The sequence below is a fragment of the Centruroides vittatus genome, unplaced genomic scaffold (genome assembly GCF_030686945.1).
Source record: "Centruroides vittatus isolate TY-2023 unplaced genomic scaffold, ASM3068694v2 contig_950, whole genome shotgun sequence".
NCBI lineage: Eukaryota > Metazoa > Arthropoda > Arachnida > Scorpiones > Buthidae > Centruroides > Centruroides vittatus.
The window spans coordinates 1,547,652-1,619,740 of record NW_027122629.1 but is presented as its reverse complement, the minus strand read 5'-3'; the positions used below and the strand labels follow the sequence as shown (position 1 = coordinate 1,619,740).

Below are 72,089 nucleotides of genomic sequence, written 5' to 3'. Positions count from 1 at the left end.
GTAATGGCGTTTTTCACGGAAAACACCATTACATAGCATAGAAATCCATGATTACATAGCATTACATAGCATGGAAATCATAAAATGAAAAGTAAGCTGCAGTATCCGTAACATTTAACTAACGAATGCCTAATTTCAGGATGTTATACGGCCCCCAAATTGAGAAAATTATACAAACGCATAGGAATTGTAATCGTAGAACAAAAACTAAATTCTCACATCGCTCTTAAAAATAGGTAAATCGTAAAAAGTGGCTAATTTTTACGTGTTATCTACTTTTAGAAATAAATTCTGCCAGTTTTCTGAAGAATGTGTTCGGAGTAAAATCTCTCATGGCCTCAGCATAAGAAATGTCATTAAGGTTGAAATCAAGGGTAAGCTAAACGGTCAGAACAATCGAATTTTGCCCGAAGGTGCACATTAGTACTTTGTCATTCGATCCTACTGATCTTTAGAACTAAGCAGACAAACACGAACAGTAACAAAAAAACTTTATTAAAAAGGTGAGAACTGTCACCGACATCCTCGGCCAACACCCAGGCAAAAACCCGCGAACTTTCTGCGCCTCCTTTTCACGTTGCCAGCCAACTCTCGTTGGCAAGTGTTGCCAGGCAGTATTCGTGATCTCTGGCGCTGGCGGCCACAGCTACTCCCCCACCAGTGTCTGCGACACGAAACGAGCGGGAAAGGTTACATGTCGGCCAGAGCGTGTGGTAGTTTGTCGCGTTGGGGCTGGATTGTCTGTGGTACGTTTAGTTGGCGCTGGTCTTGGCATTGAAGATGTTGGGGGTAACTGGTCCGACTCACTCGCTGCGAGAATAAAAGCCGGTTTCAGTCGATCAATAGAAACTACAGTTTCTTTTCCCTTTATGCATAGAGTGAATGTCTTGCTACCACGTGACACGACTTCGTAGGGTCCATCGTATGGAGGCTGCAAGGGCTTCCGTACAGCATTATTGCGAAGAAATACGTGGGAACATGACTGCAGTTCTTTGTGGATAAATGGGTTGCGGTAGGAGTGGTGCACCACAGGCACTGGTTTTAAGTTTGCCATCATCGTCCTGAGTTTTTCGACGAAAGAACATGGATTGACGTCCTGAGAACCTGGGACGAAAAACTCTCCAGGCAGTCGGAGGCTGGTGCCATAAAGCATCTCAGCCGCGGTAGTATTGGTGTCTTCACGGAGCGCAGTTCGTAATCCTAACAAGACTGTAGGTAGCACTTCCGTCCATCTTTCAGTAGAGTGACACTTGATGGCAGTTTTAAGTGAACGATGAAAGCGTTCAACAATGCCATTTGCAATTGGATGGTATGCTGTTGTCCTAACTCTTTGGGTACCAAGAAGTTGAGTGAGGGATTTAAATAAGCTAGATTCGAATTGCCGTCCTTGGTCAGATGTTATTTGGGCAGGCACTCCAAAGCGAAATATCCAGCCTGAGTACAGGGCTGAAGCTACTGTTTCAGCTGCTATATCTGGCAACGGGATTGCTTCAGGCCAACGAGAAAATCTATCGATGATTGTGAGGCAATATGTTGAGCCGTTGGAAGGTGGCAATGGACCAACAATGTCAATATGAATATTTAAAAATCTAGCGTCTGGAATAGGAAAGGTTCCCAAAGGGCTAGCGACATGTCTCTGGATCTTTGATCGTTGACAAGAAATGCAGGTGCGAGACCATGTCTGGCAGTCTTTACTGATGGATGGCCAAACAAATTTTGCTTTTACCAATCTTGTTGAGCTCCTTACACCTGGATGGGACAGGTTATGGACAGTGTTGAAAGCAGTGCGACGATAACTAGGCGGAATGTATGGACGAATGCGACCTGTCGATACATCACAGTAAATTTCGACATCACTATCAAGAAGTTTAAACTTCTTAAGTACAAGTGATGAGTCACTTGAAGTCAGGAGAGACTGGAGCTCAGGATCTTGCTGTTGGTCTTTTGCAATTTTGCTATAATCTATAGATGGGCTACTAATTGATTCAATACGGGAAAGAGCATCAGCTGGAACGTTATCGATCCCCTTTATGTGTCTGATGTCTGTTGAGAATTGTCCTATAAAGTCAAGATGTCTCAACTGACGGGGTGTACACTTATCGTGTCGTTGCTGGAAGGCAAACGTTAATGGTTTATGGTCTGTGTAAATGGTGAACTGTCGTGCTTCCAGCATAAACCGGAAATGTTTCACAGCCAAATACACAGCCAAAAGTTCTCGGTCGTATGCAGAATACTGACGCTGAGAGTTACTCAGTTTGCGGGAAAAGAACGCTAGTGGCTGGAGGCCTTGTGCTGTAACTTGATGAAGGGCAGCGCCCACAGCAGAATCGGATGCATTGACGTGAAGTGCAAGGGTAGCACTTGGTGAAGGATGATGCAGTAAGGTGGCATCTGCTAATTGTGACTTACATGACTCAAATGCCTGAATCGAATTGTCAGTCCATTTAATCTCGCGCTGGTCGTTTTTCTTTGCTCCTTTAAGTAGGTCGTGTAAAGGAGCTTGGTGATGGGCCGCATGGGGTAGGAACCTACGATAGAAGTTCAAGATGCCTAAGAACCTTCTCAGTTGTTTGAGTGTCTGTGGTCGCTTCTGTTGAGTTATGGAAGATACACGTTCTGGAAGTGGCATAACGCCGTGGGAAGACACCATATATCCTAAGAATGATACATGTGGGGCAGCAAAAGTACACTTGGATGCATTGATTTGCAGACCGTACTTGTCAAGGCGTTGAAACACTTGCCGCATGTGCATCTTGTGTTCCTCCCACGAAGTGCTAGCAATGAGGATGTCATCTAGGTATGAAAAACAAAAGTTTAAGCCTTTCAGAACTTCGTGCATGAATCGTTGGAATGATTGGGCTGCGTTGCAGAGACCAAAAGGGAGGAAAACGAATTCAAATAGCCCAAATGGCGTTGTAATGGCTGTCTTTGGCACATCATCTGGGTTCACTGGTATATGATGGAAGGCTCTAACCAAATCGATCTTGGAAAATATTTGGGCTCCGTGTAGACTTTGACCAAAATCGTGGATGTGTGGCACTGGATAGTGATCGGGAACAGTTATCCTATTCAGGGCACGATAGTCTCCAGTAGGTCTCCAATCGTTACAGCCCTTCGGCACCATATGGAGGGGAGAAGCCCAGTTGGGCTTTCATGGTCTGCATATACCTAACTCCATCATGTGCTGGAATTCTTGCTTTGCTACTTGCAGCTGAGCCGGATGCAATCTACGGGGTTTGGCAAATACGAGTGGACCGTGTGTCTCGATATAATGCATTGTGTTGTGCCTGACTTTATCTGAAAACGGTCGAGGACGAGTGAGATGTGGAAAGTCCTTGAGGATATCCTGCATTGGGGAATTGCTGATTATAGTTTTGACTGAAGTAGGTGGTCCAGTATAATATCTTCCTCGTGTAGTAAGGGAAGTCAGGGGGTCAACCAGTAATCTGTTTCTGATGTCGAGAATGAGTCCAAAGTTGGCCAAAAAGTCTGCACCGATTATAGGCTTCTGCACATCAGCTATGGTAAATTCCCATCTAAAAGAACGTCTTAAGTTGAGGTCAAGTTCTAGCACCTTTGTTCCATACGTCGAGATTTTAGAGTCGTTGGCAGCATACAATTCAACCTTTGTAGGCTGATTCTTAGTGCGATTGGGAATGATCGATAAATCTGCTCCAGAATCAATTAAGAAATTTAGGTCAGTTTTGTTGTCATACACAAACAGACGGCTATATTTAGGAGCCAGGCTGGACCCACAGGCCGTTACTGCGGCTGGCTGCGCTCGTTTCCCTGATCAGCAGTTCGGTCGAAGGAACACGGCGAACGATATTTCCTAGCGGCTGATCCAAACTTATCATGGTAGTAACAATATCCCTGACGATTGAGGCTTCTTCCTCGAGGGCGTGAACTAATGCGATACCTCGAATTCGGATCATGTCGGTTTCTCTCTCTACTACGATAAAGGGGACGAGCAGTACGCGATACATTAAGTTCTGCAACCTTCGTTGTGAGTTCTAAAATCTGCATTTCGAGATTTTTGATTACGGGATTTCCGGCTTCTAAGTTGATGCTGGCCAGTTGGGTTGGTTCTGTAAGTTCAGCAACCTTGTCAGCAAGGATGGCTAGCTTGTCTAGTTCATCACCGCTAACAGCCAGAACTGTCTGAATATTTTTGGGGAGACGTTGGAGCCACAAGTTTCTAAGAAATTCTTCGGTAATCTTGCCCGCTGAAAGCTCCCTCATTTTACGGAGTAAAACGCTGGGTTTCTGATCCCCTAACGCCAGATCTTCAAGCAGAATTTTAGCCTCTTTAGCAGCGGAGTTCTGAAAAATTTCGAGGAGTCGATCTTTGAGTTTAGTAAACGGAGCCTCGGCTGGACGGTCAAATACTAAGTCACTGACGTTAGATAGAATTTCCGCGTCCAGGGAATTGATTAAATAGTTGTACTTAGTGTTCTCACTTGTAATCCGATTAATGGCAAAAGCTGCGTCTAGCTGCACAAAAAATAATTTGATGTTGGTTTTAGTGAAGATAGGCATTTTTGCCTGTACACGTCCGATTTCCAACTCGTTCTGTTCCGCCATTTCGGGCGCCTAACTATGCGGGTAGAAGGAAAGCGGGATAGTCTTTGATTAGGCTTAGCCCGAGTCACGCACTCTTAGTCGTCTTATTGAATTTACGATTCAGAAACTGATCATACCTGCATGTCCTGTTAAAAATGTTCCTTCATAGACACAGAGTTGTTCACTATCCAATTCAGTCGAAAGTCCAGGTAGTTCGTTAATCGCATCACGTTCGGGTCACCACTTTGTCATTCGATCCTACTGATCTTTAGAACTAAGCAGACAAACACGAACAGTAACAGAAAAACTTTATTAAAAAGGTGAGAACTGTCACCGACATCCTCGGCCAACATCCAGGCAAAAACCCGCGAACTTTCCGCGCCTCCTTTTCACGTTGCCAGCCAACTCTCGTTGGCAAGTGTTGCCAGGCAGTATTCGGGATCTCTGGCGCTGGCGGCCACAGTACTATTCTATTCAAACGAATTGGTTAGTGACTAATGGCTTCATTGTCCCAGACATTTCTAATTGCTACCGTTAAGTCGAGTTTTCAGATTAAAGTATTGCATCGAAACGTTCTTGAAAACAAAATTTTCTTTCAGTCATGACTAGAATATTGTAATTTTTCAAGATAAATAAATCTTCGAAGGAGTGAAAAAATGAAAAATTTTACTCTAGGTTGCATAAAATAAGTTTGTTTTTAACACCTTAAACTGTTGAGATTTCTCTTTTATCATTATCACTACAAAATCTGTGAAGTAACGGAATGAAATTCCTCAAATGCTGGACGGAATTACCTACCTCCAGCCATTAGGAAACATAACGTCGCACGTGTCTACTTAGTTGCTAGAAGTTGATCGATCCTGTAAAAAAAAATAAACATATTTTATGATATGACCAGAATTATTAATATTTGGATGCGTATTACCCATTTAAACCAAGTAAAATAACACTAGAAGGGGGAAAACGTTTCAAATTTTGCATACAACAATTTAATACTGAAGTAAGAGTGGAAATGTAAATAAAAATTATGATGGAAATCAGTGTAGAAAAATGATTAATGTTTATGTGTATTTTCAAATAGAGAAAACTTTCCATTTTCGATCAAAAGCCTGTAGAGCGGAGGTGCCAATGGTGCCTAAGCACTATTGGTACGTCCGCTCTGCAGGCTTTTGATCGAAGCTAATAGCGAGGTTGAAGCCGAAGTTTTAAACGCGAAAACGTGTACGTCGGACGTTCAGCACCGCTTTCCCGTAAGCCTAGAAGTTTTCGTGTTTAAAACTTTGGTCTCAACCTTGCTAATAACATGGACCATAAAATGCCGATACTTGGGAAGAAAAACACAATCAGATACGAGTAGCAAACTAATATTTATCAAACGATAATTATTCTTTTTAAAAACAACCCGGAAAAACCCGAAACTCTAAGAGGCCGGGCGCGTATCCACGACCAATTACTGTACCAGAGTTCATGGTTTTATCTATTCGGCCACTATTGGGCCGTATGTCTGTTGACGTCTTTCGTTTAATATCTCAGGATGATTACGAATCGAAATCTGACGCATTAGTTTGTGTATGAGAGTTTTACGCTATTAACACTTGACGCCCGGACCCGAGTTATCTCGGGCAACGTTTTCACTAGTCACTGTCCGGACCTGAGATAACTCGGACTAATTTAAATAATCGTACGTAAGAATTCGTTGCTCGAAATAATTCAAACAAAACTTATTTACATTCTATTGGATGTATTTACGACCTCAGCAAATTTCGTAATTTTACACCCAATAGAAGTTTATGTTTTGGACCATTTTCTTGGTCCTATCTGCAGAGATAGAATATCGGATCGAAAAAGTCGTAAACTGTTTGATTATTTGCAGTAACTGATGCACACCTGTCTAGAAACCTGTCTTTCCCTGAGAATTTTATGAGAATTATCGGCGAACATTGACAAACAGCTGTTCTCAAGGACATTTAGCGTTATACACCGAAATGCGGTTTGTGTCACGTGATCCGTTGCGATTTTTTGTCAAAATAAAGATTTATTATTTCTGAATAATACGTAATAAAGGAAATAATGTTTTATGCTAAAATATTTTAAAAATGTAATTAATAAATTGGTGTATTAAAATGTTTTTTAATTTTTTGTGGGTTTTTTTCCTGTAAAGCACAGAAAACAATGTGAAATTAAGATTAGCATATAATATAAATAATAAGATAAAACTAATATAAAAATTATTAGAAAATAACGAAATACATTCGATTATTTACAGTAACTAGTTAAAACGTGTATAAAAAACCTACTCCCCCTCAGGCGTTGTTTAGAATGTCCCGCGAAAGTCCAGCAGCAGCTGTTCTCAAGGTCAAGTAACTATTTATAGTGTACTGCAGTGTGTGGTATCTGGTTGCAAGTTTGTGTTATATGAATAATAAAATTTATCTAAATAATACATAATAAAATAAAGTTTTATACTAAAATTTTTAGAAATGTATTTTATTATTGTTTTCTATATTCAATACATATAAAATCAAACATGTACGTACTGTGTATAACATTGTATTTTATAATTATTTTTCATTCTTCTTATTACTTGTAATCATTTAACATATGTCTTTATGTCAACAAATTTATTTTCATTTTATGTTTTCTCATTTTTTCGTTTTTAAATTATTTTTAAAGCTAACCTACAATAAAACACTTATGCAGAGGAGCCACCTGTTGCCCCTGTAAAGTTGTCTATCCAAAGGGAAAGGTGCCATTTAGGAACCAATTTTTCCAAATTGAAAAAAATCGAATGCACTTTTTTCAAATAAAATTCATTTTTATTTAAAAGTAAACATCTAAGATTTTTCATCTGAAGTCATTTTTTTAAATAATTCGTACTTTGAGAGGTTAAATTTAGGTGGTTAAAAGTCGAGGGGGGTCATATCTGGAGAAGGGTCGAATTTAATTACTTTTACTCGTTATTAGCATTTACAATTTTTTTTTCTTTATAAAACTCGTTCCTACCCTCAAACTTAAGCTTTTGCCATTTTATATTATTATATGAAAAGTTTTTTTATAGTAAAATCTAACAGCCGGGAAACTAACGCAACTTTCCCGGCTGTTTTTGCTGGATTTTTCAGAAGCACGAAGTTAACCCTGCGTTAGGCGCGGAATTTAATTTAAGAAAAAGACACAATCCAGTGATGTCTTGCACTGGTTCCGTTCTATTGACAATGACCAAAAGAAAATTTCGGTTTGCTCACTTCAATAGCTCACAGCCAAATATGAATAACCATTCTTTTCTTGTAAGTACAGTACAATAATAAGGCAATAAACCAATAAAACTGAATAATGTCAGGTATGCTAATCAAGAAATACTAACAAATTAACTTTAACAAAGTGTTATGCATTTAATTACTACTATCATCCCCAGGAATTTTTCTGGGATGATACGACCGGAAATGTCGGCCCCCGTCCCATTGTGGGCCTGGCCGAACCCATAATGGGCTTGCCAAAGAGGTCCCCTTAGAGCCCACGGGGCAGAAAAAGTTAAAAAGCAAGCACATTAAAGAAAGATGAGGTTTATTGTAAACTGAAAAATTGAACATTCTATTGTGTTGTCATTCTTACCATATGTTGAAATTTTTTTTCACTGTTGCATTGTTGTTCAAATAATAATAGTGAAAAAGTTAGTGTTACACTGCGCATTATGTTAAATAAAAAGCTATATTGAAACAAAATATATTATTCGACGAATTTATTAAACAGACTTTCAATTAAGTATCACTTATCTATTATTTTGAGGCATTTATGTATCTTTATTCGTATCAGTAACTCAGGATCTCATCCACGATCAAGAGTAATTTTTAATATTTTCAGAGAATATAATTCAAAAACAATGAAAGTCTAAAGTTTATGTATTCTCTGAAAATATTTTCTTCCATTTTAATACAAAAATGATTAGGAAAACTGTCTAACAGTAATCTTAAAGACAGTTACAATGAGTGGAGTGGAATGAGGTCTTACCAAACCTTAATTCGGATTACATGTGATCAAACTGGATAGCCAAGACTTGCAGGTGGCACATAGGGTATCATACAATTTCAATTTATCATCTGCCTTTTGGTTTATCGCCTGATAATCATTTGTTCGATCGGCTTTCTTACATTTTATTCTAATTAAAGCATACTTGTTTAATTTGTTTAAATATCATTATTCAAAGTCTAAAAGTTTGACAAGCATAAACATCTTCAAAGCAAAATAGGCTTACGTGGCAAACGGACTCAAAAATGTTCACCATCCCCGGCTATCGACACTAAAGTTGTCCGTAACAATCAATGAATTAAAATATTAATTTAAAACAATTATAAACCTTTCTCACTTTCCTTTTGAGACTGTCTGCAGTATCTTATGCAAATTCAGTTTTCATTATACTTCATGATAATAGTTTCATCTATGTGTAATGTGAAATTCTTATTTACATACTAATGTAAAAGTTTAATGTGACAAAAATATAAATGAAAGAATGAAATGATTTCGCTTTCCTTCTATTAAGTGAGAGTTCATTGATATACGAAAAAACTTATTAAAACAATATTTATTTCCATCATTTGCAATTACATCATCCAGAAATATACCAATGACGAATTTTTCCTGAATGGTTTGACATATTCACACTTTATACATTTTATCAACTAAAAATGAACTAATGAGATAAAACAGCTAACCTATACACATTACATATTAATCTATTCTAAAATTTGATTTGTTTTCATACAATTTTGGCTGGAAATATTTACTCGGTGGAAAAAACTCCTCTTATAAAATACAAGACAAGCACACTTGTGCAAAAAAAAAAAAAAAAAAAAAGATTCAAATTTTTAAAATTCATCATTAACTATATTTGTCTTTATTGATGTCATCATTTAAACATATTCAAGTTTTACGTATTCTTACATAGAATATAAAAAGACACTAATATTTCAAAATAATTTATAGGCGAAAAACCACATCGGCTTCTTTTCTCTAATGGTGGGTTTCGAATTAGTCAGCCGTCCAAAGCCATTAAGCTGTTAGATGTTGAATCGAGCCATAAAAGGTGGACTTAATTTGATAATTATAAAATACTTTAAATTATTGATATAAAAGCAATCTTTAAAAATTACTTTTAATAATTTGATTTTCGAATAGAAAATTCAGAAAAAAAAGTATTTTTCGGTGTGTGATAAAAACAGATTATTAATTCGAGAACTCATTATTAGAATCCCAACACAACTGGTGTAAAATCCAAAGTCAATTAATATTTTAAAGTTTAAAAATGAATAAATGATGTAGTGTAATAATATAAAGAAAAAAAAACCTTACGAATCTTACCGAAGTTCTGTAAGAAACTTCTTTTGCTGCTTGTCTGACCATTAAGTCTATTTGAATTACTCTATTATCTATAGAACTGGTTTAAAATAATTTCGAATTTATTAGATATCTATAAATAAATAAAAAGGAACAAATATTACTTATCAGTAAAAAAAAGTAATGATCTAAAAAAGTAAACCATTTTCAATTTTCTGAAAGATTAGACAATCCGAACCTGGTCCCTTTAGTAATAATGGAGTTATATCGAATGATTAGTATACGGCCACGGCCACGTAACAACAAATTCTACCGATCAGAGAAATCCAGGTTCAAATCTCATCTGGCCACTTGATCTTAGTTTATTCATATTTCTATCTACGCTAACTCAATTACTAATGTAAATAGTAATAAGATATTTGTTATTTCATATGAAAATCATTAGTTTGAATAATGAAATTCTTTAAAATATTGATAAAGTATACTTTTTTGATGATTATTTCTATTACTAAGTATTGTGAAATACTGGCAATTTTTACTTTGTATTTGGGAATATGTGTGAATGTATTATTTGAATTTTGCTTTGCATAGATTTTTTTAATTTTAATAAATTTCTCTATATAAATATAAGAAAGTTCACTTTAAAATTATTTATTTGTTGTTTGTATATTTTATTTATTTTTAAAGAACAAATTTCTCCCCCAAAAGCATCACGCATAATAGCTGAAATTAATATCGCCGCATTAAATATGTACGCACACATCTGAAGACAATGAATCCTGCAGAAATTTTAAAATTTTAATAAAAGTTTTTATTGCAAATCTATTTTATTTTTGTTAAGATATGTTTTAAACAAAATCGAAACTAAGCGAACTAATCTAATTATTTGTTAATGAGCTAACAAGCTTACTGTAAAAACTGTAAACTTCCTCTGTAAAAATATTTATATAAAATTCCGGATACTATGTCGCTTAATTAAAGTATCTAATCCACAAAACAAAGACGTATTTTCACCAAGAGTATGTACTTTGCTGTAAAAACTTTAAAAAATGATTATATCGATAGCAAGTAGCACCATTATATTCAAAATGAAAAAACAAAGGAATGAGATAAAAATAAATCTAAAGTGCTTTTAAATTTTGCAATTTATTATTATTTATTGAATCTTCAAATTTCTAATAATTCAATCTGATAATTTCTATTTTTTTTTTTTTAACTGTAATATTTGATCATCACATAACTTGTTAAACTACATTAACTTTTGTTTCAATTTAGCTTCTCTTTTGGAAATAAATTATAGAGGAGGATATTTTTATTTTTTGCTTTAAATTTTAAAAATATGTAAATTTTAATAAATTCTCTATTAATTTTGGGTTAAAGTAACTGCATAATATAAGCCAAATTTGAACAGGATATTTTTAATAAACTTATGTGCAAGCAATATTTTAAAATGTTTCGATTATTTACATTTGCAACAAATATTCCTTGAAATATTTTTCGTCGCGTCAATAAATTAAAAATATAAATTTAAATAAAGTAAGTTTATAAAATTTTATATTCACAAATATCTTAATTCTCCATAATAATTTCTTTGGATAATATTTTAATGATTTTATATTTAGATAATTAACATTCTTCGATGGCTAGAAAGTATCGGTATTTGAAATATTTATGCATCAGTCACGTAACTAAGAATTCTATTAATTCGCTTGATATAAATTGAGATTAGATTTTGGTGATGCAAAATGAAAACTGTTAAAAATTTATTTTGAAATCTTAATATCTTTTTATTGTGTGTTCCCTCCCACCAATTAACCATAAATAAAAATCAACAAATTACATAAGTACTATCTTTCAACATTTTAAATTTTACTAAGATTCTGATTTTAAATAATGCACATTATGAAAAGAGACAATGTAGCACATGGATTGTGTTTTTTTTTCTCTCTCTTTACTATTTACATTTCTATTCTATTTATGTAATCCCACAATTTCTTAAAATAATACAAAAATTCATTAACACCTTTAAAATACTTAAATGTACAATTTTAGGAATGTATGATTCAAACTTTCATAACTTTATAGAGTGTGCCGTCACAGATAGAAAAAAGTATTACACTTTTAAGTTTTTGTGGCACCAGTAGAAAGCTTTGGTACGTATGAATTTGTCTCTGCCATTTTTGCAACATGCTCCAAGTTGCAAACATCAAATGGAAAGTGTGTGTATGAAATTTACAATTAACATATATTTTTAGTGTATACAAATATAATTAATGCATAACATATTAACACATTTTTTATTGTGGCACAGCCAAATGAAAATAGTGCAACTAATACATTTCACTTTGGGGAGGCACAGAACATGAAATGCAGTAAAAAACCAAATCACAATGAAATGACTTAGAAAAGTTCCGAATAAATGAAAGATACATTTTCTGGAAAATTGTAAATGGGATTATGGTTGATAACTTTCTATGGAATTATTAAAATCGTATGTAGTTTTATATATTTCCCTTATTACACTTTATAATTGAAATTAGATGAACTTATTATTTTATTTATTTATTTACAGTAACTGTGCACTTAATAATAGTGTAATCAGCTACACAGATCCAACATAATCTTTGGATCAATTATATATATCACATCCACAGTATAATCCATATTGTGCCACCTGAATCCAAGGAGCCAGTGGCCCAGTCTGTATGAGGCAGACAGTTATTAATATTGAATTTTAAAAATAAAACCAATTCCCAGTCAGCAAGCAAAATTCAAGAAGAGAACCTAAAAGATGAAGAAGAAAAAAAAGCTATTTGAATCAGTTCATACTTGTCTTGCCTCAACAAATATTGGCAAAAAAGATGGCTCTTTGATACTGTCCAGTAAATAACATTTAATTCAATAATTTCTTTAAACTATTTCTGCTCAGTCTATTTTTACAGTCGAATAGATTTTTCTAACAAATGTGTTTGTTCCGACAAATCCAAAACTTCCTGAAAGAAATAAAAACCAAGAGTTTTGTATATTATACATACAAAAATATCACAGAAAAATAATCATATCTTACCACACAAGATTCCTAATGCTATACTGAAGAGAGCCATATAGCCAAAATAAAATGTTGTCTGAAACAATCCATACATTCTATAAAAAGATATAAAACAAGATATGTTAATTTAAAAGTGTTTTTTTTTTATAAAATTTGTTTTTATAGTCTAAAATTATTGATACTTACTTTGTTTTGAAAAAGAAATAATAAAAGGAATAAACATAAACATAGGCAGCAGTTGATCCTCCTGATAAGAAGCTTGTCCATTGCCTAAAATTTTTTATAACCATTAAAATTTATTAGTTTACTAAAAACACTTCATGTTTCAGTTAAAAAAAAACCAATAAAAATTAGCAAAAGTTTTAATTTGCTTTCACTAAATATCTAAACATTAAGCACAATTTTAAAGAAATCATTTATGCAAGTAACTTAGTATATATGCTTAGGCTTTACTTTTCCTTTTATTTTTAAACATGCATTGTTTTTAATATTTGATGGCTAAAAATAAGTATAAACAAGCATATCACAGTAAAAAATGAACTGTGCACATATGTTACTTTTTTGTTATATGCTTACATACAGAAAAACAGACATGAGAGAGCCAAATAGTTGACTTAGATGCCAAATTTCTAAACTCTAATTACATGGACTATTAATATTGTTTCTATTCTTAACTATATACTTCTACTTAAAATTTATAATCTGAATTAGTAATAAAAATTTAATTCCAATAACTACAATCAGTAAAAATATTAACAAATATAATTTATCTAGATCAAAATATCTAAAAGCAACATATAAAAACACTTGTGTACCATTCTGACTCCTCAATAGAAAACTTTTTAACTATAGAACAAATGTATTCTGTATTACAATGTTTTATTGTCAAACACATCTTGCAATGTTTAATCTTTCTACCTTTTTATCTTATATCCTTGCATAATTATAGATGTATATATAATGTATTAAATCCTAACTCAAACTACACAATAATGGTAATTTAAAACACTGACTCCAAATATTTTCTGATTTGATTTACTTACATAATAAAAAAATATTAATATTTATTTCCTAGATCAGAAGTGGCAAACTGTGGCACGTAAGAGAAATCATTTGGCACGTAATGTATCATATGATTTCAGTCTTTTTCAATCATCCTTTCTGTTTATCACTTGATCATCCTTTTTTCAATCAGATTTTTTACGTTTGTTTGAATTAAAGCGTATTTGTTTAATTTCTTTAAATATCATTATTCGAAGTCTAAGACCTTGGCACGCATTAACATCTTTAAAGCTAAGTTTGCTTACAATATGGCACACGGACTCAAAAAGGTTTGCCATCCCTGTCCTAGATGAATGCAGGAAAATTCTAAAAAGCATTGATTTTCAAAATGGCAAAATATTTCCATTCTTATTACTCATTAAGTGTGAGAGAGAAAAGCAAAATCTAAGATCAAATATGAAGAAAACAATTGGCTACTTTATGGCAATTTCAAAGTTTTATTTATATTTCTAATTAGTAACCCAGTTACATGAAATTTCAGTATTTTGTGTGATTGAAATAGTAGAACAATCTCAAACTGCTTAAAGATTGACTCTTGCAGAGATAACTTATCATGATGATAAAAACAGTGTAAGCCAAAACTTGGTTAACCCATTACAGTCAGTTTTACTTCAACCTAACAAATTGTTTCATCAGTTTTGAGTGAACATGAATATTTCAAATACAGTAGTGTCTCTGTAATCCAACATATATTGGACCAGTGAATGTCAGATTGCAACATATCGTTGGATTACTGTTTTTTTTTAATGTTTGTACATATGTATGTATGTATGTACTGTAAAAAACTACACTTGGTTTACAGGTTAGTTTATCATATTGATCACAATTGTGACTGTTTTGCTGACTATACATGTAATAAACAACTAGCAACTGACAGTATACAAGTACATCAGTCTCTATCTGTCACATGCCCTGTCAAATGTCAGATTACAGGATATGTCAAACTCACTGGTGTTGAAGTATAATGACTACTGTATTTGTGCAATAAATGCTTCGATTTTTATAAAACAAATTCTAAATTTTAAGATTGTCAAGGTCAAAGGCAATTATTTTATTGGTTTTCATATTAAAATTTCTATTACAAACAATTTTTAAACAGCAGCACTTAAACATATATCAGCAAATGTCTGAAGCTCTAAGAATTATAGAATCTAAAATATGAAATATTGGAAGTTGCATCTGTGCAACATTCAAAACATCAGCAAACAACATAAAATATAAAAATGCATTTCATATATTTACATCTACGTTATTTTCTAAAAAATCTTGAAGAAAATAAAGCATAAAGATAAAAAATACAAATATTCTAATCAACTATTAATGAATATCTGGAAAAGACACTAAAATTTGCATGTGGACAGTACATTCTTTCAACCAAACAATCCCATTGTAATAATGAACTAAATGAAAACACAACTCATTTATATTACACACTAGGACATAATATTGGGCACCACTTAGAAATGAGAGCTGAATCAAGGAAATATGGTATCAAACATTAGATATTAAATTTTATAGTTTACACAGTAAACCTTGTTTATTAAAAACTTACATTCCTTTGTTATTAGTCATAAAATAACTATTTTAGTTTCATAGGAAAATAGATAAGTTTTAATTGAGTATAATCCAAGGAAAGACTAAAACCCATTCAATAACTTATTTCATTTTTGTAAAATGTCTTATTTAAATTACATAGATTTAATAATTTTGATAAAACTATTATTCAGTTAAAGTTCAATACCTCTTTCAAAGCTTTTTGCTAAATTTCCAACATAAAATATTTATATATTAAAATAAATTTTATTATAATATTGAAATGCTAACGTGATGAAAACCAATTTTAGAAATTTATTATTATACAAGTAAATATTTGTGAATTTTTTCTCTAAGAATGGTTTGAGAACCTAGGCTAATGCAAATTATTTGATCAAAAAATATATATTTCAAATATGTATTAAATTTATTTTGCCAACTATAACAGCAAAGATGTCATAGATATCATTCAGGAAATTTTTTCCATGGATTGTACTTCCTACATGAGTGACATAGCTTCTGAATGACTACTCATCAGGAACCTAATGACAAAATTGCAGATTGGAACAACAGACAACTTTAGCTAAAATGGGCATTGGAACCCAAGAGGAGAACCCCCACATAAAAAGGTCAAAGGCCAATGATGATAGAAAGAGTTTGCAGATCCATCTCCTTGTGCAGTGTATTCCAGCCAAGCTCCACTGCCAATCCCTGCAACTGCTACTATTCGCAGGACCATAGCAGCAGCTGTATCTACTGGACATTCAACTAAGAACTGACCCCACCTAAGAATCTTACTTTCAACCCAGCGGAAACTTCTCCACCTTTCCTCAATATGATCCATGGCATAATGACATCAACCAACCTACCAATCAAGGTATTTACCAACACGTGTCCGACTTTGTAAACTCTTTCTCATGCGGTTCTAAATAGACTCTCCTCTTTAACAATTTGCTCTCATAGAAACAGTTTTTTTTTAAAAAAATAAATTGTCATTAAGTTTGCTAAAAACCATAGTGGAGTGCATCATTTCCAGATCTCCCTGTGTCTCTAACTTTTCTTCCTCCACCCTCTCACATTCATTCCCATACATAGCTGCTTGTGTGCGTTCTACATGTGCACAAGAAATTAGAATAAATTTTTCTGTGTTCACCAGAAAATAGTTCACCAGCGGTGTCAGAAGCATAATAGTGGGTGGTTATCACAAATATCACAGTAAGTTTTCAAAGAAAAAAAATTCAAGGTATTTATTTCTTACATAATATACTCTGAAAGAAAAAATGAATGCAACATATGTACATTCATATAAACCAGTTGTTCTCAACCTTTGAATCATAGAACACTTTTACACCCATGTGAGGATGCAGCATTATTATTAAATATGCAGGACTGGACAACAGGTTAATTGCAATTAGTCAGTCCATAAGATTTAATTTGAAAGTGAAAAATATCAAAACCTTGTTCATGTATAATTAATGATACTAACTTATGGGTAGATGATGTGCTGGTAGGTTCTCCAGACTTAAACTTCAATTGCCTGTTCATCTTTTTATTTCAAAAGTATGGTTATAGCCCAAATAATGCAATTCATTGTTTTTTCCCACTAACTGCAATTACTTTGCATATTTGAAGATGATTGTACCATATAATCAGTAACATACAAAAAGAATTGCAGGTGCAGTATAAGAGTTACTTATAGAACAATCACAAATAATATAGCATATAGCTTTATCTGCTATGCAGGGGCTGCTTCTCTATGATATCTGGATATAATTCAGTGCATTATTAACTATATAATATAGTTGATAATGCACAGAATTATATTTTTTTTTCCAAAAAACTGGTTGAGAACCACTGACAAAAAAACTAAGTTAATGAATTCTTGAATTAATTTTTTAATCTTAAAAAAAATTTTAATTTTGTCTTAATTATGTAAGAATAAGCATACTGAGTTTGATTAATTTTTATACTTACCATCTATAATCTTCAGCATTGAGGAGAAAGTAAGTGCAGACAATTGTTACACAAACAGTAACTACAGCCAAAATTATAAACACTAACAACATAAATCCATATACATAATATATTTTGTAAGCCCAAAATGAGGTAAAGATGAAATACCTAGAAAATTATTTTTAAAAAGTTAATTTAAATATGAAATAAAAAATATTATTAAATTCAAATTATAATACTACCGATTTCTAATTAATAACAATTTTTTAAAAATTTAATTACTCCTTTTATTTACTTATTTAAAACTTTTGTAGTTATTTTTTTTACTTAACAGACTTTACATTTACAAAGATAAAGTTCACCAATATACTATCAGACCTTAGATAAAATAAATACAAATATTTTTGTTTCTAGTTTCACTAAGAAATACACACAGAAAATTGTAAAGTTTTTAAAAATGTATAATATTACAGCAAGTTCAGTGGTGCATATCTGATAAAACTGATGAAGAATTATAAACAACACCCATTTGTAATGTTTAAAGTTATTTCTACACTATACACTTTAAAAAAAAAAGGAAAAAAAAATCAAATATTAAATTATCTATGGAATAACTAATCATTTTTGTCTTATCACCTTTCAACTTAATATTTATTGACTTGCTAACTATTTGAATATTAAAAAGTATATTAGCTCAAAAATAATTTGTCTAATAGTAATCTATGATTATGAAAATATACGTAATGTTAATTTTTGCAGGTGCATTATTTATACAACTAAAAAAATAAGTCAAATATATTTACTTCAGTTGTTTTTGACAATTATGGCAAATTTTAATTAAAATTAATTTCAGAATTATTTTAAATATCTAAAACCTACATTTCAATAAAAATTGATCCAAATGGTAAAATTCCACCAAGAACTATAATTACTGCTGGTTCCATAAACCATTTCTTTTCGGGAATGGGGCGAGGCACAGCATTAATTCTACAAGGATAGTTAGGCTGCCCAGCAAGATTTCTCCCCAATACTGTTCCAACCAAAGTCAGGGGAAGAATGACAAACAGGCAAATGCAAGTTACAGCCACCTAGAAATAAACTTCAGAATTATTTACTATTTCTATATATCAAACTGCTTTAACTATATTCATTACAAAATCATTTTAAACTTAAAATCAGTAAATAATAATTCAATATAATATTTAAATTACAGTAGAACATTGATTATTTGTGATAATATGAATGGCCAGTGACATTTCAAATTAAAAATATAAAAGATCAATTTTACAAATTTATTATACAACTAACATACATATAATACTTTTCAGAATAAAAATGTATCTTACTGTAGTTAATTGATAAAAGGTAAAAGAAATTTTGTAGTACATATTGTTTTAGGCTTGGACTTCACATTACATGAAAACAAACTGATAACAGAAACTGAAAAGTAAAGAAATTCAGTTTTAAGTTTGTTTCCATTTAAGCTCCACACTACCTGAAAACTGCAACATACTGCAGCATATATTTGAAGCTAACTTTTCTGAAATAGAGATAGCCTTGCTGGCTTTGATGTTTGTATCATTTAAAAATAGTCTGTTAATTGTTAAAAAACTAAACAAAAGGAAACATTGATTTTATATGAAAGTGACTTAATATAAGGCTGCTGAGAGAATTGCAACTTCAAGACCAGCTGATGAGTTTTATTTTCAGTAAGCAAGCTTTACAGAAGATATTTTAAACAAAATAATAATTATGATTTATTCTTATGCTGTCCTAGTACTGGACATATTCATATAATCATTAAATTAAATATTAGGGTAAAAAAATTAATGACAGCAATGGAAGAGGAATTGAAAGGCCATAGTATAAATATTTAAATATAAAAAACTAAGTACAGCACAGTATGTCACAATCCATGTCAAAACCAAGGTCAAGCAGAGAATTATCAGCTGGTAAAATGCAAAAGTGATAATTTATTAAATGAAAGTGAAGTTTGATGAACATTGAGAAAAGTGGTTGAAAAAGTGAAGAAAAGTATAATTGCTTTATAAAGAAATTTTATAAGTCTTTTATTATATTTATCAATGTTAATTGTCAGTAAAAACAGTTTAAGAACAGCAGAATTAATGTCAGTATATCCATTGTCAAGTTCTTTGAGAAAAACCAGACCAGCTGATGAGGGCCATTGTAGTCTGAAATGAATACCAGGATTTGAAGAAGTTACTAAAGATTTTTGTGGTGTGTAATTAGTAAGGTCTGGATTTTTGGGTGCCATACCCACTTGGTTTTTGAAAGGGGCAGAGTGTAAACTACATTGGTTTTAGTGCAGTAGGCCCACTCATTGCCAAAATGTTTAGCACCCAAATGCACCCAAAATGGTGGCTAGCACCCAAACTATATATTTTGCACACAGCTTCCCTTTTTTACATTTTTAAAGACTTTTTTTGACAATTATCTCTTTTTTTGGTAGTTTTTATTCATTCATTTGAGGGGAAAAAAACAAATTCATTAAACTGGACCATGTATGCTGAGAAAAAATACGATAATTAGTTTACTCTTTTCATTTGTTGAGAGAAAAGGGGGTAAAGCGGAATTTTCTGGACTAAACAACTAAGCCTTAGGGTTTCTTTAAGAATGTAAACAGACTCACTGAAAATCTGCAATACGTGTTTTCTTTTCTAAGAATAAGAACAATCTAGAAAATTCTGTATTGAGGTCATCTTATCTTTGTGAACACAACAGCTCCAATTTCCTTTGTTCAGTGTCGGCGACATTAGAAAATGGCAAAATTGTCTGCATCTAAACTGAACATTTTAGCAAATAAGTTTAAAGATAGATGTATGCACAGATGAAAAAGTTCTTCGCTATTCTATTTGAGATTATGTGATTTTGGTTGATGTGAAACACCAAGAAATGAAAATCAGGAGACACGCGAGTTCAGAAAAGCATAGAGAAGGCAAACAAAAAAGGAGGAATTTCAAGCAGACATTTATAGGGGCCTCATTTCAAAGAGGAAAAGAATCTCAGAAGGCTTATAATACATTTTATGCTGATTTAAGAACCACTCTTCTGCAGGCAAATATACCCTTATATAAAGTAAACAATCCAGCCTTTAAGTAATTTCTCCAGAAATACACATATATGGGAAAGCTTGTCCCAAATGAGAGCAATCTTAGAAAAAAACTATGTGAACAAATGATCAAACAATATCTAAAATCCTGGACGTTGTCGGAGACAATTCTATAGTGTTTATACTTGACAAAACAACAGATTCCACAAAACGGTATGTGCTGAACATTCTTGTTGCACCATGGACCCAATGCTATATACACCAATGTTGTTCAAAATGATCTAACTTGAAAAACTAACAACTACAGTGTCCCAAGCTTTCAATGATGTTTGTGTCAAGTTGTGGCCAAATGGTGTCCAGTAGGAAAAGGTTTGGCTTGTCGTTACAGATCAAGAATCTTACATGTCAGCATTCTCAAATTCAAAGTGTATCTACCTAAAGCATGTGACTTGTCTTGTCCATGTCCTACACAGAGTATGTGAATGTATTCATGTAGAATATAGCGAGGCCAATGACTTTATTTCGAAAATGAAAATGGTTTTTCTCAAGTGCCCTAGTCGGGAGTGTTTGTACCAAGATGTAACTGGACTGCCATTACCATCCAGTCTAGTGGTCACCTGTTGGGGTTCTGGATAAACTGTGTGGTATTCTACTGAGAGAACTTCAAGAAAATTAATGCGTTTATCAACGATCTTCCTCCTGAAGATTCTGCAGCCATAGATAGTGTCAAGAAACTGGTCACTAATCCAGTAGTGACTACAGAGCTCTAATCTGTGCATTCATACAAGTTATTGGTGGATAAAATCAACGAGCTGGAAAGACGTGGAAATGAACTGTGGGATCAGTAGAATGTTGTAAGTCATAAGCTTGATGTACTGGACAATTTTGCCCTGGACAAACTCTGTTTATCAAAACTAGTTTATCAAAAAATCCCAATTTGAAAAATATTTTGGATTGTACTGATCTAGAATTCTGAGTAAAAATGAAACATGCCCCCTCAGTCTCGGTTGACATAGAAAAATCTTTTTCCTTATATAAAGACATTTTATCCTCCAAACAAGAAAACTTTACTTTTAAGAACATTGAAATGGTTACTGTTGTAAATTACAATGCTCATCTTTATGTCTAAATTGCAATAAACAATTATGTAGTTTGTAAATATAATACTTCTTGTTGGTTTTTGTCTTAATAATACAGCATTTAAAGGCACCCAAACTAGCACCTAAAATGGGGGGAAAGCACCCAAACCAGCACCCAATCCATTCTAAAAGTGCACCCAAAAATCCGAACCTTAGTGATTAGTCCACAGTTATAATAGCTGATTTAATAATTATATGATAATTCAATTAATGTGACATATCATCTCAAACTATTTCTTAAATAAAAGTACTAGTAATGTTTTACTGATGACCTAATGTCAGTTAAAAAATGCTTTCTTATTGGTGACGGCCCAACTGAATAGAAAACCAGAAATGAAGTTTTCAACTTTGCTTTCAGGTGAGATTTTGTCAAGTCAAATGCAAAAGAACCAGATGTTGCATCATTTTCACTTTTCTGTTTCAGTTATATTTTCAGATAATGTGGAGTCCAGGCCTTAAACTTTCTTTTATGAATTATAGTATAAGAAAATTAATGTATTCACTTGTAGGTTCAACTCAGATAATGTGGATTCTACTATAATTCTTTTGTTTCTTTTCAGACTTAATTTAATATAAAAATGATTGCCTTTTATTTTATCCAAACTTTTCAGGATTAAGTTCAATACAGTTTAAAATAATTCGGAATTTATAGCTATGTCAATTTAATTATTCTTATCTGCACAATGAAGAGACTTAAACAGACACAGTATCATTCATAAATTAAAAAATAGTTATGAATTTTTAAAAATACTGCTTTGACTTCAATACAGAGGAGTGTCAGAATTCTTTAGAAAATTTTGGAATAGTAATATGAATTTCATTCAATAAAAACAACAGATTAGATACTGATTCTAGCCAATTTACGATCTTTAGTATTACGAAACAAATCCAAAAATAAGATGTTTATTTAAAATGTATTTTAGTGTTCATCTTTTTTTATAATGTGAAGTAATAATAAGTAAAAATTTGTTCCATACCATTGTTCCAAATGGAATAGCTCTTGAAGCATGATAATAGATGGCAATAAAGTTGATAAGAAAGGCAGTACCACACACCATGGCAGGAAGCAAAAATGCACTCATAAGCATCTGTTTAATCCATCTTTTCCCTTTAATTAAAAATTATTGAATCACCATCCATAAGTTATTTCTAAGAAGTTTAATTTAAAAAAATATATAATAATCAAGTTAAATAAATTTATAAATATAATATTTAGAAATCTATGATTTAACAACCTCAATCCAGTCACGTGTGTTAAATCAAGATTTATTACAAATTTATAATTGAAGTACCATTTCAAGTTCAATTAGTAAAAAAATAAAAACAAAATTAGATTAAATTTTACTTCTATACTTTCTTTAAATACATCAAGTTTGACAATGTTCCTCATGATAAAGTATACATGTGTGAATTTTATGATTATCAATTTAGTATAAAAGCAACTGAATCTTATTGCTGCATGGCACAACTGTTTGGCAAATTGTCTTCAAGCCTACATTCTACAATTGATTCAGTAAATTTAAAGCTGGAAAATATGAATTAATCCTTCAAGATAATCCAGGCACATGAAGGCCTTCTGCCTTATTAGATGATGAGTTATAACAGCTGGCAGAAGTCAAGTCACATGAGAAATGAGCAAGACACTTGGTTGTGATCAATCTGCTGTGGTTTGTCCACTGCACTTTCATGACAATGCAAGACCATATGTATCAAGGTCAATCTGACAGATGATGATGATGATATGAAAAATGCATTTGCATAGTTTTTTTTGAGTTAAAATAGTGAATTTTTATTAGCAGGAATCCATGATCTACCCAATTAATAGAAGAAAGTGCTTGAATGTGATGAAATTGTTTTGAATGGTTTACAACGCAAGTGGTAAGAAATGAAACAAGCATCTTATATTTTTACTTTTTCTCCATGCTCTATTAGGTAAGTTTATTTCTAAATACATTTTATACTTGCAATGTCATGATTTATGTGGTGCATTCAACACCTCCAATTTTTTTTCTCGGGACTGGAAACAGATAGAAACATGCAGTTTGTTTTAAAATACGCATGCATTCATTGGGAATGCGTGACAGAGATGACAGCACTGTACGGCACACAGAACTCTAGTGGCAGCGGCAAGAGCAAGGACTGTTTTTGATACTTAAAATAGTGATGTTTTCATCAGAAGAACAGCGTGTAATCATTCATTTACTCCATTTGAGTGGTGTGACACCAATTGAAATTCATCGCCAGTTGAGTGAGATATGTGGTGATGGTGTCATGGATGTGTCTAATGTGCATTTGACAATTCAAAGAAGGCAGAACATTGTGCAACAACAAACCAAGACAATCTCGGCCTCGCACCAACCAGTCTGACATGATTGAGTAAGTGGAGAAAGTTGTTTTGGAGGATCGCCAAATGAGTGTAGAACACATCGCCTCCAAAGTATGCATTTCTGTGGGATCACACAATCCTGCATAAAGATCTGAAAATGCAAAAAGTGTCCTCCAAGTGTCACACAATGCTCTGCCTTCTTTAAACTGTCACACCCATGAATGCACATTAGACACATCTATGACACCGTCACCACATATCTCACTCAACTGGCGATAAATTTCAAATCGGTGTCACACCACTCAAATGGAGAAAACAAATGAATACATGGTGTTCTTGTGATAAAAATGTCGCCATTTTAAGTATCAAAAACAGTCCTCACTCTTGCCGCTGCCACTAGAGTTGTGTGCCCCATACAGTGCTGCCATCTCTGTCACACATTCACAAGTGCATACATATTTTAAAACAAACCGCTTGTTTCTATCTGTTTCCAGTCCTGGGAAAAAATTAAGAGGTGTTATAACTTGAATGCACCACCATTATTTATTGGTTATACATACACAAAACTTATATAAAACACTCAAAATATTGATTCCCTCAAATTCACTATTTAAAGAATTTCCTGAATGTTCAAAATAATTATATTTCTAATAAATTCACATATTCTATATGTAACTGTATAATATGGTTATTGTGATTTTGCAAAAATTCCTTATGTGTAATAAATGAATTTGATTTTCAGATTCAGCACACCTACTTTACATTAATTAAATCATTTCACCTGGTTCAGTCAATGATCTCAAGGTTTCAATTCACAGACAAGTAAATTGTTGTGGTAAGTATTATTCAAAATTAGTGAATTAATAAATAATTAATTATTGTGACATCATCACAATCCTGGGCTGCAATTTTTAATTTATTTCATTTAAAATATATTCTCTCCACCTCAAATTAGTAGTGGCTTGCCCCTGTACATCATACTCTTCCCTTAATAATAGAGATGTGCCAGTCACCTAACACTTTTTCAAAAGAAAATTTTTGAACTAATTTTGAAATTGAAATAACATGACTTCTGGTTTGCATCGGAAGTTCACATATTGGGGCCTCTTGCCTCTAAGATTTCCATATCTGGTATCGTCTTTCATCTATCTAACTCTGTTTTTGAGATTAAAGAAAGATGAACAAACAGTGGGAATTTATAGATCTATAATTTTTTTCAAATTGCAGCCCAATCATGAAAAATACCCTTATAAATTATTATTCTATTATTTTCTACAATCTCACATTACATGTCAAACACAGATTTTATAAGACTTCAAGCTTCATCTCTGAGTAATGCGTTAAATAAATTTCTACCCAAATAGAATTTCAAACTTCCCTACTATGTGGGAATTTATGCTTTTACTTTATTCTGGCTTAGTAGTAGGCACCAGTGTGTGTGTGTGTATGTATGTATGTGTATGTGTGTATATATATATATATATACATGCTGATACACTCCAACACCATTGTAATAAGTAATATGAAATGAAATTTGTTTGTGAACTGTCAGAAAATTAATTGTGTGCCCAGAACATCTGCTGCATGCCATACTTTGGCATGTAGTCTGCCAACACCTGATGTGGAAACTATTTTTTTAAATTAAATATTATAGTATTTAATATATAAAAATTAAACAAAATTTCTTAATGTTATCATCATTCAAAAATAAGTTTCTGAAAATCAAATGTTTTAAAGATAAATTTTATATAAAAAAGAATTACCTCCCATTCGTGCATATAAACTCCCACCAAAATATCCATTAATTGGTGATGTAGCAGCATACACAAATATGGATGTGCTAAGTAATGAACCACGCCTAAAAATTTAAAACAAAATTAATTGAATTGTAGATATACATTAATAAATACACAGCACAAGATAATTTATTTATTAAATCTAAACTTATAAAAAATTTAAAATTAAAAATTGATTATATAGCAAATAAAGTTAGTTGTAATTGTGATTTTATTTTATATATATGTACTATTTATACTTTGGTATGATTAAAAAAAAATCCTTTAAAAAACCATACCCATTTAATGTTTATTCAGATTGCTCTTGTACAGTATATAATTGTATATTCTATGAAAATTCTGAATATTTGGAGATTAATTTTTATGAAAAATATTATAACAGAATATTTTTATTTCTTTGATAAAATTTTAACAAAAAGGATGTACATTTTTCGTTTCCAAGAAAGAAAGAAAGCAAACTTCCTTTTGTTACTGACTAAAAATTACTCACTGTCCTATGATGCTGAGTCAGTTACCCAGCCATCCTTATAAAAAGGAGTAGATTTCCCACCTAATTCGTGCAGTTCACTGGAGGTTCAACGAGACCTGAACTGGCCACATAAGCGCAGTTCTTGGAACCCAAACTGTCCACATAAGTGCAGTTCTGAGACGACAGAAATTGCAATAATAACTAAGCACAGTCTTCGATGGGTCCAAAGTCACCATAATAGATAGATCTCCAGAAGGGACAGCCACATAAGAAGTCGGCAATACTTTATAATGCGCAAATAGAAGTTACTCTTCAAGATTAACGCTCTCCTCCCGATCTTCTCCCAATATAAAGAACGTAGCGACAACCGAAGACAAGAATAAATCTCAAGTGAAGATAGTATAATATGATAGAGAGTTTATATAAATCTCTCTCTCACACACACAGATTAGATTAGTATACTGTATTTTGATCTCTCAGTATATTGTATTTTTATTCAATTTGCTTTATTAAACTTTGTTATTGTTATTTAATGACTGGTCAGATTTGGTCTCTATTCCTAGTAACAGTCCTCCTAAAAATCATCTTTAATATACGCGAGTTAAACCGCGGTAAAATAGTTTAACTGGTGTTGGGAATTTTGACGAAGGAGACAGTGGTTATACGATCGTCTAGTCTCCACACTTTTACACTCATAGAAAGCCATCCTTTGACTCAGAAGGCCAGTTTACCCGACCGGACAGCCGATTAAGTGGTACACGAGTCGAGCCAAACATCGTACCCCCGACTAGCCCTTATTCTATATATAAACTTAACACTGAAATATTTCATATAATACTTGTTTTAAAAAATACATAAAACTTAACAGACTAATCACCTTGCTTTCATAGTTTTATTCAATATATAATGTTTTTAAATATGTATATTAAAAACAATTATACCTTAATCATTTTTGAGACTAATTTAGAAACATGAATTTTATGCCTTCAGATTTCTTCCTGTTTATAATGTAAATTAAGGATGTACTGATAATCAGTTGAGCTGATATATTAACCACTTCTACAATTACCAGTATCTGCCATGTAAAATATCAATAAAATATTGCCAATAATAGCAGCCTGTTTGCAAAACAATTAACTTTTGAAAGTACAACTTAGATTATGAAACTAAAGCAAAACAACTTCTAATTCAGGTTATCGTTACATCAAAAAAACTAACTGCAGAAAAAAATATAACAACAAACACCAAAATTAGAAAAGTTAAAATTCACATTACTCCAATTTTGTTAAAAAAAACAGCATTACAAAACCAAAATCTAATAAAAAAAAAAAAAGCTTTCAAGGGCTCTTGCTCAACTTTTCTAGCACTCAAACAGGAGGTTAAGGGGATCATTAGGAAATCCAATAATTTTCAATTATACTATGATAAAATTTAAACAACAAAAGCAAGTGAAATAACTTTGATGAATTATGATAAATATCTCCATAAAAAATGTTTAAGTTTAAAAAACACTGACACTAGCTGAAAGTTGATAAAATTGTGTGTGGTTCCATCTGTCCTGAGATTTAAAAAAAAAAAAACTAACTTTTAAATAAATTTTACTTAAACATATTATATTGTGATATTGGCAAAATTACTGGAAAATACTGTTTCCAATTTTCATTTTACTGCAGAGGCAGATCGTCAATAAAAGGTGCTCTCTGTATGTGAAAATTGTTTTGGACTGTCACTGGTGTGTTGAAATGATAGAAAAAGGGAAACGAAAACAGTTTTTTTTATATTTGTGACATTTTATAATAATTTTATATTTTTATAATAATTAATAATATAAAATAACTTTTATATTATTAATTATTATAAAATGATTTTTTTTTAAATATCATAATGTCAATGATGAGTAAAATTCATTAAGTCTGACCCCACTCAAGGTATGACATGACTCCTCTTTCTTCACATGCCTTTGTCTCCTATACTTCATATCCCTTTCTGTACTCCAAAATTTAATAGCATAATTACTTATATATATACATATATAAGTTACCATGCCAAATTTCATTTCTTAATCTTTACACCATCCTGAGATGTTAAATGAAATGGATACAAACATAAGCACCAGTTTTTTCCCTTTTTTTAAACAAAACAAATGCCATCAACACACACACAGAAGTTCTTTTTTGTTCTTTTGGTTTGTTTGGGTTTTTGAGTTTCATTGAGATTTGCAAAAACCCAGAGAATCAATTTGACATGATTACAATACTTTCTTGTGCATAACAGCTGGGAAAGTCAAACTTAAATAATATACATTACATTAACTGCAAAGCAAATTGTTTAACTGTTAAGCAAGAGAAAAATTTTGAATACAAATAATGTGTTTTGTAATAGTACTTCATAACAGTATTAAAACTTTTTAACATGATATATGTAAAAACATTGCAAACTTATAAATTACAAACAGCAGTATGAAGACCTAAAAAGTATTTCATTCTCTGATTTTTTCCTTTTTTTTACAGCACTGACAAAACAGTAAAGATAAATAAAAGTTCAACCTTTTGTGACTTCAGTCTGTTATGTAATATACTAGTAATTTTTCCAGCTGCATTGAAAAGGCAGCTGGAAAAATTACTACACTTAAAGGAGTAAACAAATACTTTATTGTTGTTTGACTTAAAACTGGGAATTGAAGTTGTCTTTTTAACTAACCTTTCTCAGATCTTCAGTGTGTTAACAGTAGTTTTTTTTTTTTTGACATACCTAAATTTACTCATCAATAGTTTGGGTATTAGTTTCAGTAGATTCTGAGTCCATCAAGTCTACGCATTTCCATAAACTGGAAGAAGTTCTAGGAACTAACTGGATTGGACAGGCAATTATTATTAATGCCAATTTTTAACACCATTTTTTTCAGAACTTTACTGCAAAAGTTTGAAGTTTTAGATGTAATAAAATATTGATTTTTGAAATGTGGTTCTAATGAAGTTGCACAAACAGCTAGTTCATTTTTCTCTAAATGTTAGAAATGATCAGCAAGTGCTTTCTGCAGCACTGTGTATGTTGTAGTAATATCATACACATCCATATTTTATTACTTCAAGTACTTGTCCAGCAAAAAAACACATGAATCACCTATGAAATTCCAGCAGTTTCCATACTTAGTTTTTGAGTGACTTCTTCAAATGGCTGCCTAAGTTTTTCAAGCTTTTCAACATATGTCCACTGATTACATGTGAGATTGTCTTGCAAATTATGTTCAATAGCATAAATGCAAATAGCTTTCTGTTCTAGAATGCAATCCAGCATATAGTATATACTATTCCGTATTGTGGAAACATCTTTATTTAGGTTATGTTCTAGCACTTAGTTCTTTTTGACTCTTTCTGAGATGACACACAGCCAATGCCGAATGATGGAAATGGCCAACAATATGACAACATACTGCCAGAATGTCCAGAACACTTTGCTGAGGAAACAATTCAATCTTTTAAAACCAGTTGTAAAGTATGTGACAAATATAGTAAATGTTCCACAGGACAGAGTTTAAGGATGCTTAACATGTTCTTCATATTGTCTGTTATAATGAAGTTTGTCATGATGCATCAATTTTCCACTCATATAATGTTTTATTCCATTTTTTTGCTTATTCTAGCAGCAGTATGCTTTCCTTCAAAATGACTGATTCCCAAGACACATTAATAACAATTCCAATAATCATCATTCAGTAAAACTACCATAATATAGCTTTGGTTAGCAGCTGATGTCTATAGAGCTGTTGCTTGTGAAGCTGAGATAATCAATAATTTCTCAACAATGATTCTTTTTTGTTTCTTGAAGTAATTCAGGTTTTCCAATACTCCCAACCTGGAATGTTATAACTTGGTTTTAGTGTTCTAATTAAGCACTTAAAGCTATCATTTTCAACTATTGAATAAGGTTGAACATCTGTTGCAATCATTTCAGTAATGCATTTGGATATTTCTTTAGAATACAGATGATCAGTGAGATTGGCTATTTTCATATTGAGAAATTCTTTCATCAAAGACTGTGTTTGATGTTCTAATGAGCACATTGCTGTTGGTTCTTGTTACTCAGTATGATGATCATACTGTATTGCTTCTTTATATGCTTCTGCATGATTTCTTAGATGTCTTTTCATACTCATAGTATTAAAAGTTTTAAGAGTAAAAAAATCTCATGAAACTTTTGTTGAGCATAGCTGACATCAGCAAATCTTGAATCAGGCTTTTTATTAAATAATTTTAAAAATTTCAACTATTATCCATTTCAACAATTCATCTATTAAATTTCACATTTAAACACAACCAACTATTAATCTCCACTAGCAGCTAAGCTAATTATTAACAAACATAACTGCTAGGAAAAAAAAACTATTTTCATTTGAAAGAGGGAAAGAAGTAAAAACCCTGGAATAACAATAACTTACAAAACTCAGTGAAGGCTACAAATATTCAATGTAGAACATGAAAAGTTTAAATTAGGCATTAAAACACACACAAAAATGTAAAAAACAACTTTAATTACTGCTGTTTTTTAATATCTTTGTCTGTTTTAACATCCAATTTAAAGCTTACATTCTACATAAACAACAAGAATTTTTTATGGGCCATTTGTTAATTGGAAAAGCTGATATCGGTACATCCCTAATATAAATACAATACATATTTTATATTTTAATCATTTTTATCAATTATAATTAATTATTTGTTATTTTCAATATGATAATACACTTACTCTGTATACAGTTCACCTAATATTGCAAATATAACAACACACAATGTAACCACTGCAATTTGATGACCTGATCCAATTAATGCAGAAAACAAAACAGGATGAGCAGGTGGTCGAAAAACATCTCCATGAACTTGCTTCCATCCGTATTCATCCCCCAAATCTCGTTCCTGTTAAAAAAAAAAATTATAAATAATAATAAACCCTTTTATATTCCATTTGTACAAATCTCTGTAAGAATAATACTTCAAAAGCTTGCATTAATAAATTACGATTCAGTTTTTCACTAGAATAATATAGATAAAATTTATATTACATAAAATGCAAGTTCTGTTATTATATTTAACTTTTATTTAATTTGACAGCAAAATGAAAATTTAAAGTCATTTTGTTGCAGTGAAATTCTAGAATTAGAAAAACAATCATTTTAATATTTATATTTTTAAATGTTATAATCAAGCATTAAAAAGAAATTTTGAAAAATATTGAAAAATTTCTAATATTTATTCTAAATTTGAATAAAAAATTAACAAATGCATACTATTACAAAATAAACTAAGATGTGCTAGCACAGTAATTACACTCATACTCCCACTTAAACAGCCCCACTTTGCTGTTTTCATTATTGTATTCTAGGATAACTTGTGTCATATTTAGTCAATCACAGCAACTCCTCTGAAGTCGTTGCATCCTGCTAAGTTTTGTGAATATTTTATAATATTTTTAGTGTAATTCTATCCATTAGGTCAGGAAGAAAGTGTGTAAGTGACAACTGTTTAAAAATGCAAAGAAAAAGCATTTCTCTGATATTGAGAGTAATATGTTAATTAGAAGTTGGTGAGCATCAAGTTGACGTAGGCATTCCTTTCAATTTAGCAACACTACAATAAAAACAATTCTAAAAACTGCAGATAAAAGCTCCAGCAACTGTGGTTTAAAATTTTTTTAGCAACAAAAATAATTTGTTCGATAAGCCATTTGTTTCAAGTAATGGAAAAAAGGTTTAGTATTTGGGTGAATGATTAAATGCAGTAGTACATTTCTCCATTTTCAACATACTTCTTTAATTCTCAATTTTATTTTATTCTATTCTTATTTACATTTTAAACTATACACTATGTACTTTACATATATATATATACACAGTAGAGCATCAATAACCCGACTTAATTGGGGACTGGGGTTGGTCGGATAACCGAAAAGTATGAAAACATACATTATTAGTATAGTGTATTAGGCCTGGTTTAAATACTAGCCTCTCTTTCATGGTCGAGCCAGTGCTGCCAGCTAAAACATGCAAAAATTTAATAAAAATAATATTAAAGTAGCAAGACATAACCAAATATTGTAGTGCCACATCACTAGCGGACATTTGAATTTGTCGACTAGAATGCGGTCGGTTAACCGATAAGTCGGTTAATCGGGGGTCAGATAACCGATGCTCTACTGTATATATATAACAACACTGCTGACTGGAGTGGTAAAGTGGTTAAGGATGAGATGTCTATTTTATTTAACATTTATTATTTTGTATTTTACACCAAACTGTATGAGAGAGATGTCTATTTCTATATTTTAGATTAAAATTATTAGAACCTCTGACTTTGACTACAACACAACTAACTCACTCTATTTTCACATGAAAAAGAAATACCACAAACATATTTGAATTGAAGAGCTTTTCATTTAAATGTGAATGTCACAGAAAAGTTTCTACAGTGATGATAAACAAAAACTTATTTTTAACAAAATATATATATATATATATATATATATATATATAAACAAATCAGCCATTCAAAAGATAATGAAACACAAGAATGTTAAGCACAACCACCATTAAAGTGACTAGTGACATCGCCTACTGAGTATTATGCAAATAAACAATATCTAGACATCTCACTCAGTTCTATCCCATAATGATGTGAAACTGAGTCATTAGCATGTACCAGAGGACAAAATGATAAAAAACTAATATAATTAACTACATCCTGGCAAAGTGAGAAACAAAGCAATAAAATATAATCTCTAGAAGTTTCTTACACTTCAAGTAGTAATAAATGAAATCTGAAAAATAACATGCATGCAATTTACCAAAAACTTCCAGTGTCTGAGTAATGCAAAAGTCAAATAAATCAACAAGTGGTAATATACTGGTCTCAATTTTTTTTTTGGACAGAAGATTAAAATTAAGTCTGACAATTTGAAATAAACTATAGATAATAATGCAATAAATCTCACAAAAACCTGTAACCGGCGTAAAGTACAAAAATTTGTCTGAGCAAACATTTTCGAATCCCTCCTGGGTCCTTCTTCAAGCTACAAATTGTTTGTAACGATTAATCAGAACAAAGACCAGCCGTTTAGAATGAAATTTCAAATTGCGAAATTCAAAAACAGAAAGAAATCGCATACATATTAGGTTTCGTAAACTAAAGTCATTACGTAATGTCCGGCTTCTTATAAAAAAAACGGTTTCTGTAGTTTTTACAAACAAAAGTTGGTCTCAGAAGAAGTGCGATGATTCTTTATTATAGAAAATAAATATATTTACCATATCATCCATTTCTTCATCTTTACTGTAACGTGCATAATCCTTTCTCAATGTTCTCATGAGAATCATGCTTACCAAACCAACCAAGAAGATGACCATCATGAAAGAGTTGAAAATAGAGAACCAATGTATCTGTAAAAACATTTATATATATCAATTTTAACTTTAGAAAATTATAATCAATGTAATTATAAATTTATTAAAAAATTCACTTGAAAAGAATAGAAAATATTCCATTATTTTAAAGTGAATGGAATGCCTGAGATATGCTTCATATCTTGTTAAATTTATATAATCTACACCATGTAGACATTCACATAGACTTGACCAGGCTGCTGTAGTGTGCAGTAGCAAAGACATGATTCATAAAAGTACTGTACAGTGTGCATAAACTTACCTATTGTGAATGTTATGCCCATCAGTAATAAAACTGAAATGCAATTAAAAATGAAACTAAATACTAACATTGTTAAAGAAATTGCAGAAATATATCTAAAGACATGACAGCAATCAAATACATCTGAAATATATAAGACAGTGACTAATACACACACAATGAGCTACAAAATATTTTGTAGCACACAGTATACAATGTTTACTGTAAGGCTGAACATTTTTTCCTCCATTAACAATATGTATATTGTCTCTAATTAAAACTGAATTAAATCAAAATTACATTCAGCATCAAAATATAAAGATTGCACATTTAAAAAAAACTGATATCTTAACCATAGCTTTCTTAGTATGATAAGGTTATAGAGTTTTCAATTTCTCCTGTTAGTGTCTTCCTAAATTGATGTTTACAGTACTACTTTAAAACTCAAGCTGTCACTCTTTCCCTTGACTTCATCCCCATAAACTGCAAAACCCATTCACTGATCTGCATCAAATTTTGAATAGTTACTCCCTGTCACCCTGCAGGAAACATGCAGGAAAGGGCTGCATATTCAAAACTTTTGAACTGACACAGGTCGCATACAAGAAAAAAGAAAAAATGCCAGTAATTCACAATTATTTATTCATGTATAACTATAAATTAGCATAGGTATACTTAATTTAGCTTCTGAAACTGATTTAAACATAATATATTGAAAATATTTGGTTAAATATTAGTCACTACTAGTTTTAAATTAGTTTCAATTTGAGTTTGTTAGCCAGTTTCTTGTTTTAATTTTTACTAAATTCATTGCAGGAAAAACTATTCACATACATAATTTGTAGAAAATAAAGTTTGAATTTTTGCTGCATGCTTCCTTAAGCTGGGAAATTGATATATTTATTCATATTTTATGCAACGCGGGCTGCAAAAATTATTAATGCAGGCCATGGGTTGCCCATCCTTGCTGTAATGAGGACAATTCAACCCCTTTCCTGAGTTCCCAGTCAACACTGGCAATTCTTTGTTAGTTTTTAAATTCCTACTATTAGTTCACACTCTCCTATATATATGAAGCGTGCAATGCCATAAGGTTGTAAATGCCAAAAAACAAATTTTTCAGGAGAGAGAAAAAACACTTTTTCTAATGAACAAACTTTAATCAAATGCTAGAAAAATTATTTTAACAATTTATAGTTTGGAATAAAACATTGGGTTTAATTTCAAACACCTACGAATAATAGTAAGGAAACAAAAAAAGTTTAAAAACAGGGTTAGAGCCATAACGTTGTAAATGCCAAAATTGTGCAAGTGCATAAAGTTGTAAATGCCAAAAACGATTGCAGTCATAAAATTAATGTTTCTACAGCTGAAAAACAGTTTTGAATACCAAAAACTTACATTTAAATTATTAAACACAATTTACAAATTCAATATCAATTTTAACATTAAAAACTGACAATAATCTATTAATGACTTGAACTGGGCTGTAATCTTTATCAATAAGGTATTAATTTAGTGTAATAAAAGTTAAAACGTATTTAAAAACTTCAAATTTGAAAGATTAATGGAAGTCCAAATATCATTTTGAAATATCAAATAATAAAGTGACAGGTTAACTATTAATAAACTGGCATTTAGTTATCCGGTTCTGCTAGCATCTCCTTGAAATAGGTTTGTGCTATTGGATTTAAAAATGGTATCATTTTACCAATGTCAGGTTTCTTCTTTTGAGGAATCCCAAAATGGGAGCGAGCAAGAGGAAGTGGAAGATTTTTGAAATCATCAATGCTAACTCCATCTTTCAGCACATTAAGCCCAGTGCACCATCTTGCTGCTTTACCTCCATCTTTAGCAATCATAACTTTACCAAAGTTATTTGATGAGAGTCTAATTTGGGATGCTGTTGAGATTCCCAGGTCTTTTGTATTCAAAAATGCGTGGGCAATCGATTTAAAGTCATGAAATTTCTCAAATACGATGCAGGTAAAAGGGTTTTTGGTCCCTGCACTTTTAATGATGTCCACAAGATCCTTTAGTGTGTAGGCTTTGCATTTTTTCCTCCGTTTTTCAATTAGAGCAAAGTCTCGATCACAGCTGAGAAATGTGTGACCCTTTACAGGGTATTTATGTGTTATTTCTGAAAATACATTATTGGCCAATAACACCAGATACATGGCTATCACGTATTGATTTTTGTTTTGACCAACACCATTGTCTGTCCACAAAGTCAGCTTCTTTCGGTCACCAATAGCAGCCTCAGTAGTAATATAATGGTATATACAGGATGATATTTCCAAAGACCCTCTTCCTCCAAAATTCTCACTCCACAAACACATGCATCCTTTCTCTTTAATTGAATCGTGAATTCCAAGGTTGTAGCATGCCAATTGTTGAGCATAATACATTTCAGTGTGTGTTAATTGTGGTATATACATTTGCTGCTGCAAGTCAAAAGATATAACATACGAATCTGAGGTTTTAGCATTTTTTGTGTCATCAGACATGTCTTTTGTGGTTACTTCAGCTCTGTAATGATGTAATTCCAGTTCTGTTTTTGCTGATGCATCACCAGCTTTTATTCGTACATCAAGGCGGTCACAAGTTGAGCAAGTGTCCATGCGAGGTCTTTGAAAAGACAGATTGAATTTGGTCAGGAAAATTTCATTGTACCATTGTCGAGTAACTGGGGCTTTGCTCCCAGCATACTGTTGACAATATTTCTCAAGGAAGGCTCTATACATTCTGCTAACATTGAGATCAGGTGATAAGTACATTTTATCTGTACTTTTGGCTCGAGCATAATGACTTTCTTCACTTGGAAAACTCTTAATGTGCTCAATTATTTTTTCCGTCCACAACTGCTTTTCAGTACATTTTCGCTGGCCTCCTCTTTGATCAGTAGCATCCATTTTTCCTTCCAAAATCTTTTCTCTAATCAACTGAATTCTTCTTGCAGTAACCCCGAATGTATTACACAAAGTCTTAAGACAAACTCTTATTTCACTTCCACCGGGAAGAAGCAAATGATAACTGAAAGAGTGTTGCCTTCTACTTCCAGAAGGATGGTGGTACTTCCCATATCGTCTCCTTTTTATCATCTGGGGATGAACAAGTCTTTGAAGATAACTCTGTTGCTTATTGTAGTCAGCCAGTTCATAAAATTGTTGGAAGAGTTCCTGACGGTAAGCCAACGTTACGTTTTTGCAAGCGAAGGAACACTTGCATGTCACCTGTAACGTAAACAAAAAGTTTGACAAACTTGTTGGAAACAGTCATATACAAGTTGTTCACCCATGCATAGACACAATAACTATCCATATCTTGCAAATCTCAAATCTACGTCTATATTTTTGAAGTATTAAGTCTTTTACTTACCCCTGTTGGTGGATCCTTTCTCGGATTAACTTTCTGTGATATGGGAGAAATGTACTCTAAGCCACTATTTTTTTGTTTCTTTCGAATGTTCTTCTTCCATTTTTCTGCACATTTCTTTCTTCTTTTAGGTATTTCATACTTTAAGGAATTCATTTCACTCGTAAAAAACTCACTGCGTTACAAATTGGAATAACAAAATGATGTAAAAGTAAACCGTAACATTTTACGCGCCAAAAGTCACGTGGCTTGCGCTTTGGCGCTTAAAACGTTATGGCTTGCACATAACGTCATCTTCAAAATATAGCCACTTAGAGCGCCACAATCGCCACAATATTTTTTTGTAGGAAAAAACATTGCATTTAAAATTCATTTCTTCAATAAAACGAATTTTGAGAAAAATGGCATTTACAACCTTATGGCATTGCACGCTTCATATATATATCTTGTTCAAATTTTCAATCATTAATAAAATACTTTTTATTCATCCAGTCAAGTTCAAATACATTTTTTTAAACTTGTAGTGGATGACACTTAATGTTAATACAGTTTTTTCAAATATTAATTCATTAATTAATTAAATTTGAAACTGTGGCGCCCGTCAGCAATATACCGATTCGAACCGATAGAGGGTGCGAGGAAAAAAAAAAGCAAACTTTGTAATTATTTAATAAAAAGCAACTAAAATAAAATTTTTCTTTGTTGACCTAAGTAGGAATTGACTTTAAAAAAAATTTTTTTCTATATTACTTGTTTAATAAAATTGATTTTCACTTCTGATTTCTTTTAATACAGTCAAACCTGTTTTTATGCAGTCAATAGGGACCGCATAAAAAAAGTCTCACATAGAAAATAACTCAAAACCGTACGAAATAGAATTTATAGACAACAGATGTCAGCACTTGACTGCATCGTCTCGTCTATCGTCTGTTTTACATATTTTTGTCCAGGTGGTGTTTTGTTGACTTAAAAAATAAATTATTTCATTTTTCGCATTTTCATGCAATAATATTACTATAATAAGTTCATTTATGCTATAATAAGTTTATTTAGCTATAATAAGTCAACGCGAGACATGACAAATCGCACGAGACTAATCGCCAACAATACTGCACAAATAAAAAAAAATCGCACAAAAAAAGACCGCATAAAAACAGGTTTGACTGTATGTAAAAATGTAATTGGCACATTCTTTTACACATAAATATGAAGTCATTAAAATTTAAATTTTATGTCTATTTAAATAATTTTAAATTATCAATACTTACTCTGTGTTGGAAAAAACTTGGATCTAAGTACTTGTCAAATCTATCTTCAAATTTGATTGAAGATGGTTTCCAATTGATCTATATTAAGTAATTCAGATATAAATAATAATATATTAGAATTTTCATATAATAAAGATAATTTTAAAAAATACTTCATAAGTGAAAGAAATCTTTTTCCCCTTTTCCAGTTTTATTTTTGCTTCACTTGTAAGATTTACATCTACAATGTTGTTTCCATTATATCCAATGTCAAATTTTTTGTGAGTCCATAAATAATAACTATCATCTGTAGTATCTAATTCGCCAACAATACCTTGAACACAATTAATTAAAATTAGAAATGAAACACTGTTTCAATGCATATAAAGATAATATGAAAGTAATTTAAAATTAATAAAAAATATTAGATACACTTAATTTATTATTTAATTTTTTGCTTTCTTTATGATTCATTAAATTAGTTACAAATTATCACTAATTTACTTTTATTAATCAATGGATCAATGGATATTCTAAAATAAAAGTAATTTCTCATTAAAAGTTAATTCTATAGAATCAACAACATAGGAAATTAAATACTATTTAATTTCCTGCTTTGTTGATTCTATAATCCATTTTTAAAAACTACAACAAATTAATAAAATCCATCTTTGATTAGAAATATACAATTTTATCAGTAATTATTAAAAATCCAGCAATACGTATTTACTCATTGTAGATGAATATGTAGAACAGTGGCAGACCCAGGAGCAAATCTCAAAGCAATTTTTAATTTGCACAAAAAAAATTATATGACAGTTTTGCTTTAATAATCAAATTAAACTGTGCTTAATAAACTCACAACATAAAAATTTAACAAAATTAAAAAGTAATGATAAAAATATTAAAACAAACATTTTAAAGAAAAAATAAAATAATAAAATCTCAAAGGGAGATTGTCACAAATTAGAGGAAATTCTAATGTCATTCAGATAGTCTCTTCTTGATCCAAGTGCACTGGAACTGCGAAATTTAGAAATATTTATTGTATTGACATAAGAACATTTTCGAAAATTATTAATTCAAGTACTGTTTCTTTAATACCATATTTTTCAGTTCACTTAATTCTGCCAGTAAGAATAAAATTTTAATAATAGACAAAGAAATAAGCAATAATATTCAAGTACATTCTGTAATAAATAAGATTTTAAAAAGTGTTATTTTTCTTAGTTTAGGATGATATTTACAACAATGTTGAAATTTTTAAAATGTGTGTGGCATTTAAGTCTAAATCATGCATAAAAATTATTTTCTTTAATTAGATTTTTGAAGAATTTAATGTATATATACACTTAATAGATGGCCAATGTTGAAAATGGTGGTCTTTTTTTTTTTAATCATCATCTGGAAAAGTACATCACAACAGTATATACAGGGTGTATCAGTACAGTGGTTACAAACTTTCAGGAGAGAGAGTACACCTAGATGATGGGAAATCACATAGCAATGCATGGTCAGAAACACTTTCCTGGTGCAGTAGTGATGACACAATAATGGGACACAATAGTGATCAGGTGGGGTGGTCCAGTGCACTGGCCTGCTCGATCGGCAAACCTCACTTGCTTTGACTACTTCCTCTGGGGGTATGTCAAGGCACTGGTGTACAAAATTCCCGTTAACAGTGCTGAGGAACTTGCTGCATGCATCGTGGCAGCTGCTGGGGCAGTCTGGGACATGCCCGGTATTTTTGACAACGTTAGATCTTCAATGCGCCGGAGATGTGAGGCCTGCATCACAGCCTGGGGGTTGTAATTTCGAACACTACCTACTAAGAATAATAAACATGTTTTCTCACCCTGTTCACGTCCTTCCTTTCTTGTGTTTTGTGTTGTCACTACCACACCAGGAAAGCGTTTGACCATGCATTGCTGCGTGATTTCCCATTGTCTAGGTGTACTCTACCTCTCCTGAAAGTTTGTAACCGCTGTACTAATACTAATATTCATATGTATAAAGAGTGTATGTTTACAAATTTTACCATATTATTTGAATGAAAAAAGTTTAAAGATTACAATAGCTATCTTATTATAAGTTTCTTAATTAAAAGTCACACACATTAAACAGCAATGTATATATTAAGGGAACTTGTTAAGTCAAGTCAAGAATAGATTATAAGGCAATTCAAATATCTTCAATCTAAACCTCTGTAAACTAAAAACTTAATTCATTCCTAAAAGTTGTTTAGAAACCAATTTGTTCTCAAACCAAAACTTTCCCATACAAAACAATGTAAAATGAATTGATCCATTTCAGACTCCCAAAACAAAACCTTTTTTATCTGTATTTCATGCATAAAATGCCTTTGAAGGCTATATAATATTTCTTTATCTACACCTATATTTACTCTATATATATACATTTTTGTAAATAAAGACTCAATTCTGACTGCCAAAATATAACCAAATCTATCAAGATGGACAAGTACTTTATCCAACTTTCTGAAATATTGTGTTTATACTGATTTTATTTAATTTTATTTTCAGTTTCAGTGTAAAGGCCAGTTTTTATTATTATTTTATTATTTTTAAATTTAATTATTAGTTTTAGTTTAATTAACTGGCTACCTAGTATTAATAAATTATAGGCCAAAAATCTATCATCCTTTAGATATTTGATTATTTTCAAATTTAAACTTTAATTTCTTCAAACAAAAATAATGCTCTAAAGTTTTAGTATGGACTAAACAAATTACAGTTAAATTTTGTGGTCTTTAATACAAATATTTAACTGACAAATTTATTATATTTGTAAAATATATAAATTACCATATCTGAGAATTAACGTTTATTTTGGTGAAGTATAGTTATCTATGTTTATACAGATTTACAATACAATATTAGAAATACAGATTTAGCTCTTTCATTAAATCAGTTTTTAATTCTTTCAAATACATTTTATTTCTTTAATTTTCTTAAATGAAAAAATACATTAATCTCAATTTAATACAAAAAATAACTGCTTAGGTTAATACTAAGTTTCACACAATCTTTTAAAGCAGCAAAAAACTTTGATAACTAATGTTTTTAATCATATTTATATATCTTCCATTGCATTTTTAAATCATTTAATTCAAAGTTTGTAAAACCTGAGGATGATCATTGAACATGACCAAAAATATATTAAAAAGCTTCTTGCCTGTATTATTTACTTACAAAAGTACTTAGTTACTTGTGATTAATGAACAGGCTTATTACACACTCAGCCTATTTAATTAATTTATCCCAAAATGCATTTTGGCCTTACTGGCCCTTATCAATTGGGTGACATACCAAACAATCTACGATGACAATTTGCCAACATTACATTATACGTATAATATTTGTACTATTAATGTATAATGTAATGCTGGCAAATTGTCATCGTAGATTGTTTGGTATGTCACCCAATTGATAAGGGCCAGTAAGGCCAAAATGCATTTTGGGATAAATTAATTAAATAGGCTGAGTGTGTAATAAGCCTGTTCATTAATCATAGGTAACTAAGTAGTTTTTGTAATGACCATTTTTGGTTGTTACAAAAATTAATTATTGTTAGTCAGTTATTAAAATTTTTGCTGCCTTAAAAGGCTGTGTGATACTTAGTAATCCCAATTTACTTGCAAATAGTATAAAATAAGATATCAGCTTTGACAGATAAACATCATGTAATATCAAATATGCTGGTATATGTTCTTAAACTACATATTTAAAAAAAAAATCATTTAATAAAACTATACTTCCTTACTGAAGAGACAATATAAAATAAAAATAGACAACCATTCCAACTTCAGCAAAAATTCTTTAATCCTAAGAATGTTTTCAAACGCATTAAGCGTCCATCTTCAGTTACTTCTTTAAATCGAATATGAAATTCGAAAAAATATTAATTCGAACAAATATTACGTAAATTAACGGTACGATTACAATAAATAAATAAAAAAAATAAAATAAAATAAACAGGATTATCGTAATTTACAAAATTATGCCAATATTTCATAAACAAATAAAAATAAAATAAAAATAAAACAAAAAATAAAACAAAACAAAAACAAACATGCGGTTTAAACCAATCACAGATTATCGCAGTATTTCTTTACAATTATCCTCATCCGTTATTAAAGACTTAAAACAAGACCAATATCAGCTCTAGGATTATCGTACTTCTATGTTTAGTCCAAATCATCGCACAAAGATTTCCAAGCTGTGGAAAGCCCATCAGCGTCCCTGTAATTAATGCATTGCATACTTCTCTGCGCTCTGTGGATTTTCAATTTTTCGAAAAACTTTATTGCGTGTCTCGATCTAGTAGACCTGATAATAGAGGCTTGGTCCCAAAAGACCGTGATGCCCTGCTGCTTAGCATAATTGGCCAGGACCGTACTATCTACTGATTTTTCCACCGATTGTTTGTGTTCATTAATCCTCTTTTTTAAATTTCTCAAAGTTGCTCAAGTTATTTATCGACGCAATCCGACTATATACAAGCTTTTAAGGAATGATAAGATGAAGTATGAGTGTAACTCACTAACAGGAATTTATTCGATACCATTAAGGGATCATAGGTTCGATTCTAAATTAGTATATATAGGGGCAACTTTGAGAAATTTAAAAAAAGAGGATTAATGAACACAAACAATCGGTGGAAAAATCAGTAGATAGTACAGTCCTGGCCAATTATGCTAAGCAGCAGGGCATCACGGTCTTTTGGGACCAAGCCTCTATCATCAGGTCTACTAGATCGAGACACGCAATAAAGTTTTTCGAAAAATTAAAAATCCACAGAGCGCAGAGAAGTACGCAATGCATTAATTACAGGGACGCTGATGGGCTTTCCACAGCTTGGAAATCTTTGTGCGATGATTTGGACTAAACATAGAAGTACGATAATCCTAGAGCTGATATTGGTCTTGTTTTAAGTCTTTAATAACGGATGAGGATAATTGTAAAGAAATACTGCGATAATCCGTGATTGGTTTAAACCGCATGTTTGTTTTTTGTTTCGTTTTATTTTTTTGTTTTATTTTTATTTTACTTTTATTTGTTTATGAAATATTGGCATAATTTTGTAAATTACGATAATCCTGTTTATTTTATTTTATTTTTATTTATTTATTGTAATCGTACCGTTAATTTACGTAATATTTGTTCGAATTAATATTTTTTCGAATTTCATATTTGATTTAAAGAAGTAACTGAAGATGGACGCTTAATGCGTTTGAAAACGTTCTTAGGATTAAAGAATTTTTGCTGAAGTTGGAATGGTTGTCTATTTTTATTTTAAAAAATCATTTAGTAATTTATCATTCAAATAAAATTTATAAATAATAAATAAGAGAATTTTAAATTAACACATTTTGTGCATTGCCTTATTATATACAGACTCATAGCAAGCTAGTATGTTTATATTATCTTATACCAGTATAATTCATAAGCAAATCAAGATTATTTTCATAAAATAAAAACTTATTTTTCTGGAAGTATATGTAGTAAAAGTAAATTTGAAAAATTTTAAAAAGTCTAAAAACACCAAAAAAAGTAATTGTTTAATCAACAGAAATTCTGGTTAAAATTTATTATATGTACTGGTACAGTACATAACAATTAAGAGTGATATGCTCTTTACATGCTAAATATATTTACCATAAATGATTTGTAAAAAATAATGTAGAGTAACAAAAACTTTCAAATAATATCAAATTGAACATTGTTTTTATTAGAAAATAAATAAATGAAATTGAAAATAAAACTCAAGGAAAAACTGCAGCAAAGAAAATTTGCTCACAGACTAAGCATCCGATTTTCTAAAAGCATGGTTTACACTTAAGTTTGTAGCACCATACTCCTCACTAGAGAAACTTTAGTTTATAAATTAGTTGCCAATTCCATTTAAATGGCATTATCATCATTAACAGCAAATAGCACTGTTTGATTAAATTTTAATAATTATTTTAAATACTTTGTACTATTTGGATATTTTTAAAAATATTAACATGTTTGATGATGATGTAGTATAATCTGTTAACATTAATGACAACTTCTATTAGTTACAATGCTCTTTCTAACATATTTCATTATGCTCCAAAATATCCATTATTTTCTGGATGCAAGCCATCATAAAAAATACATTTTTTTTTTATACAGAAAAAATCAAAAGTTATCAAAAATGCAGATACTGATTTGTAATGTGAGGGTACCAGCATATTAATATTATTTTGCTTATTACAGACTATTTATAGATAAGTCTGACCTGTAATAGGGTCAGCCAGCAAAGATGAAGAAAAAGACTAACCTAACTACTCATTATAATTATAAAAATATGTAAGGGTCAGATTCAAACTTAGATCTATTGTAACAGATTTCTATCTTAACATGAAAAGCCATCTGGTCAACTTGTCTAAATACTAAATGGCTAAATTATTACAACTGTTTTGTTAAATATCCAAAATTACATCACTATAAAATAAACGAAAACTAAATTTCTATACAATTAAATTTCATTGTGTAAAAATAATAATGCACAAAGAGATAGATATACAAAGATACAATGTTTAATTTAATATTAAAAATAGTATATATTTAAGTAATTTAAAAAATAAAATTTTATACAGTTACCCCAAACTGGAAGATCATCAATATACATTTGATACCAATAATGATTTTTTACTGCATATATAAAAGCTTGTAACATTTCTTCATTTAAATCAACTTCACAATACAGATTTTTTGCCATATTTGCTATAAAAACAATAAACAATTTCATAAATAAGATTGAAATAACATATTAAAATTAATTTGTTTTAAAAATTATCAAGAAAAAATTAATATTTTGAAAACAAGATAAAAACATCAATAAGACACTAACATGTCACAGAATTTAAGTCCTGATTTGCTAAACAGGAACAAAATTACTTTAACTTGCATTTATTCTCTTAGGAAAATACATAGTTAAAAGTAAATGTGTTGAAAAGTAGCTGTTAGTTCAGAAATTTGTTGTAGCAATAAAATCTTTTGCAAAACTTCATCAAAAAAGTCTCATGCCAACCTACAGACCTACTTTGCACAGTTGTCTACAGCTCTTCATTGCTGTTTAATTGTTGTCCTCTCAAAAATGTATTCAAATACAAAAAAAAAAACCAGGTGAAATCTAAAGGTTGAAAATATACAAGACAAGTATTCAGAAATTTTTGAATACTTGTTTATTACAAAGATTTTCTATTTGAATTTTTCCATATCCATGTGTGCTGTAAACATTATCCTGAAACAAAAGTCACTCCAGAACTCAGTACACCACATCTTGTTTTAAATAGCCTGCCATATTCAGATATCATGCTGCATAGAACCAAAATTGCCACTTGACAATATTTTTATTAAAATGGCAATAAAAACATACTGGCAATACAAGTGGCAATAAAAACCTTAGTCTGCTTGCTTTGACATTCAGTGTAAAAATGAATCACAAATCACATTTCAGGAAAAACAGCAAAATGTTGAGCTTCCGTACAATGGGAGTCCCATGCACCATACACCTAGCAATTTAATGATGCCACATGGCAAGTTCGAGCATAAAAATAGGAAATGATATTGAGAACCAAAAGAAGTTTTGTGCAATGCTGCCCAGTGTTTCCAAATTGAAATTTTTTATTGACTGACAAAAATTTTGGAGAAACAAATATCCACCAACGAAACCCGATAATATAAGTAACAACACACCCAAAAGCCGTAAGTGAACGGATTAAATTTAGTAGCGCCATCTCTTGCGCAAACCAACAACTAGAATAATTTAATTTAGAATAAACTGGAAGAAAAGAATCGGCTTGAAGCGGGACTTAAACCCGCAATACCCGCTTGCCGTGCGGACGCATTGCCAGTTACACTACCCGGACCTTCATTCCGATCTCCTCTTCCAGCACACATGAGCCACGACTGGGGACGCATCTGCACCCACGGCCTGCAACCACTACACAGGCAACTCAGTCGGCCAACAGAAGCCCCGACCAGGCAATGATAAACAAATACACACCAACGAAACCCGATAATATAAGTAACAACACACCCAACAGCCGTAAGTGAACGGGTTAAATTTAGTCACGCCATCTCTTGTGCAAACTAACAACTAGAATAATTTAATTTAGAATAAACTGGAAGAAATTAAATTATTCTAGTTGTTGGTTTGCGCAAGAGATGGCGCTACTAAATTTAACCCGTTCACTTACGGCTGTTGGGTGTGTTGTTAATTTTGGAGAAATTTTTTGTGATGACTTTTTCACTGATTTTTTTTTTTCAGTAGACTAAAACAAAAATTTTGACATGACAGATCCTATGAAATACTGTTTTAAACATTGTGATCAATGTGTTATTTGAAATTCTTCATTAAAGAATTATTCAAAAATGATTTCTATTGCTAACAAGGGGAAAGCCAGACACTTGGGTCTCCAATTTGAATGAAACTTGGTGAGCACTTAGCCCTAAACACAAACAGCTTGTCATCCAAATAATAGGATGAACTTCTCAAGTTTACAAAAATTGGGCTTTTAAAAATTAGTGTTTAGCTTATAAGGCTTTGGAAATTTCATGGTGGTGATAGCCGAGTGAACAAGACACTAAGTATTGGAGCTAGATGATTTAGATTCTAACCTTTCTAGTTAAATTTTTTTAAATGTATAACATTATTATTTTACTGCAGTATTAGCATTATTATTATTATTCCTCATGTTTAAATCTTATAAAAAAAAATTAAAAATTGTAATGTCATTTCCTGTTTAGACAAAACAAGCCTCTGTAGATTTAACTCTCTTATATTGTTAAGTAAAACATTTATTTCTTCACATTAATTTTCACATATTTTACATACTATGTCCTCACAAGAGAATAAGCTTCAGACATAACTGCACATGGACAAAAAAGACAAGTGATATGAAAATAAAGTAGCATAGTCAGAGCATTTTATTTTTTAATTGTTAATATTATGGACAATTTCCTCATGTGCTCTTGTTTGTTACACTTCAAATGTCACAATACCACCATATTTGAAAATAAATATAAAGAAAATTTTATTTAACAAAGAGTTAAATCTACAGAGACTTTGTTTTCCATAAACAGGAAATGACGTCACAATTTTTAACCTCTTGTTTTATAATCTTTAAATGTGAGGAATAATAATAGTAATAATAATGTAGTAAAATAATAATGTTATATGTGAAAAAACTAAACTAAAATTTTGAATGTTCAAATCTAATTGTCTAGCTCCAGTGCCCCTTATTCACTTGGCTAGTGCCACTCTTGGGTATGAAACTTTCAAAGACTTATAAGCTAAACACTAAATTTTCAGATGCCCATTTTTTGGAAATGCTTGAAAAGCAGGTCCTATTATTTGAACAAGGAACTGTTTGTGTTTAAGGCTACATTCTAACAAAGTTTCATTTGAATCAAAGATCCAATGTATGACCTCTCCTTGTAAGCCACAGTTTAACATGTTACTTTTCTTTTCCAGATGCCAAACTGATTAGGCTTCCAAGCACTTGCATTAATTAGCAAGTAAAACTGGTAGCAATAAATAATTTGAAGTGATGAAAAAAATTTAAAACTGGTGAAATGGTGACAAAATACTTTAAAATTTTTTAGAGCAACTCCTGATAATTTTTTCATATCATAATAACTTTCATTGTTTACTGTTTTTTCCACAATGCAGGAACTCAATGAGCAAAACCCGCTTCTAGTCCCAAAAATATGGTGAATATGAATCTTTCTGTATAAAGTGCTTGCTTCACTTTGTCTTTGGTAAGCCAGTATTCCTCCAACCCACTGACTGCTGCTTAGTATATGGTGCTGTGTCTGCAATCCAAATTTCATTGCCTGTCAAAATATGATCTAACAGACTACCAATTTTGGCATACTGGTCCAAGAATGTGATTGCTGTTACTATCTGTGGTTTTTTGTATTCATCTGTAAAATATTTGCCTAAACATCTCTCAGATCTTCATGAATAATTTCATATAGATGAAAATGAGAAATTTGGAGGAATTCTGCACTCAATTCTGACATGCTATATCTTCCTTCATGACAAAAATCAGATGATGATAGCCAACCACCAGCACCTGCAGTCAGGAAGTGCAATAAGGACTTAATTTCTGGACATGTCATGTATATTATTAAAAACTATTAAAACATGCTATTGACTGTTATATTTTCTTTCAATTATTGAAAGAAATTAGGAATTAAAGTTTTTGGTGTATGTTCCATTAAATTATTTCTTTTAAATAATAGTAAAAAAATTTCTTCTGTAATTTTCTTCACAAAAAAATTTATTTATTTCCAAGAAATCCAGAACTATTTGGCCATTTTATTTGAATTCAATTTCAAGCTGATTGAATTATATACAAAATCACACTATTAAATGCTTAAAACAGAATTGTTTTATTTAAAAATTAAATTAGCTGAAAACTATCAATATATTCTCAAGGTTAAATGTATTATTTTAAGTCTTATAAATATATCAAAAATAAACTTTTATTTTTAAATCCAGATTTATCTTAAAGCTTTAAAAAATCTTTTGTTTTAACATTGTGTGAATATACAAGACTCATGTGTAAATATTTATCACTCTCATTTTATATATAGAAAGCAGAAGTGGTTCAAGTATGCATAAATTGCACAAATATAAAACAAATTCCAAATTTTTCAACTTTACAAGCTCATACATTAAATAAAAAATTATTTTTATATGATATCAGATAACTTATATTAGAAATTCATTACAATTATAATAAATATTAATTTATTGTAATATCAAAAATAATTTGTCGTCATAAATATCATTTATTTAGTGTCTTAAAATTAAATAAAAACTTTAAAGACTCAATTTCACATACAGAGAAATTTATATTTTGAAATACTTTTACCTTTAAAATGAATATCAAGTCCACTAAATTCCAATTCTACTCCTAGTAATGCCTCACCAAGTGTTTCATGATAGTGACTAATACTTTTCTTAGGTCCAGGGCAAAATGGTAAAGAAAAATATGCATATGTTTCTTGTCTGTTGTGATATGGTCCAACTGTATTCATCCATAGTACCACTTCTTCATTGTCTACATACTAAAATAATAAATTTGTAAATTATAAATTATTTACTAGAAATATATTTTACATCTTAATATCATACATCATTAGCTGAGCTCACAAACCTCATATTTCTAAAATTTCTACTTTAACTATCCAATAACCAAAATAACGAAGCAGAAATTATTCTACATATATATTTAGAAATTGCACGATAAGAACCAGAGGTAGACATTATGTGCCATCTCTAAACTAAAGTAGAAACTATAATTTCATTTTAAATTTAGAATAGTCTTGAGATTAGTAATACATTGGGTTATTGGGATGTTGATATATTCTACTTTACAGGAGACGTCAGAAACTGGTTTTTGAGAGAAGTATCACATTTGTGGCAATGAATTTTTCCTATCTAAAATCAAATGTACCAGAAACATGAAGACTGTGACCATATATAAGATATGTGGCATCATTTTGATTATGTTGGCTAGTACAATAATCTCAAATACTAAATTTGGATATGGGGTTTGTGAACTAGGCTGACAATATATATACATTTTATAAATTTAAACACAATTCATACAATATTACAAATCAAAGTTTAATTTACAGCTATCATTGTAAAGTAAAAAAGTAACAATCAGAAAAATTATTTCAAAAGAATTTAGATACAAGTGCATCAAAAAAGAACACAGAAAAATATGTTGATGATGAATAAGAGCTCAAGGATAGAATATCATTAATAATCTAAATACATAGTGAAGAGCTTCCAGTTTATTTACTTTGTATTAAGAAAAGTTCATAAATTACATTAGCACCATGGAAATTGCATCACCTATGATATATACCAAATAGCATTAGATTTGCAAAATAGCATATTTAAGACATGACTGCAATTTAAGATGTTATTCTGTAATAACAGCATATGTAGTACAGAGAAGAAACCAAAAACAAGCATCTGTACATCATACTTTTTCTGTTAGCAATACCATTCCAGTCATTAACTCCTTTCAGGGAAAAATTTTTGAATTGAAATAATATGACTTCTGACTTGGAACTTCATAAACAGTTAATTGGGGTCTCCTGCCCCTAATCTTTCCATACCTAGTCTTGGCTTTCATCTATCTAAGTCCATTTTTGAGATTAAGGAAAGACAGACAGACAGTCATGACAGTAGAAATTTATAGGTCTACAATTTTTCATACTGCAGCCCAATAAACCAAAACAATGCAATTTATTACATATAACGTAATATTGAATTTAAGTGTTATTTCACACCACAACCTCACCGATAATGTTAATGGGCATTGTTTTAACAAATTCCATTCAGTTATGGAAGCAAAAAAGATTCACAGCATAAGTAGGCCTGAAAAGCATAACACGAACAGTTGTTTTTCATTTAATTTTATTCAACTATTTTGTAGGGCCACCTCAAACATAACAGCTTTGCAGCACTCTGGAATAGGGTGGGCAAGTTTCTTCTATTCTATACAGTTCAACTTATTAATTCTAAAGTTGGAACTATCTTCTAAATACTAAAATTCAGACATTCCTTTCACTTTCCAGCATTCACTGATTAAAAACAAATGTTTTCAGCTACCTTCAGTGGTCTGTGTCAGATTAAGCAGGTTCCATATCAAACATTTATAGCAGGTTTGGAATAATGCTGTTTTCCTCTGAGGTAACTGTCTTTGAATTAAAATATACTATATTTATGTAAAAGATTTTAATATAGTTTCAATGAATTAAATGAATAATTACGAATAAAAATATTGAATGTCTCTAATAAATAATATAAGCAAAAAACTAAAAAATTAAATTATTTGGTGAGATGTAAATTTCTACTGTTGCATACATTATTGGTTGCCATTGGAGCAAACCGGTAAAAAATATACAAAGGGTACAGAGTAAGGATGTCGCGGAAGAACGTGCCAGAAGTGGTTTGCAAGATTTTGTTCCAAAGATTTTTCCGTTCAAGATGCACCACGATCAGGCTGGCCAGTTTAGATCAACAGCAATCTAATAAAATTATTAGTCGAAAGTAATCCATGCCGTACAAAATGGGAGATTGCAGATATTCTTCAAATATCGAAATTGAACATGGAAAATCATCTGTGTCAACTTGAATATATATAGTAAATTTGATGTTTGGGTTTCACAAAACTTAGTGAAGCAAATCGCACCACTTGCATTTCCATCTGCAATTCTCTCAAAAAAGTGAGAGAAGTGACCCATTTCTGAAGCAAATGGTGATGGAAAATGAAAAGTGGATTGTTTACATCAACATCAATTGGAAAAGGTTGTGTGAGAAGCATGGTGAACTGCCACCAACCATTTCAAAAGTTGGACTTCATCCAAGCAAAGTCATGTTCTCAATTTGGTGGTATTAGAACAGTGTTTTATGAACTGCTTCCAAAAAAAAAAAAAAAAGAAAACAATCAATTCTGACATATACTGTGACCAGTTAAACAAATTAAATGCAGCAATTCAAGAGAAGTATCCAAAACTGGTAAATCATAAGGACATTGTCTTCAACCATGATAACACCCAACCACATGTGTAATTGCAAACCCAGCAAAAATTGTTGGAGCTTGGTTGGGATGTCATACCTCATTCTCCATATTCACCTGACCTTGCTCCCTCCAATTACTTGTTTTGTGCCCTTCAAAATTCCTTAAACAAACAGCACTTCATTTCCAATGACAATGTAAAATGGAACTTAAAAAACTTTTTTTTAATGAAAAACTAAGTTTTCTAAATGAGATATTATGAAGCTCCTCAAAAGATGACAGAAAGGTACTTGATAAAAATGGTGAATATATTATTGAATAAAACAAGGGTCACCAAACTATGGCCCATGGTCCGGATTTGGTCCACGAGGTCAGTTCACTGGCCTGTCGCCGCACTGTGCCACAAATGAGCTAAAGTATATTTATTTATATGGAAATATAGATTGTAGATAAACTTACTATGTAGAAAAAATTAAAATAAATGTAAGTAAAAATGCCAAAATTGGTTTAATCTGATTTTTGTATCTGACAGTAATATAATACTTAGGAATATCAGTGAAATAAAAAGTTCAGCAACCTTTTGCAACTTTGAATACCAGAGTGCTTTTTGTGTAAGTATTTGCAATGAAATTTTTAAGAAAAGCGATTATGAGCTTGCTGCAACTATCGTGTTTGTGTACTGGTTAATAAATATATAAATTGTCTTTATTTTTCATGTATTCAGTATACTGTATTGAACAAAATGCTTATGCGCCTCGTGATCGTCATTTTCTCAGTTATTTGGCCCTCTGTGAAGAAAGTTTGGTGACCCCTGGAATAAAATATTTATTTTCTATTAAAAAAATTATCTTTTATTTTCACCTAAAAAAAACATTTAAACTTATTGGCCAACCCAATAGTAAAAATGAATGAAAAACCAGAAAGTGATTTTTATTTGTTCAGGTAAATTAGTTCAAAACAGTGAAAAGAAAAATTTTCAATGTGTTGGACTGGTGAAGGTATTTTGCTAAACAAATAAATTCATTATAAATAGTGTCCCGCTATATATTATTCACTTTGCATTTTGCATCTGCTGGCAATTTGCTGTCAGTGTGAACTAAGCTTAAGTGAATATATAATCTGCTATATAATATTTTTAATAATCACATTAAATGATTCCATTTCAAAGTGAATAATGCATAAGTGAGGAAAAAAAGGCATATAGTATTGAAAAATATGGCATATAAGTATGAAATTGCATAAATGAAAAAACACATAAAACTAAAGTGTTTTATATTGGGGAAAATAGTGCAAAAAATATTTAACATATAATTGCAGAAAAAAATACAACTATAGTTGTAAACTACAGTCATTCTCTGTTTATACAACTTTATGTAATTACATAAATTCTTTAAAATTCAGATTCTAATTTGCACCAGATTTATACCAAAAATAATTTGATTTAAAACAAATTTTTGAATTAACTTAAATTTAAAATATTTGGGTCTTAGTTATAATTACTTTTGTTTGTAGAGCATTAGCTATTTATAGCTTTAAACCTTGAAATCATGATGTAGAGAAATATCATTATGATATCAGTGGACAGAAATGTCTTTATAATGAATAATTTCAGAAAAATATAAAAATAACTAACAACAACAAATGATTCTGTACAAATAATTACAAGAAATCAAAATTTTAAAATTAAATTAATTATGTGTAAAAAGATACATACATATTCATTATTGATTTAGATTATTTCAATAAATCAAAGTAAAAATTCAGTGCAAATAAGACTTTAAATAATTCAAGCTTTTTCATTGTGTTTATATAAATAAAAATTCTCAATCTTTAGTCTTAACATAAATACTGCTAATAAAGTACAGCAGAGTCCTGTATAAATGGGAGATACAGAATGTAAGTTTAAACCTAGGCCTAGAAGCTGAGGAAAACATACTTCTGAATGACAAAATTAGAACTTTGTATGAGTACTAGTCGTAATTTTTTCATTGCATTATACAGATTCGCATTATAGTGGAGCACATTCTACAGGAGTTCATCACTGTACAGAGATTTACTACAATTAAGCATTTTTTTAGGACAATACAACAAAGACCCTGCTAAAAATGTTTTATTATTATAAATACGTGACTGAACTTTATTAGCAGTATTGCACTTCTTAAATCTAAATGTTAATTTTGAAGTTGTTAGTGTCAAAAAAATTTGCAAATTTCATTTTAATCATTGATATCAGATGCTTGAAATTTGAAACGAAGAAATTACGTGTTTTATTTATATTTATAAAAAGGCCTGCAAGGCAAAAAGAAAAAAAAAGCATGTATTTAGATTCTCCACATTAAATGTGAGCAGGCAGACAAGCACTTATTAATTCATAATTAAGTTAAAAGGTTTTATCACCAAGATAAGATGAATTATATCATATAAAATAAATTGATATTTATCTTAAGTTAGATTTAAGATGAGATATGTCTAAATATTTTTTAAAGTTTCTATAATCATTCTGTTTATTATTATATAACTGACGAAACCCTAAATAACATAGGCAAAAGTCTTTAACAATATTATAATGTTTATAAACAACAACAAAAACCAATTTTTGATTAAAAGCCAGACAATCTGCCAAATTATTGGGTTATAATAAGGCCGAATTAATAATTAGACATAAAGTCATTTGTCTAGAGGTAAGCAGTTAATTATAATAGATTAATTTTAATTTATAAAATTATAATAGCTCTTTATAATACATTAAAAAATTTATTTTTTTATTTGTAAAAAGAGTAAAAAAAAATATCTTATAAAAAGTAATTATTAAGAATGATTTTTTTTTAAATATTTTGGCACAGTAAATTTATAAGTGGTTTATGAGATAGTTTAAATGAAACAAAGTGTTTCCAACATGTTAAAAAATATGATAATTTGTAAAAAAAAACATTAAATTATTATTTTACAGTTTAATATTTTGTGCAAAGCCTAAAAGAAATATTAAAATGTCTAGCACTATATTAAATAGAAGATAGTTAATACCATTTAAAGATAGAAGAATATCACAATTCGATTTAGAGTAAAGAATTGCTATCATGAATGCAGTTATATTTTATAACACAATAATACATTTAATACAGTAGACTCCCTATAACATGGTAGATATGTTCTGTGTTATATGAATCCGTCTTGTATGAGCCACTTAAATTTTACAAATACATGAGCAATTCACAGCCCAAAGTGATTAACTTAGTTGTTATATTTAAAATAAACTTTCTTTAGTAATCAGGCTTAAGGCACTACATGATAATTTTTATGGGCGTTGAAAAATAAATGTTTTTTTTCACAAGAAAACTCAACTTTCCCACCTAAACTGTCTGTATATAGGGTGTTCGGAAATTTCCGTTACAAACTTCTAGCTAAACACCTACTCAAAACTTCTAGGACTTGTAGAGGGGAGTGAGTACATATTTTAATTAGAAACCCATGTCCAGCAACATACCGTTTCCGTTCTACGACGGTTTGAATTCAGATGTTTAACTCTTTCACTTCTGCTTGAGGAATTTGAATTAGCCATGATGCAGTGCAATTATTAGGTAACTATTCGAAAGGAAACATAACGAAACATCCATTTACCACTTAAGCACATTTGTTTTTATTAAGACAAACTTTACATGTTTACATTATTCCAAAACAAAAAAAACCCCAGCATACTGTACGTACAGAAAAGTACTGATGCATTACAACAGTGGTTCGATGTGGCAACCACTAACATTCTTACAGACATTGTACCTACGAAGCTTGTTCTGGTACACTCTGAGACTTTTCTCTTTCCCTCAGCAGAAGTGGAAGAGTTAATTGAAACCTGACACCTGAATTGAAACCGTTGTAGAATGGAAACGGCACATTTCTGGACATGGGTTCCTAATCAAAATATTATGTACTGTACACACTCCCCTCTATAAGTCCTAGAAGTGTGTAATGGGAATTTCTGAACACCCTGTATACGCGTGCTGCTGGACGGTGGTCATCCAATCAGCGTCCTTGCTATGCTGGTAGCTCTCAAATAAGTCCAGTGCTCATCCATTATTGGTCGATATTTGGCCAATTCTGTCAAGACACGAGTCGGCCATGACAATCTGTCTCATTCTTTTACCGTGTTATACGAGCCTCTTTTATCGTGTTATATGAACACGATCACAATTTTTCCGCCGTGTTATACAAATCTGTCTTATATGAACCCATGTTATAGGGGGGGGTCTACTGTACAAAATATTAATTCCTTTCTTCAACATAGCAACATGAGTAGTTTTTAGTAACATAACTACTAATGAAATGCATGTATGAATACAGTGATAATGATAATTAAGTTTCATTCATATATTTTACATGAAATTTAATAATTTCATGAGACTTAACGTCAATGTCTTTGTAAAAAATATTGTTTTTTTTTAAATAAAATGTAGGGAAAATAGTTAAAAAAAATTATGTTAACCTCAAAGATAAATAAATAAATAAATAAATAAATATATATTATTTATTTATTTATTTATCTTTGAGGTTAACATAATTTTTTTAAAACTATTTTATATATATATATATAAAATAATAATATAATTATATATATTAAAAATAGTTATATATATTAATTAAATAATATATATAACTATTTTATATATATAGTTTTTCTTAAAAAAATTTTCTGAATAGTAGCTCTTTTGATTTATTATATTTATTAACACAGTAAATAAAGTATATATTCTACTTCCATATATCATGACTTATTAACTGGAGCAGCTGTTGTTCCACACTTGTAATCAAAAAAACATCTGCTCAAGGTGTTATACCATCATATTCCTTATTAATTTACAAAGAGAGAAATTAAGTATTTTAAATTCATCTAATATTTAGCATAGTAAAGTTTATTTCTTAAGTATTTAAAAGTTTTACAAAATTATGATTATATACAGAAAATATTTTTTGAACAATAAAAATAATATGGATTACCTATAATAAAAAGTTACTTGTGGATATGCATCAAATCAATGAATTCAGAATTAATTTACATTCATTCATTGGACTTATTATAATAAAATTTATCTTGTTAATTTTGAATAAAATTGTAAGTTGAAATTTTGTTTCATACTTTATTAGTTTTGCTTCATTCATTCATGCCTGAACTATGAATAAAATTTGACCCTCAGCTAAAACTTACAATTTAATATATTTTGTCAGTGTAGTAAAACTTTTCTGATCAGTAAAAGAATTTTCATTAGAATTCTTTGAAAAAAAAACAAAACTATTACCTGAAAATACTATCAAAAATCTAATTTGTCAATATAAGCCATATATTGCCAGAATTTCTACATAATAATTCTGTAATTTTTAAATCACACTAAGTCTAGTCTAATATAAGTAGACTAGACATAGTTTAAGCTAGCATCCCATTAAATTTAATAGTTAAAAATAATTCAGATATCTGAAAGTAACAAACATTGATAATTTAGAACATAATCTGGCCTGGAGATAAATAGGGGGAAAAAACACTAATAGGATCAGTTAATGCAAACAACTGTGATGATCAACCTTTTCTGGATTTGGACTGAAGTGAACTTCATATGCTTGCAATGGGTCTGGTGCATTTTTCTTACAAAGTTGCAAGATAAGCTTGCTGAATACAAACATATTCCATTACTGCCAGCACACTAATGTAAGTACTAAACTAACATATGCTAATATTATTCAAATGAGTAATATATAGTTTAATCTCATCTTTTCAAATACTTTCATTTATCTTGTTTTGTATCATTTCCTCAAATTTTCAATCCAAATTTCATCCACTTCTAAGATGGAAGGCTGAAACTTTGATTTCAAAAATCAAAATACTTCATTTTGAATCTTAATAACATTAAAACCACAAAGCTGAACATTCACTTAAAAACACAAAACCTGGATAAGATAGGATCAATAGTTTATTATAAGTACTCTCTCTATTATACAGTTTAGAAATATTTTGAAAAATAAATTATTGGCTTATGATAATTCAATATGTTCTATTAAAAATACCAATAGACTGAACTCCGGGTTAAAAGAAGTTAAAAATTAATAGTAACTGCAGATTAGCTAGCTACTATTAATTAGATGTTACTAGCTAGTTTAGATGCTAACATGTACCCTTCTATTAGTTGAAATTTAGAAAATATTCTGAAAAATCTCAAAATCAAAGAATGGGTTTTAAATCTAGTAGAGTTTACATATTGTAGTAATTAATTTAATCTGGTGATAAATTTTTCACTGCATGCTAATGATAATTCATCCAAAAAAGCTGAGTTAACAATGATAGCAATACATGATCCAAATAGGAGCATTAAAGCAATAATTAAATGTATCCAGTATATAGATAATAAACTCATATGATATTTATACTTGTTTTAGATAGATTATGAAAATTGTAGAAGCTCGGTGGTAGTTTAAAATTTGAAAGTGAATTAGAGTAACCATACATCACCATTTCCAGATGTTAACATAGAAAGAAATGGAAGCAATTTTGAATATAGTAAATTTAAAAAACTTTGCATGTATAGAAGGTGATTAGTTTTTCTACTAGGGTTTTGGTATCTATAAAACAAAATGTGTTTATAATGAAATTTCAAAAATAACAAGATCATCATTATGTGATAGTAACAGGCAATCTGAATTAAAATAATGTACAAAATGAATTTAAATGGTTATCCTTACAATGTTAAATCAATGAATAAAAGACAGTGGAAGGAAGAAAAAGAGGAAGGTAAGAAATTATTAACCAATATATAAAATATCTATACATACAAAATGTACATGTTATGAGATTTTGTTATAAAAAAACTCATTTTTTTAGTTATTATAAAATGGCAAAAGGCATTTGAGGATATTGATGAATTTCATAAAAAATTGTAAATGCTAATAACAAACAATATCTTCATTAAGTCTGATCCCTCTTAAGATATGACATATGACCTCCCTCTCAACCTTTAACCACCAAAATTTAGTAGCATCAATGCTCCTTATACACAAGCTACCATGCCAAATTTTGTTTCATCATCATTACCCCATCTTGAGATATTAAATGAAATACACACTCCTTGAAGGGATTTTTTTTTTGTGTTCAGGTGGTCTCAAAACATGGAGAGAGTAAATTTGACACGATTCCAATACGCTCCCTTGTTATGTATACATGACAGCCAGGAAAGTAAAATGATACATAAAAAATTCAGCAGTAGAGATAGATATGCTTGAGATGGAATAAACTACTAACACAAACTGTTATGTTGGTCAAACAAAACAAAAACCAAAACTACTAACATCCTACAGATGTAAAGTACAATAGACCAGTATCAGTTTTTACAAGCAATATTTGTAAAATAGATGAAAGTAATGTAAAAAGTTTAATTTATGAAGATTATAACTATTGCAGAATATTTAAAAAAAGCTATTTTATATTCAAAATGAAAACTAATTTAAATAAGAACACCATTTTCAGTGTAAAAGGATAAAACAATTGTTATAAACTAAAGTTGATGTGACATGTATAACGTAGCATTCTTATATAATATAATACTGAATAATTATATTGTTGGAGATGTTTGTGATAAGGCAAAAAAATGCACCACAAATAGAAGTTTTTTACAACAGTTCTGTCTAGAATTTATTAAAAGCATACTGAAATATTGATTGAACTCTTTGGATTAAAGTTTTAAAGATAATTTCAATACACCAAAAGGAAAGAAGTTTTGATGACAATTTGGCTATTTAATTCTATGGCTGACAAGGATTTTTGTTTAGTGAACTTCATGCTGTCTGTTGAATATCCTACATAATTTTTAATTTTACAAGTTTTAGGCTTATAATTTTAAAACATTATTATAATTGCAAGTTCTATAATTCCAGGTTTCATGCAATCAATATATAAATATCTAAATTTGCCAAAGACAATCCACAATACAGATATATAATTTTGTTAAAGTATAATTTTAGTTTTAATTTAGGTCTTCAGAAAATTTCAGATTGCAATTCAATCATTTAATTTATAGGTACTAAATACACAAACAACTGATGATGAACATTTGTCTGGAACACTGGGAAAAAGTATATATAATTTCAATTCGTAGAACTTAGGAACCAGGGACACCATGTGAGTTTGTTGTATCATGATAGAATTGAAGTAGTGCATGTTTTTTAATTAAAAATTTTTAATTAGTATTAGTACATGTAAATTATCTTTTGCTCTATTTAATCTGAGAGCTGACATCTTTGAATGTGTATGTAAGAGCATGCATAGGTGAGAAAGAGAGAAACTGTGTATGTAATCATAAGAAAATGGTTACTGGCCATACAAGAAGATAATCCTTACAAATGTCAGCCATGGACAGACGATCCTTTCACTTGGCATAGATTGCTTTGTTCTTTTATTTTGTTCATTTTTACCATCCATTTTTTTATTAGGCATGCATGCATTGCCTTTTTTTCCCTAATTTTTGCCCCTAATTTCCATTAGGTGTGCTCAATCACATCAGGGAGCATGGACATTGTCATTTTGACCCCACTGTATCTCGAAAACAAAGTCATGAGCCCCCTTTTTATTACATTTTTTGGATTCCTCATCCCAATTAATGGAAAATGGCAAAGTTTAACCAAAATTCATATGATCAAATTTTGAGAACAAATACGATTGTGTAAGCCTTTGCTAATGCTTTGCAAATGCACATAGAAGAGGCTTTGTTAATGCACACAGAAAAGGATTTTCTTTCCTAAAAATAATTTAATTGGACTTTGCCACAATTAAAATTAAATTAAAGAACTGCTCTGTAAGACAATGTCTTAGTTCCGTAAGTTAAAAGAAAACATTAAAAATGTTGAACCAACAAGACAGATGTTCCAAAAGTTGTTTGTATTTTATTTATTATGCAATTACATTAATTGTATAGTTGAAAATGTTTCAGTGAAAAAACAAAATTGGAATCCTCAATTTAGCAGATGAATGAGTTATTTTATTGTGTAAGATAAATGTTACAATCTATTTAAAATTTCAAACATTTCTGCAAGAAATCTGAGGTTATATAAAAACAAACAAAAATCATCAGATGATGTCATGTGATGTTTGAACCTTCAAAGTTTTATTCTGATATATTTTATTCAACTTTGTTCTATTCTTGAGGTATCAGTGATATACATTCAAAATGCAGTATAACAGCTCTATTCTTATTCTGGAAACTACTAGTTATCCAATATACAAACATCCATAAACCTCAAACTAAGATGATCTATTTGCCCCAAATTCTGGTTTTTCTATACAGTAAACCTATTATTTGAATTAAAAATAAATGAAGTAACATATGTGAATCTATAAAATTCAATTGATATTTTTTAAAATAATTTTCAGCAGACTAAATTCCTTTGAATAGCAATAATTAAATCGAGTTTTCTTTTGTGCCATGTCCTAATGATATTTAGCTTTCGTAAAATATTTCATACTGTATTTAACTGAAATACTTCATTCGTTATATTTTATGATAACGGTTATCTTTAGAAATTTATTTATCCTAGATTTTATAGTGACCATACATACTTAACTTTGCTTCTTTCATTTTTAAAAGAAGTACTACAATATTTTGTTATCGCTAATTCTTTTCACTAATGTGCAATCTTTGTACAATTTTATCAATTTCTTGCAATACACAAAATCCTTTATATTTGCAAGGGTCCCACATGCAAAATTGCTAAATACAAAATTTTCATAAAATTGTTTCCTGTTACCGTTTACACTCAATAAGCTAAAAAAATAGCTATAATAAAATAAAGAGATCTTTATTTAGTTTATACATATAGAATAAAACAAGAGTTACACATAAAATGTAATGAAATAATATATATTGTTCTTATCTCTATTCTGAATAGTCAGTGATTTGTCTACACATCCTGGATGTACAGATAATGCATGCACAATAAAAAACTAGCTTTGCACATGCAAACAAGTAATTAAAATAATATTTTTCTTATCTTCCTCAAAAACAAAAAAGTATAAAATGTTAAGTTGTATAAAAAATGTTTAAGCTCAAAAAGTTGAGTGTAATTATACTAATTGATAATCATCATCTTATCCTTTCTAATTTCTTTTTACATTCTGTTTTTGTTTCTTAAAAATCTTCATTTAGTCCTATATCATCTTTGATAAGCAACTGCTTAAAAAAAAGCATTCTAATTGATTATATAATGAACTTTTTACATATAAACATTTCATACTTTGTGATTCTACATTAGTATACATCAAACAGAATGAAAATTACTTGACAGCACTATAAAAATTTTACAATTCCCCTAGAGAATAAAAATTTAGTAAGAATTATCCCATATAAATCCATATCATAACCAAAAAAACCTAATCAGCAAATACTTATATTTTAAAAATTTCAATTAACAGACAAAAAAAACTGGACACTTACATAGAAAATATAGATAAATTATTGAATTGAAAAATAATTTAATCTAGATTTCAAATTATTTGCTAATTCAACAAAAATGAGCATTGTATGTTTACTTAATTGGAGACATCCATTTATTTAAAAATTTCATCCAAAACAAACACAGTATATGAAGATATTTGATATCTTAAAAATTTTCAAAGTAAATCCTGTAGTTAAGTGTTACATTTAACAAAAATCAAATAATTATAATTGTAATCAGTTTTGTATATGTAATTTACATCCAGCAAATAAATGTTAAACATTCATTTGCTAGATAAGCATCAGAACATCGATACAACATTAATGAGTATATAGTAACAAGCATATAATTTTACAGAAAACTAAATTAAGTATCTCGTGTGCGGCAATGCTTTCATGAAAAACTGGGAATTACCAACAAACTATTATTATTTTTTAATATTGTAATGTCTTACTTTTATATCTGTTGTTATTTTTATACTTCTTAAATTAAAAAAATATTTTTGAAAAGTTGTGTTCTGTGCATTCCAATTTGGAATATCGTCGGTGACCTGATGCAGATCTTGGTTCAGATCAAAAATGTTTGTCAATTCGACATTAAAATTTTCATTACTGGAAGTTAAAGGTTTAGTTGATTGTACTCAGTATTTAATTCCAGTCACTGAGAAGTATTTTTTGTTAAGTAGCTTCTACAAAATTAATTAGTCAAGTTCCAGCACAATAATTATTCTGGCCTTATCATTTAATGATTATTATTAATTATTTTTAGTTTTTATTTTTATAAAGTAGATGGAAATTTTTAATTATAAGATACTTTTTTAAATTGATGAATTATTAGAAGTTAAAATAATTTATCATATAGTATATTAAAAATTTTCCCAATTATAAGCCACACCCATAAAATTATATGGATGAAAAAATTTAATAATTTTATTTATTAATCAGTAATCAATTATCACAGTGACAAGTCTCCAATTTATTAAGGCAAATTATTTTGAATGTAGTATTTTAATCAAGAATTAACTTTAGACACCATGATCATTAAAATTGAAATTAAAAAATGATAATACTGCACTGTTAAAATTTTATAGTTTTTTCTATTCTATTCTGTATTATTTTTTTATTTTTGTTTATTTCCATTTTTAGAGTAGTTTATTACTGTCTGTATTTAACAGAGTAATGAGTAGTAAAATAGATTCAAAAAATTTATGGTAATAGTAATTTTTTAGCAGTATACTTTGCATATATGATTTTAAATATCATTAGTGGTAAAAATAATAAATTACTAAATTTTAAATATCAGATTGTTTTATTAGTACAAGTGTTACCAAACACTTCACAATTGAATTTATTTATTTGTCCAAGAATGGGGCTATTTACTAACATAGTATATAACTAGAACAGTATATAAAATCAGTTTTAAATAAAGTATATAAAATTTTCGTTAATTAAATTGAAATATTTTGTTTTGTAAATTCAGGAATCGATTAAAAATATTAAATATTTCTATAAAGTAAGTAAATTTAAAATACATTCTGTAAAGTATGTTTTGAATTTACCTTCTTAAATTATGAATTTCTAAATGTGATTTTACTAATTATTGGTTATATGTTAGTGGTACAAAATATTTTCAGGACCTAAAATTTTCCTTAAAATCATTGCACACTAGTGTACAAATAAAAAAAACAATTAATAATAATTATTACTACATGGCTTGAAAAATTCAAATTATATCATAAAAACAATCAAATAGACAAATGTATTAATATGCTGTGCAACACTAAAAACTGATAAATTAACAAAAAAACACTAAGCACATTTCGTCATAATAGGATAGCAATTATAAACTTGTTGTAATAGTATGTGCTATTGATTATTTGAAATAAAATTGAAGTCATCACTGACAGCATAAATGATCTATTTTTAGCACAGAGCTAATTAATGGACTTTTGTTGTCCAAAAATGTAAAATTTCCTCACAACAATAATCAGGTAGTTTTTTTCAAAAATTATTTAAGAAAAACACCAATTTTTTTGCAAAAAGTTAAACACGTTTAGAGTACCTGACTGACTTTCTCATAATCATCATTATTTTTTGAAAACAACTACATTTTCATGTTCTGAACTATATTTTCATGATGATATTTTTTATTTTAAAATAAATCTGTGAAAAATGTTTATAAAAGAATAAAACCTCTAACTATTTAATCAAGACAATTGAAAGTAGTTTTTAAATGTTTTTAAAGTTTATTAATTTGCAAATTTTCCATGTAAGAAACAAGTGAATATTTAATTTTAATTCAAGCAGACATAAAACTTCACCCATTAAATGGAGTTGAAATGAGTTTTGAAATAAATGTAGATTTTCCTTTTGATTCTTTTAACACTCTGCTTGTTTCCATAAAAATCAAAACCGTAGATTGGTAAGCAAGACCAACTTGTCCCTACTGCAAGCAAATAACATGAAAGTAAGAAGTGGTGTGTGTTCACAACTGAACTGATCAGAAACAACATAAACATTCCAATTTCATATTTAATTTAAAACATATTGTTTCTATATGTTTTTGAAAATTTTCCCATTAATGTCTATAGGTTTAGATGAGACATTTCTCCATTTTAATGTAATGTTTTTGCAGCTCTTTCCATATTTTTTTACTGCAAATTTTTCCAAGATGGCTTTATTTCCTCTGTATTTCATCACATATTAGACATTCTGTACCCTTCTTGTTTTCTATAAAAAAAAATCATTTAAATATATCAACAGAAGCACAAACTTTAAGTTGTAAAATCTTACTGATTTTACTAAGGTTTTGATACTATGAAAGCTTTTACATACAGTACAGCACTAATTTAGAAGAGCTCATTTTACACTATTTTGAAATAATGTATCATATAAAGTACATAATTATGCAAAATATATCTTCTTATAAATAGGTGAAACCAATTAGGAAATCAGTTTGGATATGGACATTGGTCCTGAATAGTTCCAATTTAAACCCACATAATTTCTTATGGAAAACATTTTCCAAAAAGTTGCAGACAATGATGGAACTTAGCAAACTAATCATTCAGGCCTGTAACAAGATAACTAAGCATATGTACAGTACCATCTAGTAATCAACATGAACTGTTAAAGATGATAATCGTTGCCAGTTATGCTACCCGGACCTTCAGGTAGCATACTGTTCAATATGATAATCATATTGAACAGTAGATTCACAGAAGAAAAATCTTGATGCAATGATCTGTTCTTTCTGCTACTGTAATTTAAATATTTTATTAGTAAAATAATTGCTGCATTATTTCATGCATCAGCTATATGTATAAAGAGGATAAGTTTAAATATAAAAATACATTTTACTGGATTGTATGTATGTATGTACTGTATGTAAAATATATTTGAATTTTATTGCAAATTGTTTGAAAGTATTAGAAAAATATTCAATTTAGTCCTTTAGCAATATTAAATACATATCTATACCAACTATTTATGTTAAATAAGTTTTAACAAAGTATATATAATGAAAAACAAAATACATGAAAAACAATTATAAAAATTATTTTTTAAATATGAAAAATGTATTAAAAAAGGAATCCTTTTTTTATACATTTTCATTACATAATAATGATTCAGTATTTTAGTATTATAAAAAACATTTTGTATATTTTCAGTTTTACTTTATTATTTTGTCATTCCAACATTAAATCTTTTAGGAAACATTGATTTAACCTATTTAAATAACTGCAAAAGTCACGAATGGAATGATGATAAATCTACAAAATACAAACAATTATAGATGTAAAAATACAGTCAATTGTCTTAATAGTTGTGATATTAAACAATCATCAATTCTCCAGAAATATCTCACCAACATGAAGATAAAATTATGTTTATAAATATATACTGAAAAGTGATATAAGCTAATGATCTACCTTATGTCACTTTGGTTCTAAAACATTACTTTTTGGTTCATTAGTTTCATTTATTTTATTACACATAAAACAAAGCATTTAATGTATTTATTCTGTAAAAAATTTAACATTGTTTTAGGAATAATTCAAACAATTTTTACATTGTTTCAATTTATATGAATTATTTTAAATATATTCTATTATTCTATTTGAAAGAGTAAATTTGAAATTATGAATAAAGAAATAATTTTGAATTATTAAAGTATTTGAATCCATCATGTGTGTTTTTTCCATTTATCAAAATCCAATTAAATAGTTATGAAAATGTAATATATTATATTTTAGTAAACTCAAGATCTTGAAAACTAATTTAATTAATAATTAACTCATATCAGTCAAGATTTGAAAAAGAAAGTAAGTTAATACATAAGAAAAACAAATTTTAATTACAATATTATATAATATTAATGGATTTACACAAAAACAAATCAGCTATTAAGATACCAAACAAAAAAAGAATATTGTACAGTATTGCATTATTAAAAAAAACATGCTTAAGGTAAATATTTAATTATAATATATAAATTTTTTTTAAATATGAAGATACGTTCAAAAATACTAACTAATGAGACCAGTGACACTGACAAATTAGTGGATATTATAACAATAATAGTCTGGTAATCTACTGGTGACTAATGAACTCATCATTCTGGAAACAGTTACTTGATAACCAAAAATGGCATCTAATGGATGAAGGTTAGTGTTGTAAGTTTAAATCAAATACTTTACAAAAGAGTAAAATTATATATTCTGAGATGCTTTGAGGAAATTGTCACAATATGAAATACATTAATGAATTTGTCATTGTTACCTTCCTGCTAGTTCACTATGTTAAGTAACTGAAAGTTTAATCTTGCATTCAAAAATGTATCAATATCTACTGTTACCACTGACATAAATAACCACAATTGCCATAATCATTGGGTAATATTTCTGAACATAATCTGAACTGCATTTAGAATTTCAAAAGCATTCAATTGTATTTATAATTAAAATAACATCTACGTTTGTAATTAAAATGTTAAGTTACTAAGTTACCAGGTTATATAAAATCTATACTCTAGTTTAATTTGAACTTTCTCTCTTAAATCTGTATACATGTGTATAGAAGCATTAAAAAATTAAATACTTCCTGAAAAATATTGTTTGCATTTTTGCACATATATTAAATAACTAATTGTGTAGACTAACATATATATATATATATATGTAAGTAAAATATAATGATGAAAACTAACTATGCCACCAGCTCGGAAGTGCACACAGACCTTCCTAGCACCAGGCTAATAAAATGGTTCTTTCATACCAACCACATTAGGGTCCCGAGGCCCTAGAAATATACAAGGGTGGCCTGACAGGCAAGTGCATCAATTTTAAGGACGATAACATCATCATCATATGCCTGGCATTACTTATATGAGGAACATGGCAATGCTAATGCACATTGAATTTATATTATTTACCATTATGCTGGACCCTCAAATAATAGGTAAACACGGGTTGACTTATATGTATATGTTGAATTCACATATTTGCCACTGTTAAGTTTCTGTTTGTTTTATATGTTCCAAACGTTTTAAATTTAATGTTTTTAAAAACGTTCTGTTCTAAGCACTCCGATTTTGGAATTTGACATTCTCTAACCCAAAGCAGACCTTGAGTAAGATAGAAAGCATTCGCTGGATGTTTTATTAAACATTTCATTACGGGATTTAATGTTTGTCATTAGTACCAGTAATTTATGATGAAAACTAATTATTGGATTTTAGAAAAAAGTATAAAATCAATATTACCTTGTATAATTACACCTGTATAATAAACAAATATTATGAGCATCTTAAAACAGTCATCAAACTATCAAAAAACACTAACACATATGTCAAATTGAATATAACAATGTTAACTAATTACAAAATCTGTTATAATGTTGGATATAATGTATTTGGAAATAATGTACAAAAATTCTGATCACATAAAAATCTGAAAAACAAGAGCTAATAATGGCTGCATTTGGCACACTCAGCAGTTCCAGAGCTGTCCAGTATTTTTCTGCCGTGTTTCAAAACAGAGGGCATTCAGACACTACCTAAAACCAACCGACGAGGCTTTTTGTTTCAGCGCAACGTCACTCACCATTCAGCAGATTCACGTCGCTACATAACAGCTACCAATCTGCTTGGTTACAACCATCGAATCTACCAAATGCTTCCAATGGCTATTTTTCTATTACCTTTTACTTTTATAAACAGCAAATATTTAAAGGTTTATACTTTTAACAAATCTAGTAAATGATGAAAAATTGTCCATAAATTCTTACCTAATTTATAATTATTTTTTGTTTTGTTATGTATAATTTCAATCATTGATATTAATCCTAACTAAAGGTGTATGATACATCCACGACCACCATTGAAGTTATATATATTCATTGATACAATCAGTTACATAAAAAATGTATTATATAGAATTAAAGAAATTAAAAACCTACCCGATGGGAGTGTTCGTCACTTTCTGTTCGTCCAAAACAAAAAATCACCAATATTACTAAGCCTAATATTTTCGATTTCATGCCCACCTTCGTGCTTATTTAATAAAATGCATAAACTTAAAAATATATCGATTGCGATGTGTTATTTAGACTAGCACTTATATCCAACCATAAAGAATTATTTCACTATTCAGTCTTTATTGACTAGCTGGCTTCACACCTAGAAATTGTATTTAAATTAAAATTTATCATTGACTTCTACTAAACGTTGATGTCGATTAGGAAGCAATGGCGGAATGACAGGTCCGCACTAGTTCGTCGTCTGATGTATATATATTAAATAAAACGAATTTCATTTATTTCTTTTATAAATTATCACTAGATAAATTAAATTTCTACGTTTTATAATAATAATTATTATTATCTAATTTTTAATTATTTTAATAAATGTTTATTTATTTACGATGATTGTGATTATTCATACTTGCAATTGTAATATTTCAATTTATTTAAATAGAAACTCTATAGTTTTTTGTAATTTTTTAATATTTATTTTTAAATTAATTTGATAATTTTTTAGTAAATTGTACATTTTATTAAAGTTAAATAATATTTTATATCCGGTTTTAACGTTTTAAAATTGTCATCGAGAATAATCGATTTCGTACACAGAAATAATTAATCGTATTTTCAAAAATAATATTATATAACTATCCATTTATTTTTTAAAAAATAATAAATTATTTTAATTCATTTTGTTAATGAAAGTAGTTATTGATTTTTAATATTAATAAATTTTTCTATCCTTTCCTGAAGCACTGAGAGACCTTCACAACATGCACCTTAAGGATCTATAAAACTAATGGGCTAAAGCAATGCAACATTTGTGTGATATGCCAAGGGAAGGGGTGTTTCTCGGAAGGTCTTCCACGGAAAACTGGCCAATATTTAAGTGATAAATATGTTAATGAAACCCGAAAAACTTCCCGCGGTCAGTCCGTTGGTCAAGCGCAAATCCCGACCATCACCATCACCGATGCTCAGTGGTTTTATCCTCTCGTCCAACTCGTTTACTGGTGGGCTCATTGAGTCCTGGCATTGCGGATTCTGGCGAGTCTGTCATAACGCGGCCGGGTCTGGGAATGGAATTTGACATATCTTTTTTTTTTAGCTCTTTCCGCCCTGTGGGCACTAAGAGGGCCTCTTTTAGTAGGCCCATTATGGGTTCGGCCAGGCCCACAATGGGGCGACCGGGTGGTGAGGGACGGGGCCCGACATATCCGAACGGAATTTGACATATCTGTGACTGATTAGTTACGAAAAGTTTTCATTTAACTTTAACCTATATTCTAAGAATATCAGTCAGACAACATTGACGCTAAACTATATATCCGGATTTCATTCTATAGTCCATATCTTTTCCAATCAAGAGATTTCCATATGTTCAATGAATTAAAGAAGCGCCTGAAAGATGGCAGATTCGCCTCTTTTCAGATTCTTCAGGTGCTTCTAGGTACGGAGATGGACACAGATTTCCTGGATTAGATACGAAAAGACTACGAACACGAAATCACCACGCTCTTTATCTAATAGAACAAAAATACCTCACTGTTGGTAGTTATTACTTTTAGCAGTTTGCGAATAAATCATATTATTACAGATAATTAGTTTATCTGTAATTGTGTTGATGATATTAAATGTAATAAAAATTGTTTATATTAATTCATTTCTAATTCTTATCCACCTAGCCATTATTATCAATTAATGGCTATATCAAATAACTATGATTTTTTAAAACTCTTTCCGCCATTTTAGCACGCTCGTTCTGCTTCGGTCAGGCGCATAATGGAACAGCTGGGTGGTGGGGATAGAGGCTGAGTATATCCGGATGAATTACATCCGAAAAATTCCTCGGGTTTTTCGATTCATCGGGAATCGATTCCAGATCCCCCGGAGCGATGGACTACCATATTAACTGTTGGTGTGATGTCTACAGTTACGAATTTATTCTTGGCTTTATAAAGACTGACATTTTTCGAAAAATACCACTAATCGTTTAGTTTATCCTTGTGTTTAACTTTTCAGTTGTATGCAATTAATTTTTCATCTGTTGCATACGTTTGACAAAATAAAGGATTTTTCGATGTCTTTAAACTTGTTATCTCATTCACGTTCAATACAAAATGGAAATTAGAAAAATGAAGTTAGTAAGTACTCAAAAAGTTTAGGTTAAAAATAAATTAACGTGTTTTTTTTTTTTTTTTTTTTTTTTTTTTTTTTTTTTTTTTTTTTTTTACTTTAGAAAAACGGTGATATTACTAATTTAACGCTGGATAGATAATAACATAATTACATAAATAAAGACGAAGACGGGTGTCGAAATGCCATCCCTGCAGCTATAAGTTGAACAAGCGTGCCACCTATCTTTTAGTTACCCATTCCAGTAACTTTTTGTAAAAATATTGAACCTCGACGTTGAGCAAGATCTAGAGCAGGCCTAGCCAATTCAAATTGTTTCGCGGGCCACCTTGATCACGCGTAACATTACGACGGGCCACAATTTAGGCAAACATGCTTTTAAAAAAGTAAAACAAATACAAAATGAGTAAGATTTTATTGTTATACCAAGAGTTCGTATTCGCACTTGCACATTATAACAATGACACAGGCAAATTTTCATTTATTTAATTGGGATGCACTATAGATCACTATCTATGGAATTTCGAGACTTTGAGTATATATCTGAACTGAGGGGGACCGAGACGAGTTTAACGGTACCTTACTTTTGGGCCGGAGGCAAAAAATAAGAAAGTTATCATACTTTTTTCGGCGATCGCGCGATGATCGGGAGTCGCGTCGCTCTCTCCGCTAAACCTATCGCGTGTTTAACAGGCAGTCCGGCAAGTCGGTCATATATACCTTCAACAAGAGGCAGATGTTGATCCACGAGCACACTGATCGTCTGCAGTTTGAGTTAAGTCCTT

At 30.1% G+C, this 72,089-nt stretch overlaps 1 protein-coding gene across 1 annotated transcript; it reads right to left on the bottom strand.

The window, feature by feature from the left end:
- Positions 1 to 12,174: 12,174 nt before the first annotated feature.
- On the bottom strand, positions 12,175 to 69,419 carry TM9SF3 (transmembrane 9 superfamily protein member 3). The gene is made up of 14 exons (XM_067282306.1): positions 69,106 to 69,419; positions 49,520 to 49,715; positions 45,234 to 45,356; positions 38,757 to 38,917; positions 38,605 to 38,682; positions 33,586 to 33,717; positions 31,035 to 31,201; positions 25,787 to 25,881; positions 22,675 to 22,805; positions 18,368 to 18,576; positions 17,510 to 17,656; positions 13,127 to 13,210; positions 12,959 to 13,035; positions 12,175 to 12,884 (listed from the first exon to the last, which is right to left on the bottom strand). Exons 1-14 carry the CDS (start codon positions 69,184 to 69,186, stop codon positions 12,817 to 12,819), a joined length of 1,749 nt encoding a protein of 582 aa, XP_067138407.1. The 5' UTR covers positions 69,187 to 69,419; the 3' UTR covers positions 12,175 to 12,816.
- Positions 69,420 to 72,089: the final 2,670 nt, after the last annotated feature.

Bases quoted from the DNA above. Each gene is read 5' to 3' on its own strand.
- TM9SF3 (XM_067282306.1), bottom strand. From the start codon at position 69,186: ATGAAATCGAAAATATTAGGCTTAGTAATATTGGTGATTTTTTGTTTT. The intron at 25,882-31,034 runs GTAAGTGTATTA...TTAAATTTTTAG, and splicing joins TTAGGTGAACTGTATACAGA to GCGTGGTTCATTACTTAGCA. The intron at 13,211-17,509 runs GTAAGTATAAAA...AAAAAATTTTAG, and splicing joins AATGCTGAAGATTATAGATG to GCAATGGACAAGCTTCTTAT.